The sequence below is a fragment of the Juglans regia genome, chromosome 13, assembly GCF_001411555.2.
Source record: "Juglans regia cultivar Chandler chromosome 13, Walnut 2.0, whole genome shotgun sequence".
NCBI lineage: Eukaryota > Viridiplantae > Streptophyta > Magnoliopsida > Fagales > Juglandaceae > Juglans > Juglans regia.
The window spans coordinates 8,424,752-8,496,840 of NC_049913.1; the positions used below are offsets into that span (position 1 = coordinate 8,424,752).

The following is a 72,089-nucleotide window of genomic DNA, read 5'->3' on the forward strand; positions in this document are numbered from 1 at the left end:
TCTATTATGGTACAAAAGTTTTGGTTGGAACTTTAAAAGAACTCCTTTTTAAATTGAACAATGGTGGCTGTTCTTTGCTAGCTAGCTCCCTCTCCTCCTGAAAAGCTGTTCATTTTCTTTCCAGCCCATCAAACGTGGTCTCTCTCTCTCTCTCTCTCACACACACACACACTCTCTAAATTATAAAACACCTTTGTTCGAAAGAAACAAAGGGACTTTTCAAAGATGCATGAGTCAATCAATGAATTCTCTAACTGAAACTGTGGAAGCCATAAACACATGATGAAAAGCTATTGATCATGAGGAGCAATTTTAATTTTAACCCCTCAGTTTTGTTTTTGATGGATGGAAAGTAGCTACTAAAAGTGATTAGAAAATTCTTCTGTTGCAAAGTAGACAAGGCCTTTAAAATTCGTTGCAACTCATAATATCTAGGCAGTGTACTTTGCTTCAAGCTGCAGAATAATTTCGTTGATCATCTTCTTTTGATGGTAATGCAATATTTAGGGTCCAATTCTCTAGAGAGGAAAAGTTGTTCCTACAGGGAAAAAATAGAACTCATGCATGTGTCAGTGTTTCCATATAAAGGCAGCTAGCCTGAGATGAAAGGCGTGGTCACTGGTGACAGTGCATGGGCATGGAATGACTTAAGCTTGGAATCAAAGCATGAAAGCAAGGGACCTTGATGGCGATGCTTTTCTACCAAATTTAATCCTCAAGATTCTAGGTACCGGCCCCATTTCATCCTTAGCTCTCGCCCGCTCTCTTATAAATAAATATATATTTTGTGTGTGTATATATATATATATATAGATATATCATTTTTTAGCATACATGCAGTAATATTGTTTAAATCAATAAATTTTTTTATTATATATATAGTACTTGCATAATAATTTGGAGATCTGAAATGAAGGAAAGGTTGGTGATCACCCACGTCATTCAAGTATATACAATGTATCTTTGTCGCTAATGTACATGTCACTTGTCGTGTTACTAGCTAGCTATTCCCCCACACAGACTAGCCGAATGATATCGAAACTCGAAATCGGGCTTAATTTTCAAAACTTTTATATGTCCAAATCGTTTCTTAGATCGTATTATTTCGGAGTCCATGTACCATGATAGCAGGCCGTAATAAGTCAATGGCGGAATGATAAAACAGCCGGCCTCCTAGCTCGTTGTAGTAATATATATCCTCTTGTGACGTCTTGACCGACAGCCCTCCAATCTGCATCTGTCCTCCATGTAAAACCCTAATGGGGAGAACAGTACAAAAAAACAGGGGAAAAAAGGGGATCGCTTTCTGGAAAGGGAAGAAAATGGCTGAAATATTGGGGCCCCGAAAGATGTACCGAGTCAGTGAATGAAAAAGCCCAACTATATATATATACATACATACATACACACACACACAGCCAGCAACCAACCAATTATGATCAACTTCCGAAGGGATGGAAAATATAAAGCATGTATTGGTGTCTACGTAATAATCATGCATGGGATCCTCTCGTGACATTTGATAGGAGAGAGATGATATCATGTACCAGAGACCATTGGATTTGATTTAGTACCGTACTAAGAGGTGGGAGCGGGGTGGGGACTTGGAGAAACCTAATGATAATTGCTTTGTAATGTGCATGTTCCCATTCCAGAAAGTGGGGTTCGCCCTTCTCTTCCCCCACCCATAAAGAGAGGAGTGCGATCAATATGGATGATAAGAAAAGGAATACGATTTAATCTCGTCATCATATCATCATCAATGCCATCATCATAACTCCGGTTGTATGCATGAAAGATCAGTGCGATCCAATACACTAGGCTCTATTTTTTCGATTTCGAGGGAAGAGAGAGAGAGATATAGACAGAGGTCTGTTTGCATGTGCATGTGGTATAATGAGTGCCTATGTCAGTCCATGCATGTGAAAGTGTGGGGAATTATATTTTAAAGGCTTTTTTTTTTTAAACAAAAAGAAAAATTGTTGAAAGTTGAAATCGAGAGAGAGAGAGAGAGAGAGAGAGAGAGACTTTGTGCATGGCGTCTGTCAGGTTCGTGACAACGGATTACCTTGGGCTCTGGATGCATGTGGATACTATTTCAGAGCCCAGTCAATTGAGCAGTCAACTGACCTTCAATTTCTGCAATTCTTTCTGAACAGAACAAGACGCATCTCGTCGCCAACCCAAACACAAATATATATGTATATATATGTAAAATTCTATATGATCCTGCCATCTCACTTTTATCCTATTAAATATATAAAATTTTGTTAGGTGTCACGTAGCAAAATTCTTCTTTTCAATTGTATTAATTTTTCTTATTCATATTTTTGTAATATTCTTAAACATTTTTAAAAAAATGAAAAAATATTAATACACTAATAACCAATTTCTTAATCAATAAGTAAAAAAAATTTATAAAAATAAATTAAATACATGAACGATTAAAATGAGAGGAGCAAAAGGAGTTAGAGCACTAGCATTTGGCTAGAAATATATATATAAAAAAAGAATTAAAAGCATGAGCGTTCAAAATGAAGGGACAAAAATGGTTAGAGCATTGGCATTGGACTTGCCAAATGCCAATCAAGTCTAAGTTTTGACCAAGTTTTTTCAAAATCAACTGATTGAACTAGTCAAATAGCTTCAAGTCAAGTTATGAGCTACAGTAAATAGAAAACAAAAGTCATATTTGGTGAGTTACTATTCACCAACCAAAAGAATATTTTATTAAAAAGTATTCTCTTTCTCTTTCTTTCTTCGTCATTTATCTTCTTTTTTTCTTCATGTTAAATAATTTATTTTTTCTTCATGTTAAATAATTTATTTGGACAGTAAAAATTATTAATAAATATATAGAATGTGTTTGTAAAATATAAAAAAATTTATTAAAATATATATTATTATTTATTATTTTAACTTTAGATAACTAATCCAACGTAGAATGACTAGGCCAATGCTCTTACGTACAGTTAAGATGCTGCACAGTGCACACTCACGACTTTTTTCCTCTCTTTTTCCTTGTTTGAGTATTCTGTACGTTTAAATCAGTGCAACGCTTTTCACTAATTATAATAGAAATGGCACCATACACACACACACATATATATATACAGACGCTCAACCACGATTGATTAAAATATCGTCTCGTTAAGATATAATCGGTACCAGTACAGATTATATCTTAACGAGTGGATATTTTATGATAGTGTGCGTACGTGGAACTAACTCAAATCTAGAAATTTAAAGCATCTAAATGATTTTATTTTTACTTTAAATTAGTATCTCAATTTAGGTTAATAGCAGTACTGTTTCGAACTTTAAAACAATATGTCATATCTAGTGTGAAAAGAAAAGGTATATAGCGAAATCTGATCTGGCGCTGGATCGATCTCTCTCTCTACCCACAAATTCATCTTACAAACCAAAAACACACTACATGCTGCATGCATGACAACATGGCTAACTTTATCAATCTTGTGAAAGAGACTAGTCCTTGAGAGAAAGCTGGTAGGGTTGTGCGTATATATACTTCATTTGGTGGTGGTGGGAGAAGATCGATGCCTTTTGTAGGCTTGTTGGATAGTTTTGGCATTGCATTCTAGTACATAGTGCGCTGCGCTGTGGGATGATATCGTTCCAAAGGGAAAAAGGGAGCCAGCTTTCTATAATTAAATTCCCCTTTCTTTTCTTTTCTTCTTTCTCTCTCTCTCTATCTGTTTTTTTTTTTAAATAAGCCCTAGCGTGCATATATATATATTGCATGTCCCCTTGGAACGCAAGCAAAGCTTCTCTCACGCAATTAAGATTATTTATAAACTTAATTGGCCTTCTGCATATATATTAATAGTGGATTTTGCAGGGATCGAGATACTTGTACAAATTAAAAATCCAAAGAATTTTTGGTGAAAGCCTAGCTACCTAAGGACTGATTTCCTTATATATATATATATATATATATATATATATATGTATATATATATCATTAAACACAACTAATTCTTATACCATGTTTTAGCGCCCAGAAAGAAGAACAAACCAAAAAAAAAATCTATACATATTTGCGTCTATACATACTTACGTACGTGGTCATTCGATGTTTCCTCTCGTGTACTAGTCATTCATATACATATTTGCGTGTGGATAAACTTGGTTGTTTTACTCATAAGTTGCAATACCCCAATGGAAAGTCCTAACCACATTGCATATATATATAGGTCAAAATGACTAGTCAATGATACAATTGGAGTTCAATTGGAACTTTAAAAAAAACAAGAATTTCTCATTCCCAAATAGTATGAGATCTCGTACATCACCTATATACCCTTATTTTTATCATATGATGTATCACAATCTCTCTCCCTTAAATTTTTGACGTCCTCATTGGGTCAATCCATCGTAAGTGGCACGGCTCAAATCCCACGTAGATTTTTAGTTGGAATATGTTCTGATACTAATAGTAACACCCCAATGGAAGGTCTAAACTACATAACCTATACTCTAAATGACTCATCATGAAGAATACAATTAATTAGAACCTCATTGAAATTTTATAAAGAGTAAGAACTTCTCATTTCCAAGAAAAACGCATGCATGAGATCCCATTGATCACCACCTACGTTGTTTAAGCGCATTGCAAATAATTAATGTGCAATTGACAAAACACTTCATATATAGATCAATACATATCGCTTTGATCAAACCAAAAGCCATTAATAAACAATTGAATAAGGAACCAAATTTTATATTCTGGTCTGACCAGCAGGAATTTACAATGATTAATAGTTTTGATTTCTTCGTGTTATCATAACATGATCAGTACTAGCTAGCTAGCTAGCTATACATGTACCATGAGCTCGAAAATTTTCCTGCTTTATCTTTTCTCGAGCTTATAAGGAAAGACAGTACCACAGATGCACAGAAAAAGAAAGGGTACACAATCACGGAGTGAGCCACCTGTGAAAAATGTTAGAGAAATTGGGGCAGACTGGACAGCCCAATCAATATATGTGTCATTGTTAATTAATTCTTTCATCTCTGAGAGCAAAGGCACGCTTGCTTGGTTCGATCAAAGTACACATACATAGGAAATTACGACCTCAGAGATAAATATTATATATATGTAGATAAATTTAAAAAGATAACAGAAGCAACGCACTCCGCCATTTGCATGTCACCACACCCCAAATATTCCACTCTTTTCTATTCCTTTTTTCTTCTTCACTGCTTCCCACTCTCCATCATCACTAAAACCTCATCATTTCGAACTCTTTGTTTTTTTATCTTTCGTATTTTTTTAATACACCGTACCCTCCTTTTTTCCTTGGCCGGCTGGTTCTTGGCGAAAGCTTTCTTTAGACATCCTGCCACTTTCTTCCTTTTTATCATTATTTAGATGCAATTGTGATTATTAGTTTTACTATCAAAAGGGTACTTGCAATTACACTCAAATTGACTTAGAGTTCACCTTTTGCATTTTCTTTTTTTCTTCCTTTCCGGACCACTAGTGCTCTCTCTCTCTCTCTCTCACAAGCACAGTTAGGTTGTATTTCAAATGTATACGGCTCTAATCATCACCTCTAGATCATCCCACTTGCAAGAACTGTTTTGCATGCGATCTATCTAATCGGATTATTCAAGTACAGCTTTTATGCTATTCTTAGTAATTTATATATATATATATATGGTTTTATCTCAAGAACTTCCGCTTATTAATTAAATTGTTTCGATATCATGTATTTTAGTAGACCGTAGACACGAACTGCGTTCAAATTTAAGGAAATACAAAAAGATAAGTACTTTTAAATGTATATAAGTTTGACACCAAAAAATAATTAATATTACAGATCACAAATTTTCTGATAAAATAAATAATTAAATTGTGTGTATGTCTCTATATATATATATATATATTGACCGTACCACTTTTGCATGGCAAGTGGCCTTTTGTCTTTCCTTTCTTATCACTCATAATATTTGATGGTTTTCATGTCTGCTAAAATTTAGAATCTATTGTGCATGGATGTTCAAATTAAACATATTGATGATTACCAATAATATCAATTATTATTTCTTAAAAGTGAACGGTGGTTTTCCACAGATATATAGAACTAGAACTGTATATCAAGACTAGATAGTGTGAAAACACGAGAGAGAGAGAGAGAGAGAGAGAGAGAGAGACTGGTAAAGAGAGAGAGAGAGTGGTAATGTGTTGATCAATAGCTACAATGCTTGGTAGGTGGTTCTTTAACAGTGAAGGCATTTCTTAGTGGATGTCTACATTCTCAAAGAAAGCGAATTAATAGATTGGGTTAGAATTTTTAAAAAGGGTCCATATATATATATATATATATATATATATATATATATATATGTCATGATCAATATGAAATGAGTTCGATGAATCCAATATTTGTTGCCCAAGGCAACCATTTATATAGCATTAATATAAACCGTACGTAAGGTTTCCCCTATCTTGGAGTATATGAAGCAATCTGCATATATACATACCTTAAACATAAAGTCAGCCATGCGATCCTGATCACACCTCCACATGAGCGAGTATAGCCAAATCATGCAGCCATTCGATCTACATGAGTATCTATCTCAGCGGACAGCTTCACCACGAGTAGAGCAACTTATATATAATATCACTCTTAGAAAATCTAATTTTATATGAAAAAATTCTATTTATCATCTCCACACACCACATACTACATATTTTTTAATTTGTTTATCTTACTAAATATGTGATGTATATTATATGATGAGGAGAAGAATCAATTAGTTTAAAAAAAATAATAAAAAAAATATGATGTATTGTATAAATGATAAATAGCAAAACACTTTTATATATAATTAGGTTCCATCACTAACCCTATAAATACATATTGAGTTGCATTCGTATTTATCCATGCCTTGTCCCTTTTGAGGTAGTCATATATTAGTTTCACACCCAACTAGGATTCTTTCAGCTTCTAATCAAAAGGGTTAGCATATGCATCTCACACATTAAAATTAAAATCAAATTAAAAAAAAAAACAAAAACAAAAACAAAAGGATGGACGAGCTAGCCGTCCTAAGGTTATAATTATAGCCTCTCCATTTGGGTTGTTTAGGTTTTTATTATTTCTTATATATACCTGTATAAATGCACTCAAGCTGCATGCCGTGGCCTTGTCGCTATACATAATATACCTACTGCCTACAAATATATATATATATATATATATAATCCACCTTTTTGGGTAAATAACAGTGTGTATATATAGATATATAAAATGTAATATAATAATCCAACAATGACTAATTCGACCAATCACCAATGATAAGAGCGCCCTATAGCTACTAATTAGCAAAACGTCCTTTCTACTTTTTAGTGCTGAGAAAAATGGAATTATTTCAGTCCCTATTGCATGCGTGGGAATTAGAGAGTACGTAAGATCAATCAGAGTACATATTTTTCCTTAATTTGCGCTACACACGATTCTCTCATCAAAATGCGATCTTAGAATTAGAACAATGATGATCAACGACAACGACATATATGCGAATGCAAGGGGATGATGATCATTAATATAATTCGTCGACCATGGATGGCTCACGATAACGGCGTCGTAAGTTTTAAGCCCTCGAAATTCCCGACAAGGGATGGCCATAAAATTCCACGCTTTTGCATGGACGTGCGTGGGCCTCTTAAAGGGCCCCACTTCCCTGACTGCGCGTGCAAAGCCGGACTTCATGGGGGGGGCTCTCCTGTGGGCCCTGCCCAGGCCAACACATACACCTCTCTCTCTCTCTCGGTGTCTAATTTTCTATTACCAGTACTATACCATCATTATATTCTTTTACCAATCCACGTTTGAGTATACTTTATCAAATATTAAACATGTCCTTTAAGGTTTCGATCCATGTTATGTAATTTTCTATTCTACCATATTTCTATACATGAGCTTTAATTTTATCCTGTTCTGTTCTACCTCTTTTTTTTTTTTTTTAATAATTTAATTGCATCAATGTGTATATTTATTATTTTTGTTTCTCTCTCCAAATGTTAACTTTATATAAATGGGTCCCGTCCCTCTTGTTTTTCTAATTGAAAAAAATTGGTTGGTGGAGTACAAAATCAATAGTTTTTTATTTTTTTTCAAAGCTTAAAACATGGATGGAGTACTTCATGTCATGGTTGAGTCACGTCGACGTTTGATTAGTCGATGATATAGTAATGAGAACGTGAATCTTGTCATTGCCATTGCCAACGCCAATGCCAATGCCTCCCCACTTTATATATATATATATATATATAAATAATAATACTACATGTAGTCGTGAAATGAGTAAGTATCATTCAATGGTTTTGAAAAATAATTGAGTTTACTATTAATAAATTATTATTTTTTATATAGATCTTGTATTTATTTACTTTTTTTAAAATAATTATATGACACTTATACATTTACGACTATAACTATTATTCCTCATATATATATATATATATATATATATATATATAGTTTGGTAATATGCACGGCTGTAAGATTTCTTGAGAGGATGGCTCATCCTTGGTACGTACTTGGCCAAACAAAAACACAATGCATACACCTGTAAATCACTTTTGCCCTTTTGCTTTTTGGAGCATGTAGATGGCCGCCACGTATAAGCTACTTTCTTCAAGGTACTGAAGCAGTGTAGCTTTGACGCAGTAGGAAACAAAAAGTCTGTAAATTCACTCAAACAAACATGGAACGAACTCATTGGAAGTCAATTCGTGTACTGAGCATGTTAAAGAAATAAAGAAGTTGTAGAGAGGGTGAAAAGGCCGAGACTGAGAATACCGGCCAGTGAGGATAAGATTGTGTGAAAAATGTTCTCATTCATCATCCTGTATATTAACGAAAGAACAGCCTAAGGCTCTATACAAGAATACAAAACCAAAAGAGGAAAAGAAAAAGAATGATCAATTCCACTATCTGTACAGAAAACGCAGTCACCTATTTACAAACAAAAAATGTTCCCTAACTGACTCTGCTGAGGTGGTGAGAATATCATAGCAGCAGTACTGTACTGCCATGTGCCCACTTCCATTTTTTGTGTTTGCATTCTCTGTGTAGGGGCTGCAGAATCGTCTGGTGTACCATTAGTGGATCTTTGTACATTTTCATTTATCTCCAATTTTAGTGATCTTTGTGACTCCCCTCAAGATGGACATAGATATTCAGCATGATGCCCATCTTGGATAGTAAAAAATGGAAAGTGGCAGCAGGTAAGTAAAATGTTTGCAAGCTGAAACTTTGAGGCTATGTGTATAGGTATGAGCACCTTGGATGATACTTTTCTCTGACAAAATGACAATCCAACTTAATATGTTTGGTTCTTTCGTGAAATATTGGATTCTTTGTGAGATGTAAGGCTGATTGGCTGTCACATTACAAAAGTGCAAGCATGGTATGATCTGTGTTAAGGTATTTTAGTAAAGAGATGAGCCAAGTAATCTCACAGCTGGTATGAGCTAGGCCTCGGTACTATGCTTCTACTAAAGAACGTGATACATGAGTAGCTTGCTTTTTTAGATTTCTAACTAATCAAAGAATCACCAATAAAGATGCAAAAACCAGTCACTGATCTCCTGGTTTCTGGTCATGTTGCCCAATCCAAGTCACTGAAGGCCTTTATATGAAGGGAAGATAGAGATGAGAGAAAAATGCCTTGCCTTGTAGAACCTTTCAAATACTTCAAAATTTTGCGGATTGCATGCATGTGTCTATGTTGGCTTGTCCATGAATTGACTGAGGATACTGACAGCATATGTGATGTCAGGTCTGGTAATTGAGAGGTAAATTAATCTTCCAATCATTCTTCTGTAGCAAGTTTAATCAGTCAATAAATCCAAGGATGAATGTGAGAGTTTATGATTGACTTCCATTGGAGTACTGACCACCTTATAGCCAAGGAGTACAGCATCCTCAAGGATTTCGAGTGTGTATTTCCTTTGGCACAAATGGATGCTAACAGTTGATCTAGCAACTTCCAAGCCTAAGAAGTATTTTATGATGCCTAGATCTTTGATTTTGAATTGAGAGTGAAAATAGGCCTTAATATTGTCAATAACTGTCATATTAGAAGTACGCCCTATGATTATATTATCCACACAGACCAAGAGGGCTATAAAACCATGCTCATTTTCTTTTGTAAACAAAGAATAATCAAATTTGGACTGTTGAAAACCATTTGAAGTAAAAATAGAGGAAAATTCCGAGTACCATTGTCAGGAGGCTCCCCCTTGCCATGGAAACCTGGAGGCAATTCCATATAGATTTCTTCATCTAAATCTCCATGAAGAAAAGCGTTATGCACATCTAATTGATGAAGATGCCAATTGTGAATGGTTGCCAATGCTAGAAAAACTCTCATTGTTGTGAGCTTTGCCACGAGGCAGAATGTCTCTTGGAAATCAAAATCTTCCCTTTGTGTATAGCCCTTTGCCACCAACTTGGCTTTATGCCTCTCAACTATCCCATCAAACATTAATTTCACCTTATACACATACTTGCAACCAATAGCTGCTCATAGGTAAGGTGTTGTTGAATATGATGAGCATTAGAGGCAACCAAAGGGTGTGAAAGGCGGGCAACTGAAACCATCTGATAGTGATGGTCTTGTAAATAAGTTGGGGGTTGCTTGATCCTATCTGATCTCCTAAGGGGAATGATAGAAGCTGGAGCATCAATAGATGGTGACGAGTCAAGAGATTGAAGAGAATTTTCAAAAGATGGGATAGAAGTGAATTGAGGATTGTGGTTTTGCTCATGTGAGGAATGCTGAGTGGAAGTATCATGGGCAGTAAAAATGTCAAGAGTGGGTTGAGGTGTGACAGAATTAGGATAAGAGAAAGGAGAAGTTTCTAAATCTAGTAGGGCATGAGGTAAAAGCAAATCAGTGGGTTGGTCATAAGTGATGGTATGTGAGCTGGAGGTTTGGAAAGGAAAATTAGACTCATAGAAAACAACATCTCTTGAAATAAAACAAGAGTGACTTTCTAAATCGTATAATTTATACCCTTTGACTCCAGCTGGATATCCAAAGAAAATGCACATCCTTGCTTGAGGACTTAGTTTAGTTCTTCTATGTTTAAGAGTGGAAGCAAATCAAAGACATCCAAACACTCGTAAGTGAGCATAGTAAGGTATGGAAGAGAAGAGCACTTCATTTATCTCCAATTTTAGTGATCTTTGTGAGAGCAAAAGTAGTCAAGCGAAGCACCAAGCTGCGATCGAGTTGTTTGTTAATTAACTAGAGCGACTATTGAATGATTATAATCAAGCGAATTCTCGATAGCTAAGTTGAAACCTTTTTTTTTTAATTCTCAAGACATGATTCCCAAATTTATCAGTGTATTGCCCCCAAATAGGGTTTGTTTTGAGATAATTTGCACTCTTAGGTTATGTTTGGATAGTGAGTTGAGTTGAAATGTGATGAGTTGAGATGAAAGTTGAATAAATTATTGTTAGAATATTATTTTTTTAACATTATTATTGTTTTGGGATTTGAAAAAGTTGAATTGTTTATTATATTTTATGTAAGAATTTGTGAAAGTTGTAATGATGAGATGAAAGAGATTGTGAGTGTTTCTCAATCCAAACTAAGATCCTAGGACTAGGGTCGCAAACCTAGACCAGGACAAAACAAACATTTTTATTTTTGTCCTCTTTCTAGAGATACAAAGAGGAAAAAAATTGTCATTTTCTCTATTGGCAGTATATATTAGAATTGGTGACGCACGTGTTCAAAGTAAATTAAATTTGAAGCTAGTTGATTAATATGATGCAACTCGATTTCTTCAAGCTTAGTTCATCTAAATTCAAACAAGCTTAGTCTTAGTTAAGCTTCAATGAACTAGCGTCATATATTTGATATCTACTTGATTAATATCAAGAGGCAATTAGCTAGCTCATTAACTAATGTCATATGTATGTATATAAATATATATAAATATATATATATCTATCTTTGTGTTATGGTTTGATATTTTCTTTGAAATTCTCTTTCTAAAGGGGATTCCCTATTTTGAAATTATATCATACTTGTATCCTGATTTCAAGTCTCTAAACACTCGTATATTTGATTAAAGACAAGTAAATAATCCATAATATATAACGATCGATGCTGAAAATCGGCCAACATCTATAAAAGTGGGAGAGAAAAAGAGAATTCGAGAAAGGAATTAGCGGTCAATCCTCATCACTAGAACTAATAATTATATAATTCACAAGATTTACATTAGGACACCAAACATAAACAAATAAAATTTCTTTCCAAGTCCTCATGGGGATAGTTCTGTTGTCAGATAGACAGAGTTTCATTGGCAACAGATGAATTTGAGTTATTCATCTGCTGGATGTTCGGTCACACCCCTTTCTCCCTTTTGATTGGAACCTGCTTGAGAGAGAGAGAGAGAGAGAGATTATGCGTGTGCGTGTCACCCTCTAAATTCTCTGTTTGATTAGTTTGCTTTTAACTAACACAAAACTCTGAAGACAAATGGGGCCTCAACAAATCATTAGTCAAGTAATAAATTGAATCGCAGATGCATGCATTTGGGTTTCACGTTATGACTGCATCCGCGTGAAATTGCATCTGATCAGAAACAAGATCGAGAGAGAGCCCACAAACAGTCTTTGGGAAGGTTCTATCAAAAAAAAAAACAGTCTTTGGGAAGGCGATCGAGCACATCATCTGCATTTTGAAAACCCCACAGTACTTTTCAACACGATCAGCTAAAAATATCAAAAGATCATTTCAGCCCTAAAAATGGCGGAGCTTTTCTTTTTGTCCCTCCTTAATTCGACATTTCCGCTTCGCTCATGACATTGGGTTCACAAGCACTTCACGAATCTTGCAGCCATTCATCACTAATGACATGCTTAAGCAAAAGAACTAACAACTTGAAGTCCATATCCATAAAAAAAGTAAAGAAATTTTTTACAATTAAAAGAAATATATATATATATATATATATATGTGACGGCCGATTTATGATCCCCTTCCAACATTCATGCAATCATTGCTTTGAAATTTAGATCATTCGAGTGCAATATCTATGTGTTGCATTGATTTCATCAGTTAAAAATAAAAATAACTTAATTAGAAAGGACCATAAAAATTTATAAGATAAGATAAAATAGAATATAATAAAAATCGGCAGCAATCAATCAAATGATGGTGAAGAGCATGCAGAATGTTGTCCCCGTATGACTGCTTGAAACTCAGTCGATATCATCAGTTTGTAAACAGCCACAAAATAGCTCTTGTTTCATCTCTGGCCATTAGGTGATTTTACACGATGATTTTATTATGATTCAAATCTCACAAAGAAAAATGAAGCTAAATTCCCACGTGACATCCAAATGCAGCACAGTGCAAAAATGAGAAGTATAGCTCGTCCACGTTACTTCACATTCAACTGATCGAAGCTCAACCAAACATCAATCCAAACCTGCTGGTATAGGAACTGATGCAAACAAAAGAATATCTTCAGCCTTCTGTGATCATCCCATCCAGTAGTCAAACAAACCAGATCAAACGACCAATATATGACCAGTTATATTTTTTACTAAAAAGCTACCTTTGAGAATTATATTCTTTCTGGTTCGGCGGCTGATCTCACCATGCAAAATCAATAGACTGCTAGCAAAGTATCAAGCTCTATTTCTCACAGCTATGACTTCTCCACTCAAAGCATAGAACAAGTTCCACGGCAATTGTCATCAGCTACCTAAAACCAAAATACATACAACAAAATGATATTTTTATTTTAATCAACTGTTTTGGAAAGATAGAAGGGATAAAAACAAAGCACAGTTGTTTGCTTGCAGATAGAGAGCCAGGACAGAAGATGATGCACTACCGGGTGATAAGGTAAAATCTAGAGTGAAATACGTTGCAATTCATGAAGGTTTATTACAAATTGAGGTTAGGCCATGCTTTAATAATGCTTTGGAAAAATACCAGAACATTTACAAAATGTGGCTTCTAGGGAAGTTAATTGAAACTGAGATTTTTACTGAAACATAATAATTAATAGTATATATACAATGTTTTTCATTTCATTTTGGTAGGGAGAAATCTAGTCTTTTCAAAGTTTTAAATCTTAGACAGTATTTTAGCCTTGCTCACTCTGGAAGCAAAGATGAGTATTTTCATCAAGTCTCTGACTAGGATAGTTTCCTACTTTTATAAGCAGCAATCTTTACAAGAGACAGTCCTCGAAAACTATCATTTTGCTTATAAGCATATATATTATAATTTGTTATCAGTTGATGGGAGGGAAAGATAATCTTTTTGAAGTGAGAGATAAAAATCCTCCATCCGAGGGTAGATTAGAAAAGTTATTATGGGGTAAAATTGGAATGAAGTCAAACAATAATCCAAAGTAAATTGAAATAGCAGGATAACCCACGTGATAGTGGCAGAAACAGATTAGCAAGAGAAGTCTGTAGTTGGTTTGTCAATTGTGTTTTCTGAGGGTAGATTAGAAAAGTTATTTTTATTGGGGTAAAATTGGAATGAAGTCAAACCATAATCTAACGTACATTGAAATAGCAAGATAACCCAGGTGATAGTGACAGAAACAGATTAACAAGAGAAATTTGTAGTTGGTTGGTCATTTGTGTTTTGAAGCTTAAGCTTAACAACAAATCAAATTCTCTGTTCTGTAAGATCAACCATTGCTTTCCAACAGCTAAAATTCTAATGACTACAATTCACATAATTGTGAGAAATTCAAGATCAAATTTGTTTTTATGGCAATGCAAAAGTTCCTATATCTGTAATAAATTACAAAAATCCTGCATTCAATAAAGAAGATTCTCCACGAATAACTGTCCAGACATCTAATATTAGACTTAAAGTTACCAAAGACACAAGTCAGATATAGTTGATGCTTAGGTTGCTACCACTACCTGTATCATGCTCAATTATATTAGTCTTAACCCAATGAAATCTCATGCTTATGCAAAGCTTAGTAGATAGGGTAAATTAACAGTACAAATGTAGTAGTAAATGTGGGTGGCTGTAAACATCGAAAGTTAGTTGTGATGTGCATGCTCTATTTTCAACACAAATTTCCAATTCTTTGACCAAAAGGCTTAAAGGCCTCGAATCCAAGCCTTGAAATTAGTAAAAATATAAAGCCTCCCCTTTACGAGGTCATTAGTTGTGATGTGCATGCTCTATTTTCAACACATATTTCAAATTCTTTGACCAAAAGTCTTAAAGGCCTCCAATCCAAGCCTTTTGATTAAGAGTAAAAATATTAAGCCTCCCTCCCCCTTTACTCCAGACCATGTCACGAAAGGAAAATTAAATTGTCCTAAACTAGTTATCTTGACAACTAGTATTTTTCTCAATCCACTACCACCTACAACATATTTTACAATCAGATGATGACTTAAAAGTCAACAGGCTCATGATTTTAGAAATCTGAATTCGATGGTTAAGTTTTCTGAAGACCATAGCATTAAATACTGCAATTATGTGCCATTTACTGAAACTGTGATGTGACACCAAATATTGCAGATTTCCCGTTCTATTGTCATTTATTGCAAAACTCATCCATGCGTATGGATACATTTAAGATGCATTTACATCCATTCAATCATGCTCCTCTTTAATTGTCTTTTGCAAAAAAGTTGAGATCCCACTATGCCCGATAGACTTGTCATTCTCTTTTTTATTGTTGAACATTAATGTCAAGAAGCACTGAAACATGTCAGCAATGTTATAACTATTACAGTCAAAACTTTTTGATAAGTAAACAGAAGTTTTATTAAACCAAGTAATTAGGTATAGCCCAAATACACAGAGTATACAAGAAAGAACACCTAATTACAAACTAGGAATTATTACAGTATAAAATTAATGCATTTTAATATAACTTTTATCCGTGATACATAATTTTCAGAGCAGAAAGGTTTACTTCTATTTAGCCACACCATCCCCAAACCATCCACTCCCAATATATCAGTCATTAATTGAAAATTAAATAATATATGTAATTAAATTTAAAGATATTAAATGTAAAATAGTCTAACTAAATAAGATAGGAATTTTCATTTGAAGTTAATAGACTATTTTAGTTTTCCTAAGACTTTTTATTTATTTCCTCAACTCATGCCCTTTTATTTAGTAACCAACAGATTCATAAAAGTTACTATATTCTAGAAGAAGTTAAAGAACCTCAAAGTAGGGCGGTAAATAAACAAGATTAATCGATAATTCAATCGAGATTAGCTCAATCAAACTCAAATCCAGCTCGATTCGTTAATTAAATGAGCCGTTCGCAAATACAAAGTTATGACTGTTAAACAATGTAGATCCAACTTAAAAAATAGTTATGCAAAGATTAGCTAACCTGCAGGAAGAGATTGAATTGCAGCAAGATCAGAGAAGTTGCTAAGCATATTGAGGGCATGGGAAGGCCGCTATAAAATTCTTAAGTGGACCTACTTTGGAAACCAGAAATTTAATTATTTTCAAGACCAAGAGAAAAAACAAAAGGACTCCAATGAGTTTAAGAATGCAAACTAGGAAAACAGTGGAAACAAAATCTGAGATCTCATCCATACGAACACTGACAGGTTTTGAAAAATACAAAAAAAAACTAAAAAGAAACTAAAAATTATTCCTATTCCCTTCTCGGTAATCGAAATATAAGTTGAAACACTCTAAATAAAGTGGTATTACATTCAACAAATAGGACTAATTAATCAGTTAAACCGGCTGTAAAACATAATTTTTATTAAACCTGTACATTGTCAGCCAAAGAAAGGGTGAAGGGGAAGAGCAGGGAATAGAAAATTTAAGCAAGTCTATCTGACAAAAAAAGTATGATATCCTTAATTTTTAGCAGATTTCTAGATCAGCAATATTGATTAGGTTTTTTCCAGTAGAATAAGGGATTACTTCTAGAGTCTTGTCGTGGAGGGAGGGGGAGAACAAAGGTAAAGAAAAGAACTTTCAGAAACCTAATTAGGGAGTGATACCATCCCAACACACTCAACAGAAATGTTAGGCCACAATAAAGTATAGCCAAGGGTCTAAACAAAGTCAGCATAACGACTTTAAGAAATCAATAAATCCAAACCAGCAAATCATATAGAGTCGTACCTTCACCAACTTGCTTAGTGCATCTAATTAGATGGAGTTATGACCCATTGATCAAGTAGGACATCACAGCTGCAAATAAAATACAGACATTAGTCTTTAAAATTGAATAGGAAACAGGTTCTACATTGTTTTGAACACTTCATAGAAATTGATAGAAGAGCTAATTTATAGATCACTTGGTCCAACGATGCAGCACACGTGCCGCACCACACTCAACTATAGTTCACCACTAATTGGTGATACCAAAAATTTTAACTTCTTGAGATGGTAAAGCTAGTAAGCTATGAAATACTTTTTTTTTATAGGTAATCAAAGATAATTGTATTTATAGAAATAGGCAAAGCCCAAGTACACAGGAAGTATACATGAAAAACGCATAGCTAGAGGTTACAATAGAAAGAAGAAGATCATAGACACTAGGTCCGTTACCAACTATAGCCCCCGCCCATAGGAACAATGACTTAAAAAAGAAAACTTTAAGCTCCTCCATTGTTCTCTCTTGATCATCAAAACATCTAGCATTTCTCTCCCTCCAATACACCAACACATGCATATTGGTATCAATCTCCAAATTGCCACTACCTGAGAGTCTCCGTATAGTCCTCTCCAGCTTGCGAGGAAATCCACCAATCTACTAGGCATAACCCAAGACAATCCGACTCTTGAGAAAAAATCATCCCATAAAACCTTGGCCACCTCACAGTGTAAAAGCAAATGATCAACTGACTCCCCATGCTTCTTACACATACAACACCAATCTAGGACAATAACCCGTCGTTTCCTCAAATTATCTGTGGTGAGAATCTTGTCTAATGATACTGTCCAAACAAGAAAGGTGCTTTTGAATGAGCTTTCGTCTTCCACATGCTCTTCCACGGGAACATAGACATTCCGAAGTTCGTGAGCTTTTGATAAAAAGAACTGACAAAGAAGATACTTTTCTTAGAATGGTTCCAATGCATCTTGTCTCCAGAACCCCTTGGAATACTTGTGGAATATAATCCCACAAAGAATTCCATAATAGACTCCAACTCCCAATCATGGGCTGTCCTAATGAAATCAATATTCCATTGAGGGGTGTCGTTTGAAAAGACCAGAAGGTCGGCAATCGATGCCTCCTTTGCTCTAGCAAGCGCAAAGATGGCAAAGAAGGTATCTCGTAGACAATGGTTACCACTCCATATATCAAATCAAAAAGGGACACGCGAACCATCGCCTACAACAAAATGTTCATGTCCTCGAAACGTCCCCCAAAGGCTCCTTATGTTTTTCCACAAACCCACTCCATAAGTGCCTCGTACCTCATTCGAGCACCATCCTCCCCAAGCTTCCCCAAACTGAAAATCTATAACAGACTTCCATAAGGCCTCCCTTTCATTTTGGTACCTCTACAACCACTTACCCAAAAGAGCTTGATTAAATTTCATCAAGTGGCGAATCCCCAACCCTCCCCCAGAGATTGGGGTACAAATTGTTGACCAATTAACCAGGTGGAATTTGAACTCTTCCCCCAATCCACTCCATAAGAAATCCCTTTGTAGCTTCTCAATTCAGTTAGCCACCTTTGTGGGGAGTGGGAACAAAAACAAAAAACAGGTGGGTAGGTTAGAAAGAGTGCTTTTAATCAAAGTCAACCTACCACTTTTCGACAAGTATAGCCTCTTCCAAGCAGCCAATCTGCGCTCCACCCTTTCGACTACATCATTCCAAATCCTTTCAGATTTAAAAGAGGCCCCCAATAGTAAGCCAAGATACTTCATAGGAAGCGAAGATATCTTGCATCCCAAGGTAGTAGCTAAAATCTCAACATCAAGGGCAACCCCCACTGGCACAATTTCCGACTTTGCGAGGTTAATGCTCAAACCTGACACAACAACAAAACAAAGGAGTAGCGCCCTCAAGTCTTGGACTTGACCAAGGTGTGCACCACAAAAGATAAGCGTGTCATTGGCATATAACAAGTGAGAAATGTTGAGAATGCTATTCCCCACTGAAAAACCATGGAGTAACCCACCATCCACCAGACCCTCAATCATCTTGTTGAGAGCTTCCATGACAAATAAGAAAATAGGAGGAGAAAGCGGATCTCCCTATCTCAGGCCACGAGAGGAGTTGAAGAAATCCCAGGTGATCCATTTACCAAGATAGAGAAACGTATTGAAGAGATACAAAATTCTACCCATTTCTGCCATTTCCCTCAAAAACCACATCTTCCAAGTAAGTAAAGAAGGAATTTCCAGTTAACATGATCATATGCTTTCTCCATGTCTAACTTACAAAGTAGCCCGGGTTCTCTAGACTTCAATCAGCCGTCCAAGACTTCATTTGTGCTATAAGTACCGAGTCAAGAATTTGTCTACCTTTGACAAAAGTATTTTGCGGCTTCAAGATTAGTTCTTCCACCACCAAACTTAGTCTATTAGCTAATACTTTGGATAAAATCTTGTACATCTCATTCACAAGACTAATGGGGCGATAGTCTCTCACATACCTAGACCCTACCTTCTAGGAATGAGGGCTAAAAATGTGGCATTGTGACTCTTTTCAAATCTAGTATTAGAATGAAATTCATGAAAACTTGCATGATATCTTCCTTGACCACCTCCCAACAAACTTGAAAGAAACCCAAAGTAAACCCATCCGGACCGGGAGCCTTATCACTTGCCATACCTCTAATAACATTGCCTACTTCCTCTTCTAACCAACCTGCACTCTGCTGGTCTAATGTGGAAAAAGACAAACCATCCACTCTCGGTCTTCAATCATGCTCTTCAAATAAGAGTTGTTGATAGTATTGTTCAATGTGATTTTTTATAACCATCTGATCCGAAGAAGCTACCCCATCTACAATCAGTGTATCAATAGCATTGTTCCTCCTGTGAGAGTTAGCCATCCTATGGAAGAATTTCGTGCATTTGTCCCCCTCCTTAAGCCAGAGTACCCTTGATTTCTGTCTCTATGAAATCTCCTCCATCAAATAAACCCTTTCAGGATCAGCAACTACCTGTCTCTTGCGAATTTTATCAAGTTCAAAAAGGGTTCTGGCCTCCTCCTCACCTTCCAGACCCTATAGTTCCTCCATAAGAGAGCACTTCTGCTGAAACACATTGCCAAAAACTTGTTCATTCCATTGCTTCATGTCCTATTTCAGCGCTTTCAACTTTTTTGCCATAATGAAGCTTGGAGAGCCTTGAAAACTATAGGAAGTCCACCAAATCTCTGATCCTGTCTACAAAACCGTCAGTTTTAAGCCACATATACTCAAATTTAAAATACCTTCTACCCCCTTGGATGCCTCCATAATCCAAAATGATGGAAAAATGATCAGAGCATAAGCGGGGTAATCTTCTTTGAGCTACATCCGGGAAGTGTGACTCTCAATCGGGGATTAGCAAAAATCTATCGATCATCGACCAAGATGGACAATCACGGTTGTTGGACCAGGTAAACGTGCCTCCTGATAGTGGAATGTCCATGAGCTCCTGTTCTGAAATGAAATCAGAAAAATCTCTCATGGCTGGAGTGATGTGAGGAGCTCCCGACCTTTCGCTTGAAAAGCGAGATATATTAAAGTCCCCCCCAATGCAACTTGGAAGCTCCCACCAACTAATGACTCACGCCAGTTCTTCCTACAAAAATCTTCTCTCTAAATCAATATTTGGGCCGTAAACACCAGCGAAAGCCCATTTGAAGCCATCTTCTAGATTAACAAAAAAGCACGCAACCGAGAAATCACCCACACACTCCTCCACCCTTTCCACCACCCTTGTGTCAAACATAATTAGAAATCTCCTGGAAGCTCCTTTTGATGATAGGTAAGACCACCCAACATGTTGTCCTCTCCATAAGCTGCAAACTACTTGTCTTGTAATAACTTCCAACTTAGTCTCTTATAAGCATATGATGTCCCCTTTCTATTGGCGAAATAAGTTTCTGACTTGGAGCCGCTTATTAGGATTATGCAGCCCCCTCACGTTCCATGATATTATTTTTGGCTTCATGGAACAACCATTTTACCCCTCCCTTTACTACGCTCCCGAGTAGAGCTCTTCTCACCTCCATTCTCTTTCATTGCCCAATCTAGCCTTTTGAGTTCTCTTTCCCTTTTTTTAGCCAAAGCCAAGGATTGATCGAACTTGAATTGGGCATTCACAGCCTTTACAGCAGTAAGTAGGGCCATAAATTCAGCTTCAAAATCCCCGTAAGAAATTCCTACCATATGCTTAATGTCCATCGCTTTCTTGATAACTCAATCAGACACATTGGGATGAAAGGAGTAGAGTGGAGTAGGTTCATCTTCCCCATCCCTTTTTTGAGTTCTATTATGAAATACAAATAGAATTAGAATTGACTTTATATATCTTTCTTCTTGTCCTACCTCAGTCTCTTGCCGGGGCCGTCTACCCTTATAATGCAGTTAAACCTAGAAGTATATACATAACACTAGGGAAGAGGCCAGCTACATGGCTGAGTGGCGGCAAATGCCCTCAATGAAGTTTCTATAAACTGCTGGGTTTGGCTCATAATTTCTAAAATTTTGGGATATCTATTGAGTTTCCTAACAATGGAAAAAACAAATAAATAAATATAAAATAAAATATAAGAAAATCAGATATTAAAAAAAATTGTATTTGCTCAAAGACTCAACTGGGCAAAGGAGATTTGAAATCCATTACTTGTTCTTATAATCTAAAAATCTAGTTAATACATCTATAGTTCATATTTAGATCGCTTCTATTGTTGATAACCAAATTACTAATAAAACTACATCCGTATGTACATATATGCTTGCATGTGTGCATACATAAATAAAGGATCAATCAATGGCTTATTGTCGCCATTGAAGAAACCTCCTGGGTCTGCTCCTGCACATTATTGGACAAGATAAAGGATGCAGAATACCTATAAGACAGCAAGTTCCTGCCAACTTCTTATCACTGAACCTCTGATCATGAACTTCCAAGCAGAGATAGAAACCCCAGCCCTTCAAGAAAAAGGTATATCTTGCTCAAGATCAAGAGTCACCAGTAATCACCACAAGAGCAAATTCCATCCTGGAAGTGATGAAACCGATTCATATCTCTTACAATAATATCTCGCTGCACAACCTTGGATATTAACTTCATTGCAGCATGACAATCCACACAAATTCTGAGATTTTTAATGATGCGAATTGGCCTTCCAGATGGCATTTTAATTAGCCCATAAGAAAGAGCTAGTCTCTCACTGTGTAACCACAAGAGACGCTCCTTTTCATCATCATCCACATCAAGCAAAACTGCATTATGATTAGGAACATATCCAGCCTTCCTGATTTTCACATTCAATGATTCCAGCATCCCATTAATCAGTTTCATGTCAGGATGTGAAGTATCTCCGACAGTGAAATAATGAATAATTCCGAGGTTCTCAATCCAACTTAGGCCCGGTTCCTTCCTTATTCCTTTCATTTTCATTTTTTTCCTAACAAAAGCCATGTTTTCCCACCTTTTTGCAGCAGCATACATATTTGACAATAACACATGGGTTGCCTCATCTTCTGGTTCCATCTCAAGCACGCGCTGTGCAGAAATTCTTCCAAGCTCAACATTGTTATGGATAACGCAAGCTCCAAGCAAAGCACGCCAGACCATGACACTAGGCTCAAATGGGATTTGCTCAATCAACTTGATAGACTTATCAAGATGACCTGATCTGCCTAGAAGCCAGACCATACAAGTATAGTGCTCAATACACGGTTCAATGCTATAATCATGTACCATAGAGCGAAAATAAGCTTGTCCTTGATCTAACAACCCTGCATTGCTACATGCTGATAGAACACCAACAAAAGTTAATTGGTTTGGTTTACACTTAGTTTTCTGCATCAATTCAAAAACTTTTAGAGCCTCCCTCCCCAAGCCATGCGTAGAATACCCCGAGATCATAGCATTCCATGAAACTTCATCTTGTTCATTCAAACCGTCAAATACTAAGCGGGCATCTTTAATGCTGCCACACTTGGCATACATATCTATCAAAGCATTACCAACGACTATATTCATGTCATAAACAGTTTTGACTGTCAAGGAATGAATTTGAACTCCTGTATCCAAGGCTGGTAGACTAGCACAAGCACGAAGTACACAAGAGTATGTCACTTCCGTTGCCAGCACTTGGTATTCAAGCATATTTAGAAATAACTTCAGTGCCTTCTCCCCATCACCTGACTGCACGTAGCCAACAATCATAGTGTTCCAAGTCACAGAGTTTCTATTTGGTGATTCCGAAAATAGATCCATCGAGTTATCCATCCTTCCACATTTAGCATATACATCCATAAGGGCATTGGATACAAACACATCTGAGAAGAGACCAACTTTGAGCACATGTGAATGGATTTGCTTCCCCAAATCTAAACCTTCCATGGTTGCACAAGCTTGCAGCACACTAGCAAATGTAAATTGATTTGGGACAACAAAAGCTTGTCTCATTTGAGAAAACAGATCCAAAGCTTCGGTGCTCCGACCACTTTGAGCAAAACGTGCAATCATGAAACTCCAAGGGATTACATCTTTTTCTGGGATCTCCTCAAATGCTCGCCCAGCATCATCAATTGCCCCGGACTTGGTGTACAGTTCAAGTAATGCAACACCTACATAAAGATCATGTTCATAGCGAGTTTTCAACGCAAGCCCATGAACACTCTTCCCCGCATTAAAGGTCTCAAGTCCAAGACAGGCCTTGAGCACTCCAGCAAAAGTAAAATTGTTTGGCTTAAACCCAATTATTCTCATTTGAGAAAAGGCTTCTACTGCCTCTTCAAAACAATCATTCTCCGAATAACAAGCGACCATCCCACTCCACGAAACCATATCCTTACAAGCAATTCCATCGAAAACAGTTCTCGAATTAGCAACGTTCCCACAAACAGAGTAGGCATCGATAAGAGCAGTCCCAACAAATTCATCAGAGTCATAACCAAGCTTAAAAATACTAGCATGAACGGTCCATCCTAGCTCACCCCATCCCATACTCACGAGCAACTTCAAAATCGCAGAAAAAACGAAAGGATTAAGCTCGTGACCCTCTCTTTGTAACCTAACAAACAACTCCACCCCCTCAAGGAATCGCAACGATAGCGCGTATCCCTGAATTAACGTCACAAACGAGATCGTATTTCTCTCAGGCATTTCTTCGAAAAGATTAACAGCGTCATAGAACAACTCAAATTTCACATACATGTTGAGTAGAACGTTGTAACCGAATAAATCCAAACAGCCACCTCTTTTCAGAACCTCACAGTGGAGAACCTTCCCTGGAATTGGGTCACCGTTTTGGATACAATCTTGAAGCATAGCAGTGTACGCGTGAAGGTTGAACTCTGAACACGGCGGCTCTACAGAACTCGTGCATTGTCGGCTCAACTGGCCCCCTTGGGCAGAGAAATAACGTCGAGGCAAGCATACCCGAGTGTTGGATTTTCCACAATGCCTTGCGAAATTTATACAATTCGGCAGAATTCGATGCCAAAGCAATCGGATCATGCGACTTGGACTCTCAAACTCACAATCCGAAGCTCTGGCCCTCAAGAGATCGCGCGAGTCAAAAAGTTTTTACCATTTCACGGACCCCGAAAGATGATATTAAAACGGAGCGTTTCGAGGATACTATCGTCAAACGCTGCGTTCTAATGCAAGCAAGTGAGCGAAAACGATTTTTTAGGCCTGAAAACTGAAAAGCCCTAAAACGGCGAACTGCGCATAAGTGTGCGGGTAAGACGGCGTCGCTTTTGCTGATCTTTAGCAATTAGGGTTTCGGGGGTCCCTTCAGCGTGTCTATATATCCATCTATATATACATAACGTTCGCAGTTTATAGCCGAATTCCACATCCGGTCGGTGTCTTTGATTTCGTTTCTGTGGTTGGTTCTTCTTTAATTTCAGTCTGTGTCTATTTTCTCTTGTAATGTTAGGGCGAAGTTGAGGATCTGAGCAGATGATGAGAGACATTAGTATTTGTATACTGATAACTCCATGAAGCTATCAATAATCGAGCTTTTTAAAACTGATGCTCAATCCAAAATTGTCCCTCTCCTTCGCCCGATCACTGTTTGTTTCATTACTTCTAATCTTATCGTTTTGGTTCTTTTTTATTTTATTTTTCATCTTTCCCGAATGATCTCCCTTTGGATCTATCGAGGAATATGGGTTTCTTAGTGCAAACAGATTCGTCTAATCCACAGGAAAACGAAGAGCATTAGACGATTAAGGAATTTAAAAATGGATAAGAGTGTCATTGATCTGCTTGGATTCGTTTAATTTGGGTCAAAATGGTACATACAAATCTAATGCTGTGTTTGTTTGCCGAGAATATTCTCGAACGAGAATACTCTTTAGTTAATTATCGTTGTTTGGTCTTGGTCAATTTGTTTTCTTTTTAATAGTTTTCTTCTATGATGCTTGTTAGATTTGGTCCTTTACTTAGATTTTCTTTCCATGGTGTTCATATCAGGAACTATCAAACTCTGATCTGATTATCAATTGCCAACTAAACAAATAAGATTTATCTACAGTAGGATTTATGAGCGATTTATTTGGGTGTTTCCTTCATTAAAGCCCGTAGGGATATGGACCTTTGTCCCGTCATGGCACCAATTTCACAATACAGAAAAGGATTAAGATCTCGCCGTCTTTCATTCAATTTGTACAATTTGATTGAATCAAAAACAGAATTGTAGAAAATTCATGTTGGCGATTGTTTCGTTGGTAATCCCATAAGTCGCATCTAGACATCCGAGGCTCCGATTGAATTGCAAGACGGTTTTATCTCACCTCAACTGCCCAACATCTAAATATTATAAATATAAATATTTTTTAATTTTAAATTTTAAATTGTTTTATCTAAACTTTATAATTTTTTAAATTTTCAAACAAAACTTAAAAATTAATTTAATTTTTTAAATATTAAAATAAAAATTATATTAAAAAATTATATTTTAATAATATCTTTATTTTATAATATTTTATTCAATTTTTTTTCTCATTTTTTAAAATTTCATAAAATATTTTAAATTAATTTATTTTATTATTATTTATAAATTATTTCACTACTATTTACTAATTTCTCGTTTTAATATCAGAAAAGGCCTAAGGTGCGGCTTAACCTTCCAATTCTAACATAAGGAGTAATTTACATTCTAATTATAATAGCATCATTGAGATTAGATTAAATGTATGATATTCTTAACTCTAAAGATGGGGTGCGCCTTCAAATTAATGTTTTGGGAGCTAAGTAATAATGTGGGCAATTTAAAAATCATGTTAAAAATAAATAAATGGGAACTTGATGACTTCAACATAATTATCTAAAAGAAAAATCATCCCTAGTAAAAAATATCATTTTCAAGAAAACAAATGATATAGTACAAGAGTTATTCTATTTACACCTCACATCTACTAATGTGACTCTCAAAGTTACCACTAGTGCAATTGTATTATTATTTTTTTTTCTTTCAAACATTTTTTAAATATTTTTAAACATTTTTAAAAAATACACAAATTCATTGGTAGTTACTTTTTTAATTATTAGAAAAAATAAAATAAAATAAAATATATGAGCAGTCAAAATGAGAAGGAAAATCATAGGGCTTAATAGTATTATCCTATTACAAAATGACCGGTTATAGTCTCAAATGATTAATTTCCTTCTATATATTTTAGGAAAAATTTTACTTATCATCCTCTACACCACACATCAGTATGTGATTTGTCATCTTTGTCATTCTAATTAAACATACACATATTGATGTGTAAATATATATGCTTAAATAGAAAAATAAAAATAATAAATCACATATTGGTGCGTGGTGTGAGGATGATAAATAGCATTTGTCATAATTTATTAGCCTTAGTTTTGCAAATTCATCCAAAATTTGACAACTTTCTCGTTTTTTTTTTATGCTCATTAAGCACAACTAATTAAACAATATACATAGCTACAAGGTGGACATGGCACGATACATTGCTACGTTATCTTGTGTACAATCCGTGCATAGGAACGCTTATTATACACACGGAGGTATTATTTGTATAATTTTAAAATGTGTAAATATGCATATTTCATTTTGTCGAGCAAACATAAAATTTATATAAAAAATTTATTTTTAATAGTAGGGTACAGTTTTTCTTATAAGTTATGCTATGGGTATGGGTGCAATGAGTTGTGAGAGCATTCTCAATGCGTCCCATAAAAATATACGTTTTTTTTTAAGCGTAAATATTTATCCAAAATGAATGTCCAATAGATCATGTATCCCACATGAATTTCTCATTTATCTACGGCACTACAACAGATTGAGTCTTTTGGGATGAAAACTTTTGTCCCACAATATTGGGTTTGAAAATACAGCATATCAAGGTTTTCCTAATATCACTATCCCAAAAGATATTTTGGGATGAAAATCATAATTTCGTCCCAAAAATATATTTTGGGACGAACATTTGCTCAATCAATCAAACGGTCATTTTTTTCTGGGACATCTAAATTTTGTCTCAAAAAGATGTTTGAATGCTAATAAAAAAGTTCAAACAGATATGTATGCTCGAACGTATCTTACATGGGTGGTTGATCGAAACTAGTCTATTTGGCCAAATAGACATGAGGGAACGTTCGAACAAACATATTGATGATCGAACAGAAATTATATTTTTACAATTTTATGGATTGAGTAAATTATTCGATCGCATAATAAAATGATCGAACGATTTGCCAATTATCAGCCGTTCGAATGGTTTATTGTGATGTTCGAACAGTTGTTTGCGATGTATCATGTTCGAACGTTTCATGGACATTTGAGTGGTTACTTATTTATTTTAATAAAAAAGTTTAAACAAAATAAGCATAATTAAATAATATTTAAAAAATAGATTATAAATTGTTTAATACAAATAAAATTAGTCATAAGTCTGAACTAAATAAATAAAATAGTAATACTACTAACACTATAATCCGTACATAACTTTATAATTAAATCCCAAAATGTATACAAAACATGAAAATCAGTTGCTTGGAGGCCTGATCTGTTGCATAAGCATATGCATTTGGAGTTGTATCTCTCTCCTGAACTATTCTTATTTTTCTTCTTGTTGTTTCATACGCATCTCCATGTTTCCTTATTTCGCCAATTGAGCCTCTAACTCATTCTATCTTGTAGTCAATTATTCGATTTTGAAATTTGCATTCTCTAAAGCTATAAAGGTACTTAACGTTGAAGAAGAGATAGAAGGTTTTACACAGCGATTCAAATCCTTCAAATATCCTGAACGTTGACCCATAACTTGTGTAAAAACTTTAACGTCACTTGTTGAGGAGTTTTGATCTGACGCAGCTTCAGCATATAGGGCAACCATTTTATCATACACACAACATAAAAAATTAATATCATCGCAAATATTCAAATATGTTTAATTAAAACAAATTATAATACTTACATAATTTTCACAAGCATCGAAATAAGTTCACTCTCCATTACAATCAGTATGTGATGCAGCTTAAAAATTTTTCAGATCATAATTGATGTCTGACTCTTGTTACAAGATATATTGTTAAGAATAAAGTCAATATTAAAATTAGTACCTCTAAAAAACTAAAAACAAACTATTTAGAATAATAAATAAATAAAAAGTATATTACAAATTTCATAGAGAGGCGATAGAAAGATCTTGAGCCTATATGATGATAAATCTTCAATTTCGATTTATTTTTTTTTATTTATAGAAATGCGTTCCTTCATAGAAGTTATAAATATTAGTAAGAGAAATGTATAAATAAGATATGTAAATAATTCATTTAATTTACCTTATATGATGGATCATCAAACAAGTCGTAAAGTTTTTTCTAATTGGAAGGTCGAACATCTTGAAAAAGATGTTGGCGTACATTTTTCTTGTTCTTGTACTTATTGTAATGCTCATGAGATCTCGCTTTATACTTGTGGAATACATTACACATAAGTTCATCGATAGTCTTACGCTTATCTCTTCGACCAAAATTTAGTTCAAAATCATATTGAAAAAATATATACACAGATATTATCACTTAGAATAATAAATAATATTAATATAAATTCATTATTTAAATATTACATACCAAACAATGCTTCTTTATAAGTATTTTCATATCTTACATGACTTTATGTCATGAACTCATAGCCAAAGGTTCATAAGTTCGTGTAAGAGCACCCACATGTGATGCAAGCCAAGCTGCTTGTTGTCTTTTGCCTTCGGTATGGTTGTCGGGAATGTTAACCTTAATTTTATCCACTTTACGATATTTCTCCAACGTCACGTCTCTAGTAGTGCATCGACCTTAATGAAATTGTATTGTTAACTCTATAAAATATTTAATTATTTATCTTGTATCAATTATCTTAATTGAAAAAAATAAGTATTAGATTAGATATTTACCTTGTTCTATAGAGTCAGTCTCTAGTGGTGAATCAAACGGAGAGCTAGGAACAGGTGAAAATAGAATGCGAACTTCCTTCCTCCGCAATGACATAATTTCGAGATACTATGTAAAATAAATACAAAACTGGTCAATTATCTGTATTAGTATAATTTGTAGATTCGCTCTCATCATCTGTAAATATTTCAGATGACTCAACATTTTGCTCAATTGTAGCAACAACAATTTTAGCCTCAATATCTTCCCTATGCAATGAGATCATCTCATACTGGCTCAAATTCACAAATAAGTTAAAGACGGGTTGACTCTCTTGCAGGGTTGGCTCTCTTATAAGACGAGTTAGCCAGTTGCTTAAGGCTCCACAGTGGAAGAATGCCTTAGAAAATACTAAAAAAACTAATTAGTTAAAAAAAAACTTTAAAAAAATAAATTATCTAAACTAAACAAAGAGATGTTAACATTGAAAATTGAAAAAATAAATTCTCAACTCCACGGTTAGAAAAAAAAGACACTAATAATTATAAACAAAATATATAAATTTTTATTTAATTACATAGACTCTGCAACTTCCCTTAAAAAAGTCAAAAGTCACAATAATGATTGCAAATTCAATGGTTCCAATCTATCTTTGCAAAGTCCAAAAAAAATCCATCAGAACATCACAAAAACTTTCCATTTATCCTTGAAATCGAAAAATTTTATTTCATCGCTTTTATACTCCAGTTTCCATTCTCTAATATCTCTCTTGCATCCATCTTGCTCGTATTTGGCACTGGCAGCCTCTCCATTGTTTCCAATTGTACCGGCAGACGTTGAGTAGCTCTGTTGTGCTTTGGTGGCAAAAGTAAAATAAGTAAAGCTGATTAATCTAATTTGCAATTTGTATATACATAAAAGTTTTGTTTTATATATATAGAGTAAAGTTTTGTGGCAATAAAAGAGTCACGTGAATGACTTGTTTTTAGAACATCCTTGGTCATTTTTTGTCTTCTTCTTCAAGACTTCAATCACCATAGTTTTCACAATTCACATGGCCCATGGGCCACCTAATCGTGGACTATTTTTCAAACTTTGTTTCTTTCTCTTTTAGTTCTTCTAGTGTATAATTTATTTCTTAATTTTAGATACTAATATTAAGATATTTTATTTTATTATGCAGATTAAGAATTTTATATAGACGTGAATCTCATTTGTTATATAAAAGTGAATCTCATTTGCTAAATTAGGTTCCATTGTTTTATGTTAATATTTATTTTATTTTAGAATATTCATTAGCATAGTAAGATTTTATATAGTGGATATTGTTCTTTTCTACTAGAAAATATGTCTAATAGAAAATATGTATTTGGATATGACAAACTTTAAAAAGAGAGAGAGAGAGAGAGAGAGAGAGGAGAATAGAAAAATTGATTGAATCCCAAAAAGGCTTGATTATATAAGAGTACTAGTAGTGGGTTCAACAAACTTTGGCCAAAATTTGACTAAGAAATTTAATTTTACAAATTTAGCTAACCACTTTTCAACAACATCAAATAACAGGTTCAACAAATCTTTCACTATTATATTAAAATATTAATTTTAAACTTTTCATTTATTTTAATTCTAATTTTAATTTAAATATTTATTCGTTATTAAAAAACTACATATTAATATTCATATATTATCCTAATTCATATCATTATATTTTTTATTTCACTTTTTAGTTGAAAGTTTGGATAGTGGCGTATTGGTGGGAAGGTTGGGGCCCAAGGTTGACATGTATTATTTCACGGGAGCCAAGTGAGGCGAGAAGCAGACGACAATATTTTATTTCATTTTTTCTTTCATGCACGGGAGAGAAGTAACAGCAGGAAGATAATTTTTTAGTCCAAAAATAATATTTGGCAAGGCCGTTGGGCTCAACAAATTCGGCCAATGATATAATATGTGGCTAAAATTAAAGTTCATTTGTCGAGTCCATTATTGCACTTTATTTTGTACCTTAGCTACTCATTAGCCAAAATTTAACTTTGTTGAGCCCCTTACTAGTGCTCTAAAAAGAATTGATTCTTTCCCAAATCCATACATCACTTACAAAATTTTATTGACAATACAGATTACTGTTGCTTTTGCGTAAAGAAGTTTTTCAAAATTAAAATTGATAAAATCTTATCAAGATCAACAATATCACAGGAAAGATTAAATGGGCTAGCCATATTATCAATTGAGAAGCAAATATTAGAAGAACTTGAATATAAAAATTTAATTAGTAATTTTGCATATAAAAAAGTAAGAAGAATAATTTTTAAATAAAAATATATTTAGGTATAACCTAGTTAATTTGATACAAGAAAAAGACCCTGTGTTAACTTATCGCCTTAGGCCTCAAAGTCTATTGAGCTGACCCTGCTCTCTTGGAATGCTTCTTGAGCAGAAGAATTATCTTCTTTTTCATCTTGTCCCTCCGCCCACCTCAGGAATAATGTTATATATATTTTTTGTGAAAAATTTTTGTACTACTCGCCATTCATTCCCTAACTTAGGATCGTCTAAGTAGAATACTTGAGATAATTAGGAAGCCAAAATAAAATTATCATCTTCATACTATTTTTTTGATGTATTAATACTAAGAAAATATTCATCATGACGTTTTTCCCTTTGAGGATTGTTTAAATTCCATCAATCACACTTAAATAATAGATACACCACAAGCTCCCCCAAATATCTCATTCCAATTATATAGACAATAACCCCATAGAAATCAACGTTGTCTCCGTCATGACTTCTTTCGACTAAGACACAACTATTCTGCATGTACTTCCTCGAGAAATACATGCAGAATATCGAGTAACGCATCTCGAAGGGCCACATGCCAGTGCATACAGTTCGTCTGGTATATCGTTTGGATTACTCACATGCATTTGTACAACCTACATATTAAATAGTGTATAAACATCTAAAACAAAACAATCCAATGCATTTTTTAATTTAGTACAAACTCTCATAGACATTTGTAATGTCATTACCTGTTATTCAAACCATTTCGGGAACTCCTCTTCATATTTTTGGTCTATTTCATTTACTCACAATTTTTTGAGCACATTAATATGATTACTGAAATTAAACATTACCAAAAAAATTATATTTGTATAATTTTATAAAGTAACTTACAATATTAATTAACAGATAATGTGAACTTACTTCAAGTGGATCTCTATCTTGGGACAATTGTTTAGCACCTACCACTGAACTTTCTAGAACTCTCTTCCACACAAATCATAACCACACACTTCACCAAGTGGATGTACTTGTTGGGAAAACACAAAACCCATTTCATTGTCTTGCTTGGTCAATATCAAAGTTTCTTTCCAACCGATCAAATCTCGTGTCAATGCCTTGGAAGTATTTGGAACAAAATGTATGCTAATCATCATCAATATATATTTCTAAAACTGATCATTTTGGGCTGACCTTGTTACCCATTGTGCAGTTTAACTTCCTAATGAACCGTTCAATGGGATACATCCATCTATACTGGATTGGTCTTACGAGTCGAGACTCACGTGACAAATGAACGGCTAAGTGAACCATGACGTCGAAGAATGACGGTGGGTAAATATTATTCAGCTTATACAATATTATAGCAATTTCTTGTTTCATATGATCCAAAACTTCTACATTCAACGTTCTAGCACATAAGTTTTTTAAAAATGCACTCAACTCAGTCAAAGCCACCCGCACATCTCTCGTCAAGTACACACGGATACCAACAAGCAAGATACGTTGTAAAAACACATGACAATCATGATTTTTTAGTCCAGTAATTTTCCAGTCATTTGTTCGCACACTCCTGGTTAGATTTGAGGCATACTCGTCCGATAATTTAATCTTTAACAGCCACTCACACAATGTAGTACTTTCGTTTCCTGACAACATATACCACCCAATTGGCATGTAGATAAAAGAACCACTTTGTTTTAAGTGCATTGCAGGTCTTATTCCCAATCGCTTCAGATCTTTTCGTGAGTTTATATTATCTTTCATTTTGCCTTCAATTGACATCAATGTTCCCAACACAAGCTCACATATATTTTTCTCAATATGCATAACATTGAGATTATGCCGCAATTTTGACATCGATAGTAGGGGAGTTCAAAAAATATTCTCTTCTTGGTCCAATTCAAGTCATTCACATTTCGTTTCTTCTTTCATTATTTTTTACCAAAATCATTAGTTTCAACATCTACAAATTGTGCAAGTACATATTCGCCAGACAAATATGATGGAGGGTGCCCCATTCAACTGTGCCATCAAATATCCTAGCATTTCCAAGTCATCTATAGTCACAGGTAAAAATCAACGATGAACCATGAAGCATAGTTTCATCTCATGCGTATGCCATTCAGATTGGGTATGTTTGTTACAAATCGGACATGCCATTTTCCCTTAGTACTCCAACCTGACAAGTTTTCATAAGCAAAAAAAATTATTTATTGTCCATAACACGATAACATGAATCAAATGTTAAGACCTCATTCTTCCACAAATCTTTCAATTCTACAATCAGTGGTTGTAAGTGTATATCTATTTCATTTCCCGTTGATCTCGGACCTGAAATGAGCAAACTTATCATGAAATATGGATCTTTTATATACTTCCACAGTGGTAGATTATACGACATAAGTATAACTAGCCAAGTACTATGACTAGTACTCATGTTCCCAAACGGATTAAATCCATATGTTGCTAACCTAAGTCACACATTACGAAGTTCTTCAGCAAACCATGGATGTTCCAAATCAAATTCCTTCTAAACTTGAGAGTTTGCAGGATGTGACAAAACATTATCGTTATTAACTCTAGATGATGAGTGTCATATCATGTTCACAACTATTGAACGTGACATAAATAACCATTGTAATTTAGGTATCAATAGAAAGTGGTGTACAACGTTTCGCGACACATCTGAGTGTCATATCATGTTCATGGCAAATGGGACACTCGTCAACTGTTCATTCTCTCGCACACAGTCATTCCTACATGCATGTATTACGTTGTAGTCAAACCCGAGTCATCTTTCAACTATTTTGTTTCATAGAAGTTTCGGGGTAAAATATTGTTTAATGGAAGTGCCTCTTTAAACAGCTCAAGTAACATATTGAGAACTTTAATAGATATTCGGCACATGGATTTTATATGAAGTAGTCTAATTATAAATAACAACTTGTTGTACCTTTTACACATTGGATATAACTCACGCTGTAAATCATTTCATAAGCGTTTAATAGTGTTACGGCCCGAATCATTTGAATTTGATGCGTCCGTATCACTTTCATCTATAAATATTCCCGCATCAATATCACCTAACATTTACTCCATATTCTCTTCGTATTCATTACTAACAACCTTTGGATGTACATATTCAATAATGTCTTCTTTTTCGTGTCGAGACTCGAATGATGCTAGATATGATTATCTGTATAAAACTCAATCAGTATAATCTTGGTCAATACTTTTGGAAAACAAATGCTCTCTCACCAAGTCTATCTTATGAGAATCTAAATTATTGCATTCTCGGCATGGGCATCTAATACGATCATCACTATCAACTGCACATGATGTGAACTTCAAAAATTTCTTAACACATTCACCATATATATTATAATCATCACCGAACCGATTTCTAACTCGCATTCAACTCTTATATATGTCTAATACCCTATTACAACAATCACGTGCATTAACAAGCAAGTATTTATCTAACATATTGTGCATTCTTCCTTTGACTGGGTAGTTGGTCATATCTCATTCAGGATTGTAAGATTATAATCGTTAACCTATCAACTATTATCTGTCACATCCAACGAAATTTCGGCAGCATCTCCTCATAGTTCTTCCAATATGTTCATTTGGTCGTGTGCACCGACAAGTAATACGTAGATGCACCATAACTAAAACTGCTTATCTAGAAAACAATATTGGAACATTTTACCAAAATCATGATGTTGGACGCAACAGATACAGTTTGATAGTTTGTGATAATGATATTACAATCCCAAACTATCCACTCTGGACAATTCAAGAGTTATCAATCAACCGTTCAACAAGTTTGATAACTCTCGAATGGGTCTAAGGGTTATTTCAATGCAACATACAAGATATGATAATATCACACAACAACAATGCAACATACAAGAATTCAATCATACAATATAACAAAATATACTTTAAGTATTATTTATTTTTATTATTATTTTATACTATTAATTTTTTTTTTAAGTATAGTATTTTTCAAGTATGAATAATTCTTATGTTTGGGTATGTTTTAAGTATTATTTTTAATTTAAGTATTAATAATTCTTATGTTTATTATTTTTTAAGTATTAATTATAATTTAAGTATTACTTATTTTCTATTATACATTATAGTTTTTTAATTAATTATTTTTTAAGTATTATTTTTAATTTAAGTATTTCTAATTCTTATATTTATTAGTTTTGAAGTATTAATTATAATTTAATTATTACTTATTTTTTAATTATACATTATATTTTTTAATTATTTATTTTTTAAATATTATTTTTAATTCAAGTATTACAACTCAAGAGTACAACTATTTATACACGTAGAAGTCTGTTCGAACAGGAAAATTTGTTCAATCGGAAACACATAGTGTTCGAACGGTTACAATCCAGATTCCAGACTCGAAACAGAGACAACACACAAATTCAGAAAATAATTCACAACATCACAAATCAATTCACAAGAGAGATAAACACACAAACGAAAAATTATATATACAAAACATGATGAACATACCTTCAAATAATTTCGAATTGCAATTCCAAACACTCCAATAAACACCTACACAATATATAAAAACTATAAAATTAATAACTTGTTTGAAAATTAGTTAATGTACAAGGTAGATTAAAAACAACCATACATTTAATCAATACAAGTGTACAACCCTCTATATAATGTGCATAGAATGAATGATTCTTTGAAAAAAATTGAAGGTTTTAGAGAGAAAACAGAGATTGTGTGAAGTAGAAAAGAGGAAATGAGGGACTGACGGTGGCTGAAAGTGTTTAAACTTTTTATTTAGCAGTCGAATGACAATATTTGGTACGTGAATGACAAATTTTCTTGCTTCACAATTTTTCATGAAAGCGTTTGAACGGCACTAAAGTACCATTCAAATGGTAGTCCACTGCTCATTGATTGGTGGGATACATTCCTGCCACTATTTTAGGAGGCGCAAAAAATCTTAGAAACCGTTCGAATGTTTTTCTTCAAATGTTCAATTGCTAATATAGCCTTCGAACGATAAGTACATACCGTTCGAACATTTATTACTAAATGTTCAATTATATTTATTTTTTACACTATACATATTAAGTAATATTATACTATAATATAATATAGACATATATATTATACTATAATTTAGTAATATATAATATCATATATATTATAGTATAGTAAAATATAAAGGAAGAAATAATATTACATATATTAGTAATTTATACTCTCATATATATAGTAATATATACTATAATATATTTTAATTATATTCACTATATATATTTTAATTTATAGATACTAATTATAATATACTATTATATATACATATAGATATTTACTAAATTTGAAACAAATATCATTCGAACGGTAAATAATACGGTTTGAATGATGAGTCAAAACCGTTCGAACGTATAATCTATCGTTCGAACGGTTTTCTACACATAAGTTATCGGGGATGGAGGCTTTTGAACGCCGTTGTCCCAAATCATTTTAAAACCAAGAATATATGTTTGAACATCCTTCTTGCGCTGCTGTAATCACCACCCACATCGAAGCCTCTTCCTCCCAAATATCGGTACGTTCCTCAAAAGTTATTTTACCATTTATTTTTATCGTTTTATTGTTTAATTTGTTTTCTCTAGAAAATTTATATTTCTTCATCAATAGGCACAGTAAAACACCACAAATCTACAGTAGGATGTTTAGAAATGAAGTACAATATGTGATTTGTTGAAGAAACCCATGAAATCAATGGATTCTATAGGTTTTCATGGCCGTTGAGTTGACTCAGCCATGATTGAGTTTGATTCAGTTTCCTTTCAAACGCGATTGGTTTGCGTTTGAACGTATAATCCAAACACGATGGTCTGTTTGAATACTATTTATCCGTTCGAACAGTCTGAACCAAATACGATAGTGTTTGTTTGAATACTATTGTGTCTGTTCGAACATAGTATCCGTTCGAAGATGTTCGAACGATCTGAACCAATTAATTTATGTTAACTTATTCATTTATTTTTATCACATTTTCTTTCTATCAATTAATTTATTAAATTTCTATTACTATATAATTTTGTGAATATTTATTTATTACATTTTATCACTAATGTTGCATATATATTTTATTTTTTAAAATTTCAGGTTGATAATAATATCTTATAGAGGACGTAAGTGTGGCAAATCAGGCGAACCCTCCATCCAAACAATTTGAGAGATGATTGTTTTACTAGAGCGGCAGGTGAAACTGTTTGATTTCGTGACTCTTATCTCGAAGGGTCATTCCCTATAATCAGTTTTTCAGCAATCGTGGTTAGGCACCACTCCTAGATCAAAGAGAAGAAGCATGGGAGATCGTGTCATGTATTGCATTGTCGCTAAGTTCTATAAATAGCTCGGTGGTGCCAGCTCTGATGACGAAGGGGAATACGGAATCTCTATCCGAGGAGCTCTAGTTATATTTTCAGCGGATGAACTCACTAAATATTTCAATATTCCTAGATTATGCGATGTCTATCCGAACGTATTGCCTAGAGAGTCTAATCCTTTGGGTGATGCGGAGATGGCTCAGGATGAGGGATCAATTTACACAGATGAGCTCGATACCACCGCTGATCATGAGGTGAGGGACTTGATTGTTGGTCTAGATGCTTCTCTGTATGATGGGACGAAGAGCATCAAACATGCAAATCTATCTTCTTTCTTCAAGATTATGAATATGATAATCACCAACAATATTGACCATCTGCAGCACAAGACCGAGGTTGGCATGGATCAAACGAAATTTATAATACGGGTCGCTCGTGTCCTATTGACCTCGTGGGGTATACATTCGACAGGATTTGATCAGAGGCTCGGTACATTATGATAGATATACTGTCATTCAGGATCCTGATCACCCGATTTTTGCTATATTCTGGAGTCGTGTCAAATATTGCCGAGCGTGCACGAGAGCCGATGAGATTAATCAATAACATCACTATAGAGACACACATTTCTCTTCATAAAAGGCCTGATATGATTAGTGATGTAACTCCTTATAAAGCCCAGGATGAGTTTGTTCCTAAGTCTTGTGAGACTTATCAATACGCCCCCTCACTTTTGAGCCTGTGTTTCCGGTACCATCATCGTGGGTAGGTTGCAGGAGCCCATTATCAGTCAATGGTTAACCTGGCTCTGATACTGTTTAAAGACACTCATTTCTCCCCATAAAATGCCTGATATGAGAAATGATATAACTCCTTATAAAGCCTAGGATGAGTTTATTTATAAGTCATGTGAGACTTCTCAATAACCACCCTGTCACGAAGCACAGGACATTTGAGACTTCGTTTTCGTAGATTTGTTTCTGACCTGGTTGATATTCAGAGAGATGCACATCCGGGGCATCCACCTTGGCTGAGGCATCACGCACATCTATTCGCAAGGAGATAATTGACATACTGCGTGTAGAGATCGGCGAACACACATCAGTGGTGATCAATGCAGTGCGTATGGAGGTTCATACTGCCATGTCCGAGTTGTTTACAGAGATTAGTGCTAGAATCTCTGAGTTACGTACAGAAATTAATACTAGCATATCTGAATTACGTATATACATTCATGTCATTACTGCGATCAGGTCACGCTCAGTACTCGACTGACACAAGTAGAGACATGCTTAGGTGCAATCGAGGATGTCTGTAGAGAGCTAGGATCATAGTAGTTTCAATTTTTTATTTATTTATTTTTTTTGTTTTTGGTATGGACAATATCTAATGTTTTTTAAATTTGATTTAATTGTGAATTAAATCTTTTTTATCTTCTCTAGATTAATTATTGATTTATATTATGTGGTGTATAGATGTTAAGTAGAACAACTTAATTAGTTTAACAAGAATAAAATAAAATTAAAATTAAAATTAATAATAATCAATAAAATTAAAATATGTAAAGTAACATTCCTCTAACGATCGTTCGAACACTTTATTTTACATTCAAACATTTATTAACTTACCATTCGAACGGTATAGTAAAATGTTCGAACGGTAAGTCAATGTCCCGCCAAAATATATGGACTTAACCCGCTAATTTATCGTTCGATCATAAATAATATATGTTCAAATATTGTTTAACCTTAGAGTTCAAACGTTTTTGTATGTTGTTCGAACGTTAAGTCAATGTCCCACTAAATATTTTTAGTAAACGTGCCAAGTTATCGTTCAACGAAATATAATTTCCATTCGAATGTTCATTTTATTCTATTCGAACGCTTTTTATGGACATTCAAACGGTTATCTTATTAGGGACAAAATTTTTTGTCCCAAAATATTCCATTCGAACGTGTTTAAACGGTAAACAACTTCTGTCATTTTTTTAAAACAATTTTCATTTCATTTCAAACAAAAATCGTTCCAATAGTTTTTTTTTGTTGTAATGCAGTAAACCCACTACATGTAGCATAACTATTTATCATCTAATTTGTTTTTTTATTATTTCTCTTTACATTCACATTTTCCTTTAGGGCATATTTGAGTAATGAAATCATTGAAATAAAATAAGAATTTTGTAATTAGTAGTGAAATGGTTTGAGTTAAGATATTTTATTGGATTTTAGGAAATGAAAAAGAAAAAATTGAATAAAAATATTATAAAGTTAAAATATTGTTAAAATATTATTTTTATTTTGAAATTTGAAAATGTTGTATGTTTTTCTTTTTAAGTTTTAAAAAATTGTAATAATTAAATAAAAAATTTAAATATTTAAAATTGAAAAGTGCTTGTATTTGAGTGATGTTTAAAATAAAATTATGAGATGAAATGAGATCTCACTTTCCAAACAAGATCAGTCTCCCTATTTTATCTTCATCATACCCTAGTTTCTCATCATATATCCAAGAATCTATTAAGAATATTCTTAGAATATAATCATATTGTTTTCATCTTTTGATTTTATTTGTAGTTTTTGTTTGGTTTATATATGTTATTTTGAGTGTATAGAAAGAAATTATATCATATTGAATATGGAGAAATATTATAAATATCAAAAGATATGAGAATATTATAAATTCATTGATAGTTAAAATATATTTAAAAAATAATATTTAAATGATATAGAGAAAATATAGATAAATTGATGTAAGGTAAATTAAAAAAGTGTGTATATAAAATAGAAAAAATAAATTTTGATTGTGTATTTTAAACAATGGGAGTGTTGTGAGTGATCCATTTTTTTGGCAGATGTTCTTCTCTCTTTTCTTGTATTTGTTTTTTTTCATAAATGAAAATTGAAAGGACACAAAGACGAATTATTTGAAAATAGATCTCATTTTAAAATTTTTATATCATTTTATATCATCTCCTTTCCAAAAATAATTAAAATATAAAATTTTTAAACTAATCATTACAATTTTTTTAAACTTTCAAATAAAAATTAAAAAACAATTCAACTTTTTCAAATTCTCAAATAAAAATAATTTTAGAAAATTATATTCTAATAATATTTTAATTATAATATTTGTTATTCAATTTTTTTCTCTTATTTTTTAAAATCTAAAAAATATTCAATTTAAACTATCTTATTATTATTTACAAATTATATTATTATTATTTATAAAATTTCTCATCTCTATTTTACTCTACGTAACGAGCACTAAACTAAACATGAGCCACTCACGGTATCATTGAACAATGTGATAAACATGTATAAGTTATTAAATAAAATAGTGAGGAGAAATGCTTTAAGTTTGTGTCCGTAATTGTTGCATTTTAATTTCTGAATTGAAGTCTACTCTACGATCTAGTGATCTACTTTTGCTTTTTGTAGGCCATATCTACGACCTACTTATTCGACATTAAAAAAAAAAAAAAATAACCATCACGCCATCCTTACGCTAATACAAAGATTATTAATGCTTTTCACGTGATAGAATTACATTTCACGTGAGTCATCAACCGCGTGAATAATTTCTGAGAATATCCTTTAGCCCGAGTTTAGATTAGAAACTTATCTATTATAATTTTTTAAAATTTTTATATAAAATATATTAAAATAATTTAATTTTTTAAAAATTTTAAATAATAATAATATTAAAAAATAATATTTTAATAATATTTAATTCAACTCATCTCAACTATTTATGAATCCAAAAAATATTTTTACATCAAAAAATCATATCTCAATTTTTATAACAAATTAAATAAAAAAAACAATCTCACTACTTTACAACACTTCATAAAGACATATTTAATTAATTTTCTCCACCCAATTATGTTCTTAATAAATAAAACAATTAAATTAACAAAAATAATTATTATCAAGCAAGGAATAAATAGTCACGATTGGGAGGAGAAAATGCTCCACCTAACCAACAACATGTGCGTACCGAAAAAGACATTGAATTCGATATCCGTCGCAAGCGTGTTGTACCTAAACCAAGGAGACTTTTTCGTCCCAATACCGAATTGCTATCCGTATGCCGTATGCGTGTGCCTAAAGCAAGAAAAGATATTTATATTCTTTACAATTATATATAGAATTACTATAACCTAAAGCAACACTTTCGCTCTCAATCCCTTTTGGGCATTTTCCTAATAAAATACAGGAAGGTTCGACTTTTGAAGAAAGGGTTGGAATACGCGTGGCACCGACAATAACATTACATTTAAAAGAAACAAAAGAATTGAATGAGTCCAAATAGGGAGGAAAGTGTACAGGAAACAGACGGGGGAATAATACTAATTGCCAAAGTCATATTACAGCCATTACTAAAACGTGATACCGACTGACTATTCTATACTTTGCACCTCTTTCTTCCAAGAGAAAAAAAAAAAAAGGATACATAGAACAAGTTGCAATCCTTGAAAAGATGATAAATAAAGGTATTTCATATTTGTACAACTATTTCAATTTTCTTTTGCGTCCTTGTTATCTTTTAACGTCAATATAGGGGGGTCTGAAATTAATAGGCTGCTCCTCTCCTTGGACTTGTTCCAGCGCCAAGACGCGTAGAATTTAGGTGTAACACGCATACGGCGAGGCGCAAGTCAACCTGCACATGACAAATAAAAAGCAACTCCACGTGTCAGCCATATGCACAAAGTTTATATAATATTTTAGAATGATACTGTACACAATTTTAGTTAGAGCGGTGCTACTCAGTCTTTTTTTATTTTTTTATTCATATTTTTTTAATGTATTCAAATATTTTAAAAAAATAAAAAAATATATCAATATACATAAAATCACTTCTTTAATTACTAAATAAAAAACAATCTATTATTAGAAAAGAAAATTTTTCATATAAGCATCATATTTCTTCATTTTTCTCAAAAAAAAAAAAAAAGGCCTATACAATCTATTATCTATACCTACAAATATAATTCAAACAGTACAAGGCATGCATGTTAAATGTTGCATTTATTTATCCAAAAAGTCCAACCATCACTAGCCCTCTCAAGTCGGCAAAGTTGCCCAAATCTCAAGACTCCAAGAGAGTCATCACCCGCGTCCACCCTTCACGGTATGCACGGCATTAATCGTTACAACTATTTTACAATTTAATATAATATACATAAATTATGTTAATTTATAAATTTATTTTTATAAAAACTTTTATGATTAAAGCATTTATCATTCAATTATTTGGATTATTAAAAAGTTTATTTAGTTTTCCAAAACATCAAGGAAACTGTTTACTAAGATAATCCCTAACTAAATCAATAAGCTCCATTAGAAATGAATATGTTTGAATCTTTGTTTATCCACATCCCATCGTCACTTCAAAAACTGCCATTTCCCTTGAATTTCAATACATCTTCTTCGCTGTGTGCAAAATTCTTCTAATATTTTAGCAGTAACATATATGATATATGCAATCCTCTACCCTTGCTAACGTGGTGACATCGCATTTTCCAACATAAATTGGATAAAAGAATCGTGTTCTTCGGTCGTCAAAAAGACAAGATCTTTTCTTAAAAATTGTTTAACGTGAGCCGTTCATATATGCCGACACCATCCTTGAGAATCGTGTACTTGATAATCTATCTACATACACTAAAACTTCTGAATCTAGGATCCGTTTCATGCTAAGTTGTCTTACCGATCAGACCTAAAATATAATAAAACAGATTTCAATTTTATGTCTAAGTATTAAGAAATTTAAATTTAGTTCATTCGTTAAAAAAGGTTATTTTACCACAACCCAGATCCCAGGAAAAGAGTGAAAAAATTCACGAGTGATATCCACAAATACTCCAGACATGTGCATAATGATATATCAAACAGAAAATTTGGATTTACCTCTCTTTGCGCTTCTCTAAGAATCTCTGCAACGACTTTCTTCGTGCAATTGGCAGATCTGCAATATTTTTTACGAATAATTAGTTTCATTTTTACACCAAAAGTTATCCATAATCCCAAAACAGAACCTCTTGTCATCTCACCTCCATCAAGTGTCTCGAGTAGCTGTTTTTGGTCGCTTGAAGGAACCGCGACTTTCGGGTCCGATCTTCCTTCCACAGCAAGCTTCAAAATGTTCTCTGCCTAAATATATGGGTACATTTGACCCAAATTTTACAAAATCAGAACTAACGCCAAAATAGAAGATCAAAAGTTAAATATAAGACTGAAAATAGAACATTTAATTAAACAAACCTTGTCTCGAGGGACATCGAAAACTGAGACGGTTCCATTGTAAAAAATAGTTAAAGGAGCTGTATCTGGAAGGCTCTCTGGAGTCCTAGGCCTGCAATTCATTCAACGGCGATTCTTTTCTTCATGTAAATGATTCCAAGAATAATGGAGGGAACAATGTGAAAAAATAGGTGGATAAATCTCAAGTACCTGAGGGTATGAGGAGCATAGACAGGTAAAGCGGGACTCGACGGCACCGAAACCGAGTTCTTGGTAGGAATAGGAGTGCCGGTTTCAGAGCCCTGGTTCGCGGAACCGGAGGCAATCACGGATTTCAGAACCTCCGGGTTGATCTTTGAAATGGCGCTTTGCATTCCTGAAAATAAATAAATAAATAAACGCACCCTTCAGCACCCATACACATAACACAATATCACAATATCACAAGCAAAGAAAAAGAAAGAAAGAAGTGATTGTGAACGAAACTGACCTCGAAAGCTTCTCTGGCGATCAAGAAACTTCTGGAACTGAGATTTGGAGGAAGAGGAGGAGGAGGAGGAGTGTGGACTCTCCTTCTCCATGCCAAAGAAATCGAGCACAACGGTGGCCCTCGACATGTTGTGGGTCTCTTTCTGGACGAGTTAGCTTCAGATTGTAGAGAGGAATGTTGGAGCCGACGAGGATAAAAGAAGGAAAGGACGAGCTGTTACTATAAAGGGTTCACGACTCACGAGATTGTTGTAAATAACCACGTCTTCCGCGAGGGGTCTTCAATAAAAGGAACAAATGCGGTGCAGCATCGAGTGGGATAAGGAGTTGGTAGGCGGGTCCTTTTCAGTATTTTCAGCTTTGGGCTGCATTTGTGACCGACTTGACTCGTGCAATGTTATTTGAATCCACTGCGTATGCTGTTTCCCGGTCACGCCCTTCTAGATTGCTTGTTTTTTAGTTCCAACCTGTTGTCCCTAACTTCTTTCGCACTTTTGAATGGTCTCTCTTTCTTCTTTTTCTTTTTCTCTCTCTTCTCTCTTTTTTCGCTTTTTTTTTTTTGAGTGCTTGGGATGTATAAACAATATGAATCACGTTTTGAATTTGCATCCTTGATCATTCATTTGTTGTCGTTTGAGTGCAAATTTTCATTTAAAAACTTCTCTTTTACTTTGGTTTTATCGAAAAGTGTTGTTGGCTTTTTAGCTTAGAGTAAAAAACAAGAAATTGGCGCCAAGCAAATGTTGCCTTCTGATAAGTGCATATTTGGTATTACGGTAAGAAATATAGTTTTAACTTAAAATTTATAGTTATAGAGCTTAAAGTAATACACACCACGATTAAGAAGTTTGGAAACCATATATAAAAAACATTTTCAAATATATATATTCTCAAATGTAGAAATCTGCAAGGGTATGCAAAAAATCAGTTTGAAACATTCATACAATTGTCACATTTTCCATGTATTTGTAATAGGTGGTATACATTGGAATCCCATCAAAATATATTTTGTCATAACCGCTCTGCTTTTTTGCAAAGCATCATTTGGGCTAATCAGTGCTTTTCAAAAAAATTAAGGAAACGTTTGGATTCGCAAGTCATCTCAGCTCATCTCACTACTATTCATTACTATTTAGCAACTTTAACTCACAAATCTCACTACTATTCACAACTCATCTCATTACTATTCACAATCCATCTCAACTCATCTCAGCTTATCTCAAGTCATTTATCATCACATTTCTCACCAAATTTAATCATCACATTTCTCACCAAATTGAGACTCATTCGTTCATTTATCCTATTTTTTAAAATATATCATTAAAATTTAATTTTTTATTTTATATATTAATTTTTATAATGTATTATCCATCAACTTATCTATTTTATCATTAAAATTTTTTAAATAATACTTTTTATTCTTTTTAAATAGTTCCTGTAAATATTATTCACTCCGGTAATGGCCTTATCTTCTGGAAAAATTCAATCATTCTTTGTAGCGGTTGCGCAAATTATGACGAGCATGCATGTCCCTTAATCGACTTTTGCTCTACCACAATTCAAACTGATCAGTAACATTTATTACCAAAAACCACCTTAATTTCTTTCTTTCTTTCTTACCATGGAGATAACTAAAATGAACAGCTCCTATATATTAATTGGCGTTATGTTCTCACCAAAGAGTTTTTAATCTGATTAAACTTGAAACGATTAATTTGTGAAATTTTATTTTTTCAGACATTGAATTGCGTCACGAAGTCGACTATAAACTTTGGCAATCTCGATCGATGTAATCCTCATCTATATATTCTCTAGCTGTCGATTGGAGCAATTTATAAGACTACGTTATACGTACGAAGAACCCTACCAACGAAACAACATAACTAGCAGACGTGCACATTGACTTATCTATAAAGCAGGTAATAAAGCAGGTAGCAATTGGGATGGATGGCATATTTTCATTTTATTTAGTGGTTCCGTAATAAGATTGAACCCGACACCCTCCTGCACATGTTATGACCAGTTTGAAAATTATAAAATTATTTATAAGTTAATTTGACCCAACATTATTTACAGCACTCGTACGTACGTGTCTTTTTTGCATGTCTTTATATATAGATCATGTTGCTAATCATATTTTATACTATATTCTCGTTTAATTCTCAATAAACTAGGTCAATGTACATAGTATTTTGTATTAGCCACTAAATTAGTTTCTTTGTTTTTTTTTAGCCAAAAAAAAAAAAAACAGTGCAAATTTTAAGAGTCGATAGAGTACATGTTACATTAACATAGTAATATATGCGTAGAATAATGTTTAGTGAATAGCATTGTCTGTTTATATTTATTATTCTATTACGATGAGATGAATAAATAAGTTAAGGTTTTAACATTTGACTGTCAACTTATAAGGAAACAATAGTTATTATATATTTGATCAACTTTAAAGTCTAGTTTGTTTTCACAATTCTTTTAAATTCATTTTATTTCATCTAATTATTATAGCTTTTTTAAATTTTTACACAAAATAAAAGAAACAATTCAATTTTTTTAAATTTCAAAACAAAAATAATATTAAAAATATATATTCTAACAATATTTTATTTAACTTTTAATTTTAATTTTAACTCATTTCATGTCATCTATAAAAATAAATTATCTGTATAGACTCAATGAGTATGACTTTTCAAACATTAGAAATGATATTTGCAGTTGTGAGTGTGTAAATGTCGTACAATCGTTTTGAAAAAAATGAATAAATATGAGACTCACATTAAAAGAAATTAATTTTTTAATAATAGATCCCACTCTTTTTCAAAACGACTGTACGGTATTTACGCATTCCACGATTGTATGTAGCATTACTCTTTTATTTTTAAATTTTTTTAAAATTATAATAATATCTTTATTAAAATGATATTTTTTTTATTTAATGAAGATTTTGTACATGTAATTTTTATTTAGAGACTGTAAATAAAATTTTTCAATAGAAAAACCAAGTTGATAAAGTCTTCATAGAAGATTCGTATACAATTAATTATACAGGAACTAATTGGTTTTTGCGATCAAGGAAAGAGGGTAATTAGGTACATTGGCAAGGCAGTGGGGTTCGCTGGGTTGTTGGGAAACTGGGGAGAAAAATAAAAGATACTTCGGAATCGGTCTGGTTCACGACGGTGTGCGCATTCCGCCACTGACCCACAAAATACAGGTTACGTGAACGAAAAGTTTAAACAAATGGAAACTCAAGAATCACGTGATTGTAAATTCTCAGACAACGTGTCGAATCTGGGAGATATCCTTCAGATACTTTATTAGCGTGGCAGGAAAACAGAAGTCGTCGTCCACCGTCAAGTCACGTGCTCGATATCCCCCCACTTAAAAGCAACACATGGCACCCGTGGTCACTTCCCAATGAATGATCTTCGAGCATTCTTGTTGATTTGGTCAAAATTAAATAACGACTTAAATTTAGATAATTGTGCCAAAACTTTTTTATATTAAATTAGATATCTCTAAAATAATTTAAATTTTAACTATAATAACTCATCAAATATACCTAACAACAATTACTTCAAATATTAAAATATTAATTTCTCTTCAAGCAAATAAATTAAAATATAATTAAAATTTAACATTTAGAATAAAATTCTTATTAACATTTAATAATACTTTTTTTAATATTAATTTAATTAAAATATAATTATTATTAACATTTAATTAGTAGAATTACAAAATATGATAAAAATAAATTAAATAAATAAATTATTAAATTAATAATATTTTATTATTATATAAAGAGTAAATATATAATCCAATGTGGGAATTGAATTTAAATAAAATAGGCAAATATAAATTCATGTCATATTAACTAAAATTTGAAAATGCATTTGACCAATCCAATGAGAATGCTCTTACCTGTGGTGATCGTTGTCTTGAATTGCTAATGTAAACATGGTGGAGATTGCAATGTAGCCCTTAGTGCATTCCCATCTAATTCCCTAAACGGAGTTTTTTCCTAAACTATAGAGTTTGTATTTGGGAAAAACTCCAAAAGCAGACTCCATCTCGTTCCCCATTTTAGGGTTAACTATTGGGGATGCTACAATGGTTCCCCATATAATTTAGGGAATCATTATGCCTCTCCAATCCTAAACTATTCGGTTTCAACCCATGCCAACGTCCCTATTTCGATTCTCCATCGCCTCAACCATCGTTTGCCTTTCCATCCGGCAATCCCTACATCGTCGTCTTCGGTAAGACCCATACACACACTCGGTGAAATTCTCTCTCTCTCTCTCTCTCTCTCTCATATATTCATTGTCGATACTATTTGCAATTCCATATTTATCATCTTACATGCTTCAGTTTATCCCTCGATGTCGTGGTTTATCTGTTGTTGGGTTAGGGTTTACTCCTTTAAGATGCTTGTAATTTGGATCTAATTTTACTCACTTGCATGCTTCATTGTTTATCCCTCCATATCATGGGTTATCTGTGATTTCTCCCTTTGATTACTCTGTGATTTATCTTAAATGTCCATTGCAATTGATTAGTAGAATGTGGTATTTGAAAAGAAGAGAATAAGATAAAAGAATTAGTAGTTAAGAATGGAAATAGAAGTCAGAGAAAAAAGTAATAAAAAAATATTATTTTAGTAGAATAGAGAAAAGATAGGGAATGAAATGTATGAGATTTTTTGAAGATGAGTAAAATTTAAGATAAAATTATAGGGAGTGTCATTTCTAGTTAAAATTTAGGAAAAAGTTTAGGGAATCGAATGAGAATGCTTTTAGAGCAATTTCAATAGATTATTCATCCTAACATTTAAAATATATCACCAAAACCCACTTTCTATTTTGAGTAATTCTACATATAACCGTAAATTATGCAACATCCGCGTAATCGCTTTGAAAATGAGTGGGGTACTCTATTAAAAAATTAAATTTTTTTTTCATGTGGGTCTCATGTTTTATTCACTTTTTCCAAAGCGATTGCACAGTAGTTACACAATTCACGATTGTAAATATCTTTTCTCTTCTATTTTACATACTTTTATAGTATACTATACATCAACTTATTTATTTTTTCTTTATAACATTTAAATATTATACTTTTTAATATATTTTATTCATTTCAAGTAAAGTAAAAAGTAGAAAGTAGATAAAGAAATGAATAAAGAGTAAAAAGTAGAGAGAAAAATGAATTAAATATTTATACAACTGTGAATAGTATTCCATAGATATAGAGATGGTACAATAACAACTAGGGGTGTAAGTTGAAACTGGAAAACCGGTCCAGACTGGACCGGACCGGTTCTTAGAATGTGAAAACCGGCCGGTTCCGGTTTTAGGATTTTTCAGACCGGACCGGACCGGTTGATAAAAAAAATATTTATATTATTGTATATATAAGTTTTATACAAAATATTATATATATATTAATATATATAAGTTTTATATATTATGTATAATTATAATTTTTTATGTGAAAGTTTTATATATAATTATATATGAAATAATTTTTTATTATAATTTATAAATTATTACATAAAATATTAATACTAAATCACTAAAAGTTTATAACTAATACTAATATTAAATATATAGTTTATAACTAATACTATTATATAACTTATAATAAAAGTATAAAACAATATTTTTTAAATTAGTTTTTTTTTTTTTTTTAATGACAAATTGTGATACTTACATTTAAAAAAAATTGGAAAACTGGACCGGAAACTGGTAAAACCGGAAGTACCGGTTTAGGAGGGTAACCGGTGCGTAATCGGTTTTGAAAAATACAAAATCGGTACATACCGGTTCGGTCTTAGATTTTGTCCAAAATCGGACCGGACCGGACCGGTTACACCCATAGTAACAACTGGATATTAATTATAAAATACATAATCTATTGAATGAGTTATATTGAGCTATTTCCTTTAAATTTTACAAAATCATGAGTTTTACATAATCCATTGAGAATGCTCTTATACATCTTATACTTTATGCATGGGTTCTCTCTATTTTTTTTTTTAAATTAATCTTCCAAAACCATTAAAGTTTCAAGACTGTATAACTATAGAGTAATGTTAGATGGAGTTTTAAAATGTGTAAATTTTATGTTTTTTTTTTTAAAAGTTTGATTATTGTTAAAAAATTATTTTTTCATATATGTATTAGATTTATCCACTTTTTTTAACAGCAATGTGCGAGACTTATATATCCTAAAATTGTAAATATCGTTTCTCATTATAATCATAAACAAAGTTTTTTTTTTTTGGGATTGGAGGATATCTCTAATGTCTATAAACAACTAAAATCCCAATATAAGAATTTGCAATGTTCAAATATGGTTAAGGTGAGAGGCAATACAGAAGTCAAAGATATTTATGACATCAATTTTGTCGTTCCCATAAAACTAAAAAGGCAGTTGAGGTATTTCCATTCTTCTTGTTTCAAGTTGGGGAGGCCATGGTATTTAATTATACGGTTCGAATGAAAAAGTTCTTCACTCAAATGAAGTCGTGTGTTCTTTTAGAGAACTGTTATAAATATAAAAAAATTATATAAAAATAAATTTATAAATTAACGTGATTTTATGAGATCTATTATATCTACTTTACAATAAAAATAATTTTACAAATTAGTGCTACTCGTGCTCTCTCTAGTAAGAATAAAAATAATTTTGCAAAATCATTTGCAATACCACTCTACACCGAGTTCCCTCTTTCTAATTTATTTTTCATATTCTATAATTTATAATTTACAAAGTAGTTGTACATATATATTTTAGTATCCATATTCTCAGCAAGCCACTTTTGTTACCAAGAAGAAAACTCCATAACCAAACCAACCCTAGACCTCTCTCTTGTTTTCCTACAAGAAAAATTGTAGAGTGGACATGATTGCCGACTAAAAGAATCATCCCTTAGGTGAATTACTTGTTCAACTTTCCCTTGCTAGATCGGAACTCGGCTGCAGTAATGTGCTGTAATTAGAATGAAAGAAGTAGTGGAAAAATTACAATTCAGTTGGATCGGATACAAAGGAAACCATTATAGTAACAGACAGGACAACCTTGTTTCTCAAACTAGATACAAGACATAACAGTGATCAAATTGTATATGTGATCAGATACATCAACTTGCCTACGGGCAGCACTGCTCCAACGCCCAGCAGCAACAAAGTGCAGCTAAACTGCATATGTGAACCCAACCAAAAGAGGAATTAGAATATAGAGAGAGAAATCATGAGGAATTAGAATTACATGAAAGGAACTATCATAAGGAAGAGGAGGATAAAGAAATGAAAAATGTAGGTTATAAGGCCTTTAGGTTTCTCATTGTTTGCAATTGTGTTTTCAAAGAAGAAGGTAGGATTCATTTCAAGGTAAATATATCACAAGTAGATGGTACAGATCAGGCATATCACCCTTCTTAATTGTTGAAGCTCTATCTATAATCTACAACAAAAAATTTGTTATAAAAAGCAAACTACTGCTATGGATAGAGAGGATGCACATACCAGCCTCTTAGAAAAGAAGGGCAGCCGGAGCCATCATAACGCTGATACGGACGAGAAGGGGGAGGGTGCCCATCATGGAAGTAGCCTTGATATCCCTGTGGTGGCGGCGAAGGATGAGGGTAGCTCGGTGGTGGTGGTTGAAAGCCTGGCTCTGGAGGATACGGAGATGGCTGACCTGAATTACAAACGATCACATAAATGTCGATTTCATCCTTAATTCACGTGAACATACGCCACCAAATCAACCCGAAAACTATATATAAGTAATAGTTGTAAAAAAGAAAAGGCCCAAGTTAGGAAGAGGAAGAACAATTCTTGATGACTTGCCTGAAGGAAGGTGGGACTCGTGAGAAATATGCTGGAAACTCATTGCTTGCTTTACCGGCCGGGGAGCTTCAGTGTAATGCGTTGATCAGAGTGAGAGGAAAGGACGTTAAGTGGTACGTGTTGTATATAAGAGATAGAGATATATATGATATGCCCTCGTGGCACTCGGTCCATTTGCTACGTGCATTCATGGGAATCTCATAGAAAGCTGCCCCACTTGCTACTGCGGACAGAAGTCCAAGTATCTGTAATTCATCGACCTCATCTCAAGTTGCCGTAATTCCCACCTCGATAGATGGGAAAAGGCTTAAGTGAAATGACAGTGAGCAATATTATCAGCCGCAGGGTGCACGAGAAGAGCGTTTTGGATTTGCATCAAGTCTGGAACCCAACAATTTTTAAATGGCTTTGTCCTTAACCCCCTACGTACGTGTAATCTCGTCCTCGTCTCACAAATGCATGCCGTTCGGTGCGACCGACAGAAAACACAACGTTTCGCTCATCTAAAGCCTACTCCTTCCGGTTTCCATATGGCAGTGATGAATGACATCATGTATACGCATTACGCATATAGCTAAAAAAAAAAAGAAGAAAAAGATTGTAATTTGCCAATTTCATGTCACCCCATCGCTAAATCACCAGTACCCAACACCTTAAGATTTAAGCAATGAACTGTAGAATGTAGAATAATAGAGCTTGTTTGGAAATAAATATCATTTCATCTCATCTCATCTTCTTTCCAAACACAATTTAAAGAGAAAATTTAGAGAACAATTCATCTGCTTATCTTAAAAAATCAACCCACCAATCAGAATGTGACATGTCAGCTGCTTAGAACCATTATCATGCATCCCATTATACTCGAACAACACGTTCAATTCCCCTTTCTTCCTATTCGAACTAGGAGTAATAAACGGTCTGGTCAGACTGAACGAACCGACCGTTTCGGTCCTAACCGGACTGGACCGATACTAAGTCCAGTCGGTCTTGATCCAGGTTTTAGAGGATCGAAAAGTTTCGATCCGATCCACGATCTAGGATTTTTCTAGATCGGACTGGACCGAATAAAAAATAAAAAAAAATATTTTATATATAAATAATTGTACAATTAACAATATAAAATTCTAAATATGTTATTAATACTTGTTAATATTCTATAAATTAATAATATTTTATATATATCTTCATCTAACCTATCACTATTAATAATATAAAATTTTAAAGATGTTATTAACACTTGTTAATATTTTATGAATTAACTAATATATAATATCAATTAATTATATAGTAATTATATAAATTAATAATATAATTTTCATCTAATTTATTATCATTGACCATATAAAATATTTTTTTATTGAGTTTGTTACATAATTCACATTAACAAGTCATTTAATTTAATTTAGTATTTTAAGGTCCATGTTTTAGAGGACCAAAAAGTTTTGGTCCGGTCCACGGTCCAGGGTTTTTCCGGACCGGACCAAATCGAATAAAAAATAAAAATAAAAAAATATTTTATATATAAATAATTGTACAATTAACAATATAAAATTTTAAACATGTTATTAATACTTGTTAATATTCTATGAATTAACTAATATATAATATCAATTAGTTAATTATATAGTAATTATATAAATTAATAATATAATTTTCATCTAATTTATTATCATTGACTATATAAAATATTTTTTTATTGAGTTTGTTACATAATTCACATTAATAAATCACTTAATTTAATTTAGTACTTTAAATAACTTTTTTTATTAATTATTTAAAAAAATAAAAAAAATAAAAAAATTAGGCCGAATAGTCCGGTTTGGAAAAATGATGGACCGAAAAATATTCGGTTCATCGCCGGATCGGACCGGACCATTTGCACCCCTAATTCGAACCCACCACCCTACGGGCACCCACTCCATCCCAACCTAAATGCGACGGCACCCGTTACATCGCATTGCTAGATTTTTGGTAAAATGTTTATATTTCGAAATTTTCGATCTTAATAGAACTTTTATTGGACTTTTGTTGAAGTTCTTGTGTTGGAGTTAGATTGAATTTCGAAGTGATTGTAATTGGGGCTATGGAAATTAATCAGCTAATTTTTTCATAAAAGGTCTCAAATACCCTTCGGCCACTACACATTTCCTATACATCATTGGTGATTTTTGAGTTGTTGACATTGTGCTAGAACGAATTGGTTTTTGATTTTATAGTGACCGCAAGTTTTTGATTTTATCGCAACGGCATGCTTCGGTGTAGTGGAAGGGGAAGGGCTGGAACGGGGAGGGGAAGGGGAAAGGGGAAGGGAACTAATAAGCTGCACCCCACTCTAATGTAAACAACCTCCATAAGCTTACATGTAGCTAGTTTGTTGGTGGGCTGTTTTTCCTCCAACAGCAACTAGGCTGATCCAAAGCGCCCCTCTAATTTAAATACAAATACTTTTAAACTAATCAATTACAATATTTTTAAATTAATCATTATAATTTTTTAAGACTTTCAAACAAAAAATAAAATCAATTCAATTTTTTCAAATTCTCAAACAAAAATAATATTATAAAACTATATTCTAACAAAACCCACAACTCAAAACTCAAAAAATACTCAATTCAAATAATCTCATTACTATTTATAAATTATTTTACTATCATTTACAAAATTTTCATATCATCTAACTCCCCCAAACCAATCCTAATAGCAGTACAGGTTGTTGCAAACTTTGATAAGTTGTACATGAACGCCTGGACAGCAAAAGTAGTCCACCTTCACAAAACACCGATCGGCCGCTTGTTGCACATAAGTCATTACCACTGGGCTTCCAATCCAATCCATTCTTTTACAGTCCAAACATTAAATAAAAAATTTGAAAATCTTAGAGATTCTATGTGGAATATTATTAATTACTTAAAAATTAAAAAAAAACATGACTTCTATGGTTAGGCTTATTTTGGTTCAAGCTATTTTCAGTATATTTTTTTTATTATTATTTATTACTATTTAATATTCAATCATTTTTATTATTATTTATAAAAAATTTGAAACTACCTCACTATTCAAACGCAATTTAAGGATGTGTTTGGATGTTGAAGTGAGTTGAATTAAGTTGAGTTGAGATGATAAAATATTGTTAAAATATTATTTTTTAATATTATTATTATTTTAAGATTTAAAAAAATTGAATTGTTTATTATATTTTATATTAAAATTTGAAAAAGTTATAATGATGAATTGAGATGAGTTGAAGTGAATTTAGGATCCAAGTAATGGTGACACGGCTGGATCATACGTTACTTGGGTTCCATCAGAGGTATTAATGGAAGGAAGTAGGAATCACGTCATTATTTGAAGAGCATTGCTATTCATAAGCTTATATACCACATATTAAATTTTTTTTATTTTTTTTAAATTTTTTTAAAGTTTTTTTTTATTTTATTATTTTTAAAATAATTAAATTATTATACTCATAATTCATATACCACATATTTAATAAGAGAATAAAATTAAAAAAAATATAAAAAAATTAGTGTGTGATGAATGAGACTTAGTAATTGAATTTTTCTTATTTGAAACTGGAAGGTTCGGGATTTTCCTCGGATAAGAAGTACTGGCCAATATGCCCCATATGCCCCCCGATTCTCGAAAACTAGGGATGCGATCTACACAATCACCGGACGGCCACTTTTTGAATATATACTTCATTGCAGAGTGAATAAAGCCTAAGCCAAAACTAAGAATCCATCAAAAGAACCTGAATTCAGTCGACTATGAGGGGCACAACTGAAAAAGCAGAGCGCAATCAATCATCTTCAACATTATTTCCCAAAGCCGAAGAACCCGTACCAGTACTGTCTCATCCCACTTCCTCCTCCACCATCACAGATGAGCCACAGCATCATCAACCTATTCCATCCACAAAAACATCGTCTTCATATCCACCCTCGGATGAGGATACCAAGAAATGGGGCACCCACATCATGGGTACACCAGCAGCACCCACCGTACACCCTGACAACCAGAAGGCTGCCTTGTGGACTGCTGCCGACCACCAGCAAATCTACCACCAACCCTATGTCGTGTACTCCCCTGTCGAAAAGCAAAGCCACAATCCTTTGGAGCCCGTGATTAACATGTTCAATAACTGGACCAGGAAAGCCGAGACTGTAGCCTGCAACATATGGCACCATCGTAAGTTAAAATTTCATTAAAACCAAGCTCGACCTGAAGATCTGAAACATATTTGTATACGTTATATTTTTCATATGTTTGTGACTAAATACAAAATTGCAGTTAAAACTGGGCATTCCGTGTCGGAAGCTGCATGGGGAAAAGTAACCCTGACAGCCAAAGCAATAACAGAAGGTGGATTCGAGTCCCTCTTTAAGCAGACTTTCGAAACTCTTCCGAATGAGAAGCTAAAGAAGACATTTGCTTGTTACCTTTCCACATCCACCGGCCCAGTTGCTGGAACCCTGTATCTCTCAACAGTTCACGTGGCTTTCTGCAGTGACCGTCCCTTGACTTTCATTGCTCCGTCGGGACAAGAGGCTTGGAGCTACTACAAGGTAATATGCTGATATCTACATTCGTTGATGACATTAAAGTATGATCTATGTTAATCTTTAACACTAATCTCCATATATATAATATTGAAGGAAATAGAAAGATATATGAAAGGAAATATGAATAAGAGTTTTGGCATTAGTTGTAGTTTTACTTTTTCCGAAATTTCAATCTTGCAAATGATCAAGAACTGGGAATTGGACCATTTCACTCCTTGTTATCCCGGTAACATTGAATGTCCGTTGTCATGAACAGGTCACGATACCTCTGGAAAATATAAGCACAGTCAACCCTGTGATCATGCGAGAAAATCCACCAGAGAAGTACATTCAACTTGTTACAGTTGATGGTCATGAATTCTGGTTCATGGGTTTCGTTAATTTCGAGAAAGCATTAAATCACCTATTAAACAGTGTATCAGAGGTCCGAGCGGCACAAGCAGTTGTTGGGTAGCAGATGGTCGCATTCACTGTTGGATCCAATATCCTCTTAAAAATTGTGATGTTCTCTGTTCGTGGTTAGTTTTTCCAGGTCTAATCTACTACGTTTGTTGTTGGTTTCTGTACGTTTGTAAAGTGGGCAACAATTCGTCGGTCTTGGTTTCGTTGTATCATATGTATATTCATTTAGTTTTTGTAGTTTGTTCCAAACGCATAAAAAGTGTAGTGGGATCGAATTGTAATCTATAATTACATATCAATCAATGTTTTGTTGAGTAGCCATCATGTTGATTTCGCACACCTGGTGATTTGCTTTGGGCATCCGTAGAGTATAGAGGGGCTTTCTCCTTGTGATGGTACGTTGATTTTACGACGGATAGGGGGGCTTGACTCTTGGGGTGGCAGCTAGATATGGGCTCAAAGTAGTGTGAAACAAGACATTTCTGGAGGCCCAAGATCAATTGTAAGACAGAATTATACCAATTAAAAGCCTACCTACCGAGTGGAATTTAGCTTTTTAACCGCAGGCCTCGTTGTTGGTTTATTATATAGCTCCTTAAACATAAAAACTATTAAAAATAATTCAAAATTAATATATAATCAAATAAGAATTACCTAACTCTGGAAATTAGTAATCTATATCCTCATTTTTTTAAAAACAAAATGTGTTTGAAAATTAATAAAATGTTAAAGTTGTTTATGCCTTAGATTTGTAGCCCTCGCCGATCTCCTCTCCCCATTTCACCTAATAGCATGGCATGCGGAATATGTGACATATTATTATGATCGCAAAGTTAACGGTGGAGCACAACCCCATGTCAATTGCAAAAACCGCAAACTTATTAGGGTGAGAATGAAGAAACTAAGAATTAATCCTGCTAGTACAGTTGTACGTGTAATGGGGTGGGTAGCTTGAGATTCGACGAAAAGCAGCAAATTAAAGCAATTTATGCACTTAAATCAGAGTGCTAGTCTACATCCGAAGGGAACATCTATACGATATAAAGCATACATGACTACAGCAAAACTGCAAAAAAGCTGTAGATATTTGGGGACGTTATCAATTGATGAAGGAAGTAAACGAGATGTAGGTGAGGTGTTTGAAGAAAGACCTCTGTGAGGATTTTATTGAAAAGGGAAATTTACAAGTATCGGTTTTCCATTGTGTACAATGCAGAGACCTTTTGGTCCTATTTATACAGACTGTTGCAAGATAAATAAATTTACATTTAACAAGCATTTCATTTACCATTTACCAACAGACTTAGAACCACCATGAGGAATTCTGTTATCACCGAATCAGTCCAGAATCTTCCAGCCTCCTTCTTCTCATTCTTCTGATCTGGTGGTGCAGCACCTAATGCCTTAACAGTCCCTTGTGATTCAAGCACCACAGGGCAAAGTGTGAGGCTGCTTGATCGTAGTTGAGCAAACGGTGCTGAAGATAATGGCTTGGTGAAGATATATGCAAGTTGTTCCTTGCTAGACACAAAAGAAACTTGAAGAGATTTTGCAGCTACACGATCTCTAACGAAATGATAATCAAACTCAACATATTTAGTACGGGAATGTAAAATGGGATTAACAATAAGGTAAGTAGCATCCAAATTGTCACACCACAAGATTGGATGATCTCTAAGAAAAATGCTGAGCTCTTTTAAAAGGGATTGTAGCTAAAAGAGCTCACATGCAGTGTTAGCAACTGCCTTACACTCGGCTTCAGTAGAAGACCGAGCAATAGTGAGCTTTTTCTTTGAGCCACAAGAGATAAGATGAGTGTCAAAGTAAATGCAAAATCCACCAGTGAATTTACGGTCATCCGGGCAACCGACCCAATCAGTATAGAGAAAGCATATAAAGTGAAGGTAGATGAGGAATAAAAATGGAGTCCAAAATGCTGTGTAAGATTTAAGTAACGAAGTATCCTTTTACAGCTTGCCAATAGGGAAACTGTGGGTAATGCATGAACTGACACTCCTTATTCACATTATCTGAAATGTCTGGCCGAATGAATGTTAGATATTGCAAACTGCCAACTATACTACGATAGAGTCGAGGGTCCTCAAGTGTAGTGAGTTTGACAGTGGATGACATGGGTGTAGAAACCGGTTTTGATTTATGCATATTAGAGCGAACTAATAAATCTGAGATGTATTTGGACTGTGAAATAGATAAACCAGTGGAGTTTCTAGTGACCTCAATACCTAGAAAATAATGAAAAGATCCGAGATCTTTAACTAGAAAATATTGTCCGAGTGCAGTGATGAATTGAGAAATAAGCAATGGATTCAATCCAGTAACTACAATGTCATCTACATAAACTAAAACATAGAGATAATCATAAGATTTTTGCATGATAAACATAGATGAATCCGACCTCGAACCATGAAAGCCAAGAGAAATAAGCCTATTTGTCAGTTTAGAGAACCAAGCACTAGGGGCTTGTTTCAAACTGTAGATAGACTTTTGCAACTTACAGACGTGAGAGGGAAGATAAGGGTTTACAAACCCAGGCAACTGTTACATATAGACATCTTCCCCAAGGTTGTCATGGAAGAAGGCGTTTTGTATATCCAATTGGTGCAATGACCACTTTGAAGCCACTTAAGAGACAAGAGAAGACGAATGGTTACAGACTTGACTACTGGACTGAAGGTCTCGATGTAGTCTAGACCAGGTTGCTGATGGAGGCCCTTGGCCACAAGCCGAGCCTTGCGGCGTTCAAGGGTGTCGTCAGCCCTACGCTTGGTCTTTAAGACCCACTTGGAACCAAGGATGTTCGTTTTCGAAGAGGAAGGAACAAGGACCCATGTTTTGTTCTGGAGTAAGGTTTGGAACTTGGCTACCTTGGCCGATCTCCACTCAGAATATTTAGTGGCCTCGATAAATGATGAGGGCTTCTCTGGGATGGAATCAGAAGAAAGAGTTAGAGAGGTGGAGGCTTTTGGAGGTGGCCAAGGTATTGTGCTGTCGGATCTTTGAAGGGGACGATGAACTTGTGATTTTGATCGAGTGACCATGGGGTGGTTGTTGATGAGAGGATTGACAGGCAAAGGTGGTGTCGAATTAGAGGAGGAAGAAGAGCATGGGAGTGACTTGGGTGAGGAATAGTGAGAGTGCGAGTGAGAGGTAGGATGAGGCAAGGACGCTTTGGGCAAGTTAGGGTTAGAGACTAATGGAGAGGAGAGTAAAGTAGAAGGGCCAAGCAATGGGCCTGATGTATGTGGGTTAGATGGGCTGGGGACAGAGTGAGTAAGTGGGCTCTGTAAAGGAGATGATGAGATATGTGAGTTAGTGGGAGTAGACAAAAGAGGCGAGATGGGCTGGGCTGCAAAGGGAAAGTCATTTTCAATAAACTGGACATCCTTGGAAACAAATGTGTGGCCCGTGTCTAACTGCAAGCACAAGTAACCCTTGTGATTTGGGCTATAGCCCATAAAACACACTATTTTGAGCGGAAATCAATTTTATGGCAATTAAAGGGTCGTAGGTTGGGCCAACAGGCCGAGCCAAAAATTCAGAGAAATTTGTAATCAGGTGTTTTATGAAACAAAGTTTCAAAGGGAGAGGAATTTTGAAGGATGGGTGTAGGCATTCAATTTATAAGAAATATTGCAGTTTAAAACGCTTCAACCTAGTATTTATGAGGAACGAAAGCATGAGCTAGAAGAGACAAACCAGTCTCGATAATGTGACGGCGGCATCTTTCGACACTACCGTTCTGAGCGTGGGAGTTGGGGCAAGTAACACGATGATGAATACCGAGTGATGCAAGTAAGGAGTGGAGTGGAGTGGACGAAATTCTCATCCGACTGCACAGAGATGACATTGGTAGAAAATATATTACTAAAATATCTTAGAAATGCCATAAAAATGGAAGGAACATTTGATTTAGATTGTAGGGGAAGCATTCAGATGTATTTAGAGAAATCATCCACTATGAAAAAATAAAAACGACATCCTAACAAGGACAGCACAGGTGCTGGTCCCCATACATCAAGGAAAAGTAATTGAAAAGGCTTGTTGGACTTAGATGGAGAGGGGGGGGGGGGGGGGGGGGGCATGAGATTTAAAGTTGAACAAGGCGACAAAGCTAAAGAACTATTAACAAGCAGATTAAAGTTTCTAAGTGTAAAGGAGGTCACATGGGTGGAGGGATACCCGAGACGGACATGCCATATTTGGGAAGAAGTCATTTCGACAATGTGAGCTTGAGAAAGAGCAGGAGAGAAGGAGCCCAAAGCTTGCAATGTAATCAAAGGCACCGGTAGAACATACCGACCGTCTTCAATGTGACCCCAAAAAAGTGCTCCCGAGTATGTAAATCATTCACAAGAAAAAAGGAAGAGTGAAATTCAAAGTAGACAGAATTATTCAAACAAAATTGATGCACATAAAGTAAATTTTTACTAATAGAAGGGACATGAAGAATTTTATTGAGAAGATATGTGCCAGATGAGGTGTTGAGATGGCTGGAACCAATATTCTATATGGGAAGAGAGAAGCCATCTCCAATGTTGACTTGATCAGTGCCGCGATATGGTGTAGAATCCAAGGTGAGGTTTTAAAAATCTGAGGTGAAGTGATTGGTTGCTGCTGTGTCGGGAAACCATTGATTCGGTGAGGAAGAAACAAAGGGCAATGAAGTGAAATTAGCAGTGAGGGAGGTAGGCACAGGGGCTTGATAAGTCTGATTGAATCAATGGTAACATGTGAGAGCATTGTGGCCGGGTTTTGGCAGACTTGACACAACGATCGTGTGTCTAGCCAATTGGAAAAGAGATGGGAGGGTTGGCGACCACACCCACGACCACGACACTCACCTAGGTGGAAAGAATTACAACCTCTGTTTGGGTGGATGGGAGCTGAAGATGATCGAATATTCGTGGCATGGGCTGAAAAGCTAGAACCCAAAAGTAAGGACTGAGTTTGGTGAGATAGACGAGACTTGTGGTTAAGCAAATAGTTGTAAATTTGATGAGAAGAAAGATGGTTGGGATGGTTGTAATTGCAGTGACAATGGACTCATAGTTTGAGCCAAGGCCAGTGAACAAGTAAATAGAGAATTGCGAATGAGAGATTGGGCAGCCAGCAGCGCCTAGAGAGGCAAGGAGAGAGGTGGCTTTGTGGTAATACTCAGAGATGGTTTTAGGACCCTTTTTTAGTGTAGCTAGTTGAAATTGTGTTTGGATAACATGAGCTGAGAACTGGGCAGCGTTGAGATTTTGTAGAGTAGTCCAAACTTCATGGGAGGTATTACACTGGAGGACTTGAGCTAATACAGTGTCAGACAAAGAAGAATGTAGGGCGGAAACGATGAGTTGGTCCTAGAGGAGCCAACAATTGTATTCGGGATTGGGAAGATTATCAAGAATGGGTGGAGGCATCTTAATAGAGCTATCGACATAGCCATAGATTTGATGACCCTTGAGGAAGGGAACAACCTGAGCCTTCCACAAGAGATAATCGTCGATATTGAGCTCAAGGGTGACAAAGTGAGAAGCGGAGTTAAGGATGGAGGAGGGAAGGGGTGGTGGAGGGGTCGATTGATTTGTTTCTAGGAGTTTTTTTTATGTGTGTCCATTGTTTTGCAGGGAATGAGAAAGAAGCGTGAGCTTTACATGGCTTTGGATACCATGATGAAGGAAGTAAACGAGATGAAGAAAGACTTTTGTGAGGATTTTATTGAAAAGAGAAATTTACAAGCATTGGTTTTCCATAGTGTACAATGCAGAGACTCTTTGTCCTATTTATATAGACAGTTGCAAGATAAGTAAATTTACATTTAACAAGCATTTCATTTAACATTTACCAACAGACTTAGGACCACCATGAGGAATTGATCTGTTATCACCAAATCAGTTTAGAATCTTCCAGCTCATTCTTCTGATTTGGTGGTGTAGCACCTAATGCCTTAACATCAATTTTTTTTTAATAAGAAATAGATTTCATTTCATTTTATTCCATAAAAGAAGTTACATCTGTGACTCAAATTAAAGGTCAAACTAACATCTATTCTAAGCATGCTCATACACAAAATCATTGCGATGGGCATTGTCTAACTTCATGAAAACTATAAAAAAGAGAGTACTATCATTCTCTGTATTAAAAGAAAAGAAAAAACACCTCGTATCAAAACTCCATCATCCAAATGAGGAGAAGTAAACAACACACCCATCCTCCTAACACAGAGGAGGGAGGAACCCAACACCGCTATGAACAAATGTCCAATAGCCTATTTCACTTTATTTTCCTACGAATAAAAAACCCAATAAACAAATTTCAACAAAAAAAACATTGACATAAAGTCGGAAATACAATATTGGAAACAAATAAACACTACTAAACAACACCAAACAGAATCAGAAAACACAAAATGGAAAGCATCGGTGGCGCATGTGCCACACTGGAAAGGAGCTGTTCGGCCGGTCAAGACGTTGCCAGAGTCATTGGGCCCTGAGTTGCCACGCATGGCGTCGACGGAAGATGAATCGCGGTGGTTTGAGTACCCCACTCAATTATATATACTAATTACTAGATTTTCTTAATTCAGCGGCTGCATGTTCATACTAAAAGGTTGTTAAATGCCAGGCCACTCAATTTCTCCAACACAACGTTAATGACAAATATGCAACTTCCTGCGTACTTCAAATATCATATATTGGCCGCCAATCGGTTTGTGGCCCTTAATTTGTTACGTGCGTACGTGTGCTTGCATGAGGAATCAGATGATCTTGCATGTCATCATTTATTAGTTGTACGAACGTTATATAGTATTTGTTATCGATGAAGAATTAATGAAAAGCTTAGGAAATAATATCTGAGTGTAGCATTTGAATTTATTGAAATCTCTTAATTAATTGGTACATATGCTTATATATATAAGAAAAGCTCCAAAATGGCATGTGAAACGGACGTTGAATCTTGTTTATATACAAACATTAGCGTGGACGAAATAAAACAGACAGAAGAACATGGACATGTTAAAATGTACAGAACACAAATTCTCGAGAAAAGTATGAATTAAGCATGCATGCAGCCACTCAAACCAGAGATCGAGAGTCCAGCTTTCCTATATAAGTATGGGCAATGTACGTACGTAGGGGCCCCCAAGTTTTAGCAGAGACAAACAAAAGACAAAACAGAGAAATAGACAAAGTGAGATTCCCTACTGAGAGAGAGGAAGGTAGTGGTTTGACCTATATATAACATGTCCTGGATAAATCATAAGGATAAATATTACAGATTGCAGTCTTTATCTTTGCAAGCTCCTATGCAGTTCACAGTATCACACCCTTTGTCTTTGACCAACTGATGATGTAGAGATCTAGAGGACACAAATTTAGGAAGAGGGGTTTTTTTCTTTTCTTTTCTTTTATTTATTTATTTATTTTTGTCTGAATCCCTCTATATCACCCACCCACCAGCTCCATCTATCTTTTCCTTATGTAGTACTGGCACTGCACCCTTTACTAGTAGCCCTCAGTACTGCTTAGATTCCCCCTCCTGCCGTGCCAACAGACAAGAAAAGGTTCCCTTGGTTTCTTCATCGTCCAGCAGCCAGCTAAGGGCTATCCACCTGGACCATATTCTCCTTCTGCATCAACAAGCACCTCTCTCTCTCTCTGAAACACGAATCTTTTCGGGGGAAGCGCCTAGCTCCAGAGTGCATGCAACTGAACCATGTCGCCTTCTTTTGAATACAGACTAATTTGAATATAGTTTTTCTAGCTTCATATATATATATATATATATATTGTCAATTTAGCTTTCTGCATTTTGTGCAGTTTAGTCAATTATCTGGTGTATATATGTACTTAACAGGAAGACTTTTTCTATTTACATGAACCATAAAAATGAAAGGAAAGGTTCGTCTGCAGTTATCTAATCTTCAGTACTGGAATTGGTGAAATGTTCTCCGAACTTGAAATCTTTTGAAATAATCGTACGTAAATCGTAGTCGGTGACCACTCACGCCATATCACTCGTCCTCATCGAAGCAGGAAAACTGAGAAAAGCTGCTCAAATTATTCCCCTTGGCATTCCGTTTCTGTTAACCAACCAAAAAAAAACCCAATAAAACTAAGAGACCAACAACAACAGTGTCAATATATATATTTTCTTTTTCTCAGGTTAAAATTTCTATCCTGTCACAGTCCTCCGGAATAATATTATATATATATATATATATGAGTCATGTGTACATCTATACTTCACTTAATTGGCTACAGCCAGAGCTAGCAATGCTATAGTGCTTGAGGTATTTATCTTTTTCTGCAACGATGTGGATGGTTGATTATGGTCAAAACGATCACATTTAGTTCCAGAAGAAGAAGCTGGTTGTGTTGTGCAGCATTTTTATCTGTTAAACTAATTGGATATGAATGACGAAGAATGTCATTGTTTGAATTGCTGGAAATCACGGGAAGGGTTACAACTTACAACGCTTCAACAATGGAATCAATTGGCTTGTACCATTTGTAAGGTGTGAAAGCGGTTATACTTCAAAAGAATTAGTCACTGGTATAATTATAGTGTATTAAAATCATTAAAAAGATCAATAACTTTCCTTTTCCAAGATGAAGTATGGGATCTAATATACCAACTACACTCATCATTAAATATGGGATATCACATAATAAAGATTATATTCTCTAACAAAAAAAATTGTGTATTCCTAGATCGATCTCTATGCTCTGCAACCTGTTTTACTTTACTTTACGTTAAAGCAAACAAGTACTCTACGATTTTGAAGATAAAAGGCGATCGAAGAATAACAATCTATCAATGCTATCATCTTTCGTTGATTAAGTAAGATTATGAGATGTTTGGAGAATGAGATGAGATAAGAATTCAGTGAATAGTAGTTAAATAATTTAATGAGTTAAGATGTTTTATTGTGTTTTGTAAAAGGAAAGAGAAAAAGTTATATAATAATATTATAAAGTTAAAATATTGTTAGAATATAAGTTTTTAATATAATTTTTGTTTTTTTGAGTTGAAGATTTAAAATTAAAAAGTGTTTATATTTGAATAATATTAGAGTATAAAATTATGAGAAATTTTAAGATAGGATGAGATGAGTTCCCAAACAAATCCTAAAAAAGAATGATACTATATATAAATTCTTCAGTTCTGCTATGGGCAGGAGACTTGTGCACGCCTACCACGTCAACTAGAATTAAAAAAAGAAAAGAAAAGATGAAGAGATGAAAAACAAGAATGAAAGATGAAAAGAAGACCATCTGCGGGGGGAAAGTTTCGTTCAGTTCTCCATCACAACAAATATTTTCCAGTTTCGTTCGTCTCCATCGCGACCATCATTTTCCTACCCCAACGTTCATCGTTCCTCCGCGACCCACTCCTCGGCTGTGCTGCATTCCTCCACCACCCACCCCACTGTCATCAGATTTTTCGGAGAGAACCTCCACCTCCACCATTTGTCTATGCCGGCGTCATCTCTGGCAGCTTTGAACACTTCACTTCCACCAGTCTTCGACATCATCTATGGTATATGCTTGATACTTTGGAATTTGTTGTGTAATCTGTGGAATGTTGGGAAGAAAATTTTTTAAAAAAGAAAACACTCCCAATGATGCCGATGAAATAAAAAGCTTGCATCTCTCTGTAATATGATTATTTGCCAGGAGTTAAAGCAATAGCTTTTGAGGCGCTTTCTGTATTATGATTATTTGCCATTGAATTAGCTTGATCATAGGTTTCAGATTCACCCACATGTCTAAAAAAGAAACTACTTACCGTGGAAACTCAATCTAGCAAATTTCTCCAGTCTAACGACTTTGGTGAATGCAAAGTTTCAGAACATCCAGTTTGTGTACGTATGTATTCTCTTAACGAGAACAGAGTACTTTCCCAATAACTTTAGAACATCTCGGGTCGCGACACGGAGGAGATGGAGGAGGGAGATGGCGGGGGTTAGGGTTCAAAAACCCATCATTTGTCTCGCTTGCATCTTTTGGAGATGAAGGAGGGTGAGAATGGAGGAGGGAGAGGGAGGAAACTGGGAATGGGGAAACACAAATGGGCTTCGGAATCTAAGATGGTGAAACGATGAAAATGATGAAACACACTGTATTATTTTCCACATGGACTCCAGCCAATTTTTCGTTCGCAGTGTGCGCCAAGTCTCCTACATCCATCATTTTCCTAAATTTTTTAATCCAACACTGTTGAAGCGTATTTTCTTAAATGTCATCAAATACAAGTGCTTGTAGTACCAAGCCAATTGTTAAATGGATTCAATATTTATCCCTATTCGTCACCACCTAATTATTTCATTAAGCACACATCTATAGTCACCAAACAAATCTAATTAAATGCACAAAGATTTGGCTATACACAACAATTAAAACAAAGATGGCATATTTATCAAACAAAACCCCGGCTAACTATATATAGATATTTTGTGCTTGACTCTGACAAAGTCGGAGTTTCGGCTCTAGCCATGCATAGATAGAGAGTTTAAGTCATGACTTAACTCCTAATAAGAACTTTAAAAACTCCAACTCCAATCAAAACAAATCGAAATTTTATACAGCCCTAATTAACCTGCATGGTGCATGAAGCTAGCTGGCTGGATGCATGAAGTCAGCAACAAAAGAAAACATAAATACAAACTTCTGTAGCGCTGACTTTCTTATTTATATCAAGCACACTGGCATTTTCTAGACTGCGCTTTAAATAAAGATTTTAACATATTAAGCTCTCCATCTCATCAATATTGATCAGCTGTCTCATGTCTGATCATCATGACGAGTCTCTCAATCAGCCTCCACTTACGACGGGGGCATCAAGACTTTGTCAAACTTGCATGCCAGATCAGCAGTTGACCAGAATAAAATCACCTAATCATCATCATTGCGCTATATATATTATTTTCTCTAAGCTCATCATTACCCAAGTTAGAATATGAAAAGTGCTTACTTACGTGTTGCTATGCAATTCGATCGGATTACTTCATGCTTCACATGATGCATTATCTAATTATTGGCAAGTTTGCTTCACATACGTACACTAGGCCGGTTGGAATTCTGAGTTGATATCAAGTTATCAACGAAAGCTTAATGGAAAAGTGTTCAACGAAGATTTTAGAAAGATTTAACATTTCTTTAGTGTAGCAAGCTAGCTGTCTCTACACGTTCGGAATTAAAGGAATTATATGGACATAATTAGTGTTTGTTTAATGAGAAAAATAACATTATGAATATATATATATATATATTATATATAATATATATATATATATATAGGACCAAGAGAATGAAAGCTCCACGTTGCAATCATTACTAATATTATTCTTTCTACCATGGACCTTGCTTCTGTCAATGTAGCACTCATCTCCGATCTCAATAAGTTGCCACTTCAATGGTTTCTATTACGAGGCAAACCAAATTTCGCTGAGTGGAAAAAGAAAAAGAAAATAGTGGAAGAATGACAGAAAAAGTATAACCAAACCCACTTGTCTCTCCCAGTCCATCAATCCACAATGAAAAACTTCAAAATCACAAAGGGGTTTTCGAAGAAAAAGTAAAATAAGGGGAAATAAAGAAGAAGATCATAAGGATAAAAAATCAGATAAGAAATGTCATTCACGGAGAACCATTTTCACATTTATCAAAGTGGAGAAGCTGACCGCTACATTTGGGGCAATCTTCGGCCTGTTTGGGCACCATGACATACATGAGACAGCTCTTGCACCCGGCCACGACCAAAACATGGTCTTTATGGTCTTTCTGATCTACCCGGTAACGTTCTCTGGATGAAGGAGAGGATTCCGAGGAAGACTCCTCGCTGTCATATGAGCTTTCGTCTTCTGAGTAGAAATCTCCGCTGTATTCTGCTGTTATCCTTGGATCTTCTTTGGCTTTCATGCCGGTCCTCCAGTTTATATAGTAAATCTCCCCTGTCTGCCAAAAACCCATTAACAGCGACACCATACATTAATTCCCCGAACAAAAAAGAAAGAAAAGATTGAACCTTCTTTTGCCTACAATGAGAACTCATGAATTGTCCATTCAAGTTGTGGAAGAAAAACAGACGGTACCATCACAACAAAATATATACAAAACATATCTTTATATTTTTTAGAATCTACAACTCTCTCTCTCTCTCTCTATGTGTCTATATATATATATATATACACACACACACACACGATCAGCTACATGAAATCTTTTTCTTCTTCGGAAGACCATGCCTTTATCAATCCCAGTAGCGAGTTTTTGTTTTAATACCAGCAGAGAAATATTCACCATATGCTCATGACCATCACATGGTCCAACCCAGAAAAGCTATTTAATTTCGTCTTGTTTAAGATTCGGAAAGTAAAGGCAATAAAGCTAATGAAAAAGCTTTTTTCTAGGGTTCTCTTGCTTCTGTCACACATCATCGATCATCCTAAAGCATGCGTGGGAGAAAAGCAGACCAGCAGTTATTAAACAGTCATTGACATGAATACAAACAACTTTATATTCAAGACTCTAGACCCCCATATGCTTTCAGAAAGGAACCAAACAAAAAGGAGGTGCAAGATCTGCCATGGTCTAGCACAAATTGAAGCTGTAAGAGGGGTTTTAACTTTTGTTTATATATTAAAAAGAAAGAGAAGAATTTTAAACGCACCTTTAAATCGAGGCATTGTTCCCAGTGGTAAGGGAGAGACATATGGGAGTTGAGCTCTAAGGTGGTGTCCGAGTTAGGGAGATGATTATCCGGTGTCTCGTCTGAGCTTGATGACGACCCTCCTATGCCTAAACCGGAGCCTGTACCGCTTCTTGTTTGGTGGTTTAGCGAACAGTTCTGAAGAGACCTCTCTAAAGAAGCAGTAATGGCCGCCATGTTTGGAGCTGTCATTTCTTCTGCGAACAAATCCCAGAATATTATAGAAGAAAGATTATGATTTTCTCCTGTGAAAGATAACAGAGAGAAAGAGAGAGAGATTAGGAGGTGAGATTTTCGGAAGGGAAATATAGTGGTGATAAGCGAAAAGGGAGGGGTTCGTTTTCCGTAGGAATTTCCACGCCCCTGCATATGCGCGTGGTTATATTGGTAGAAAACCCAGGTGGGCCCTTGGATGGGCAGTGGGCACACTACTAGGAACTAGGAAGGAAACATGTGTGTTGTGGATCACACCCGCAAGGAAATTGCGCGTGAAGTCCAAGAGCAGCTCTTTAATTAATTACTGATTATCTTTGGGTTTAACAAGTCTTGAGAGGATTAGACGATCCGTTAAAAACGCATTTTCCAAAAAGAATGCCGGAACTTTCTTTCAACAGTTTCTGGTTTTCTCAAAAAAGTTCGGTACCATATTATTATTATTAATTATTATTTGTTTTTCAAATGGTTGGGCGATCTGTGAGAGCCAGCTTGCCCCACCCCCCACTTGTTCTCTCAAAAATGTGCCTTGGGGTTGTGAAACTTCGTCTATGGGTCCCAAACAGGCATGAAATATTTCAATGCAGGCCAATGATCTACATTTTCAAGAATTGGGCAATTTTGGATAAATGTGTGTAATCTCTCTCTCTCTCTCTCTCTGTGGGTAGAGATATAAATATACGATCATTTAATTGCTCCTCATTAGGGGAAAAATGATAAATTTGTTCATAGGATTGTGTCATTATGATTCTTGGCATGCATTTTTTGTAGCTACTACATTTCCGGGCTTTTGACTGACGGCTTAGAAAGCAAATGTGAGGGGATAATTGTCTCCAATGAACTTTCAGGCTTCAGCAGGCAAGAGTACTTCTTTGCCTGCATTTTGGTCCACCCCAATATATAATCTATGAATTTAATTTGATGATTTCTGCACTTACGTACACATTGCTGGCCGGTTTCATTTATTAAACCTATACACTCTACTTTCGTACAAAGAAAAAGCTAGATCGAGGATGTAGTTTTTCTCATGATCAAATGAATTAGAAATAGGAAACAATCACACATGTTGGTCCAAGGTGTAGTGATGATCCGTGTAAATCTTTGAGATTTCAGCTCTCTTCTTGTAGGTCGCCATGCATCTTTCCCTTCTTAGTTCTTTGTGCCTTGTCTGATGCACTCATGCTATATCTATGGTAGTTTTAGATCTTCTCCACGTTGTGTACATGCTTTTTAGACCTTAATTACATCCCCAGGCCATTACATTGAATGCTCTATGGGGAATGTGATGGCTTTTGGTCAGGACATTCGACATCTCATAGTAGTACTAGTCTATCCAAATCAAATT

At 34.5% G+C, this 72,089-nt stretch overlaps 5 protein-coding genes and 1 non-coding gene across 8 annotated transcripts; 2 read left to right on the forward strand and 4 right to left on the reverse strand.

Annotated features, from left to right (window-relative positions):
- Positions 1-13,168: 13,168 nt before the first annotated feature.
- Positions 13,169-24,758, reverse strand: LOC109021100 (putative pentatricopeptide repeat-containing protein At5g13230, mitochondrial). Of its 3 annotated transcripts, none has more exons than XM_035684852.1 (4): positions 22,066-24,758; positions 17,164-17,232; positions 13,622-13,771; positions 13,169-13,507 (listed from the first exon to the last, which is right to left on the reverse strand). In XM_035684852.1, the coding sequence occupies exon 1, from the start codon at positions 24,687-24,689 to the stop codon at positions 22,185-22,187; it is 2,505 nt and encodes an 834-aa protein (XP_035540745.1). In that variant the 5' UTR covers positions 24,690-24,758; the 3' UTR covers positions 13,169-13,507; positions 13,622-13,771; positions 17,164-17,232; positions 22,066-22,184. The 3 variants fall into 3 exon arrangements, with proteins under 3 accessions (XP_035540745.1, XP_035540746.1, XP_035540744.1); XM_035684853.1 differs by adding an exon at positions 16,409-16,499 and having other exon boundaries at positions 13,169-13,771; XM_035684851.1 differs by having other exon boundaries at positions 13,169-13,771.
- Positions 24,759-25,133: 375 nt separating this feature from the next.
- On the forward strand, positions 25,134-25,218 carry LOC118344369. Its single transcript, XR_004798142.1, has one exon. It is a non-coding gene; the product is annotated as a small nucleolar RNA SNORD36 (small nucleolar RNA).
- A 17,298-nt stretch (positions 25,219-42,516) lies between these two features.
- LOC109021098 (protein TIFY 9-like) lies at positions 42,517-45,383 on the reverse strand. The gene is made up of 6 exons (XM_019003648.2): positions 44,996-45,383; positions 44,716-44,881; positions 44,527-44,617; positions 44,316-44,415; positions 44,173-44,230; positions 42,517-42,922 (listed from the first exon to the last, which is right to left on the reverse strand). The coding sequence occupies exons 1-6, from the start codon at positions 45,120-45,122 to the stop codon at positions 42,886-42,888; spliced, it is 579 nt and encodes a 192-aa protein (XP_018859193.1). The 5' UTR covers positions 45,123-45,383; the 3' UTR covers positions 42,517-42,885.
- Positions 45,384-52,005: 6,622 nt separating this feature from the next.
- LOC109021099 (cysteine-rich and transmembrane domain-containing protein WIH1-like) lies at positions 52,006-52,965 on the reverse strand. Its single transcript, XM_019003649.2, has 3 exons — positions 52,848-52,965; positions 52,521-52,695; positions 52,006-52,193 (listed from the first exon to the last, which is right to left on the reverse strand). The coding sequence occupies exons 1-3, from the start codon at positions 52,888-52,890 to the stop codon at positions 52,145-52,147; spliced, it is 267 nt and encodes an 88-aa protein (XP_018859194.1). The 5' UTR covers positions 52,891-52,965; the 3' UTR covers positions 52,006-52,144.
- Positions 52,966-56,473: 3,508 nt separating this feature from the next.
- LOC109014711 (GEM-like protein 5) lies at positions 56,474-58,131 on the forward strand. Its single transcript, XM_018997205.2, has 3 exons — positions 56,474-57,035; positions 57,138-57,412; positions 57,666-58,131. The coding sequence occupies exons 1-3, from the start codon at positions 56,615-56,617 to the stop codon at positions 57,861-57,863; spliced, it is 894 nt and encodes a 297-aa protein (XP_018852750.2). The 5' UTR covers positions 56,474-56,614; the 3' UTR covers positions 57,864-58,131.
- Positions 58,132-69,302: 11,171 nt separating this feature from the next.
- Positions 69,303-70,872, reverse strand: LOC109019687. Its single transcript, XM_019002036.2, has 2 exons — positions 70,493-70,872; positions 69,303-69,777 (listed from the first exon to the last, which is right to left on the reverse strand). The coding sequence occupies exons 1-2, from the start codon at positions 70,721-70,723 to the stop codon at positions 69,460-69,462; spliced, it is 549 nt and encodes a 182-aa protein (XP_018857581.1). The 5' UTR covers positions 70,724-70,872; the 3' UTR covers positions 69,303-69,459.
- Positions 70,873-72,089: the final 1,217 nt, after the last annotated feature.

Coding starts and splice junctions, on each gene's coding strand:
- LOC109021099 (XM_019003649.2), bottom strand. CDS start 52,890: ATGAGTTTCCAGCATATTTCTCACGAGTCCCACCTTCCTTCAG. Junction 52,696..52,847: donor CGAGTCCCACCTTCCTTCAG/GCAAGTCATCAA, acceptor TTTGTAATTCAG/GTCAGCCATCTCCGTATCCT. Junction 52,194..52,520: donor CCTTCTTTTCTAAGAGGCTG/GTATGTGCATCC, acceptor TCACATATGCAG/TTTAGCTGCACTTTGTTGCT.
- LOC109021098 (XM_019003648.2), bottom strand. CDS start 45,122: ATGTCGAGGGCCACCGTTGTGCTCGATTTCTTTGGCATGGAGAAGGAG. Junction 44,882..44,995: donor TCGCCAGAGAAGCTTTCGAG/GTCAGTTTCGTT, acceptor ATTTATTTTCAG/GAATGCAAAGCGCCATTTCA. Junction 44,416..44,526: donor TCGATGTCCCTCGAGACAAG/GTTTGTTTAATT, acceptor CCATATATTTAG/GCAGAGAACATTTTGAAGCT.
- LOC109021100 (XM_035684852.1), bottom strand. CDS start 24,689: ATGATCCGATTGCTTTGGCATCGAATTCTGCCGAATTGTATAAATTTC.
- LOC109014711 (XM_018997205.2), top strand. CDS start 56,615: ATGAGGGGCACAACTGAAAAAGCAGAGCGCAATCAATCATCTTCAACA. Junction 57,036..57,137: donor CTGCAACATATGGCACCATC/GTAAGTTAAAAT, acceptor ACAAAATTGCAG/TTAAAACTGGGCATTCCGTG. Junction 57,413..57,665: donor AGGCTTGGAGCTACTACAAG/GTAATATGCTGA, acceptor TGTCATGAACAG/GTCACGATACCTCTGGAAAA.
- LOC109019687 (XM_019002036.2), bottom strand. CDS start 70,723: ATGACAGCTCCAAACATGGCGGCCATTACTGCTTCTTTAGAGAGGTCT. Junction 69,778..70,492: donor AACAATGCCTCGATTTAAAG/GTGCGTTTAAAA, acceptor GGTTTTTGGCAG/ACAGGGGAGATTTACTATAT.